The 71,160-nt window shown below is 38.3% G+C and overlaps 1 protein-coding gene, 1 long non-coding RNA gene and 2 pseudogenes across 9 annotated transcripts; 2 read left to right on the top strand and 2 right to left on the bottom strand.

Moving 5' to 3' along the window:
• The first annotated feature begins 8,749 nt into the window (after positions 1-8,749).
• On the top strand, positions 8,750-29,463 carry LOC112165138 (katanin p80 WD40 repeat-containing subunit B1 homolog KTN80.1-like). Of its 8 annotated transcripts, XR_005799549.1 has the most exons (23): positions 14,942-15,611; positions 16,858-17,461; positions 17,558-17,702; positions 18,309-19,899; positions 19,984-20,096; positions 20,614-20,643; positions 21,336-21,515; positions 21,639-21,803; positions 22,432-23,307; positions 23,438-23,597; positions 23,764-23,865; positions 23,960-24,146; positions 24,392-24,507; positions 24,701-24,813; positions 25,137-25,200; positions 25,491-25,631; positions 25,989-26,045; positions 26,130-26,391; positions 26,751-26,876; positions 27,210-27,308; positions 27,424-27,532; positions 28,123-28,191; positions 28,882-29,436. XR_005799549.1 is itself a non-coding variant. In XM_040506092.1 (10 exons), the coding sequence occupies exons 5-9, from the start codon at positions 26,242-26,244 to the stop codon at positions 28,188-28,190; spliced, it is 552 nt and encodes a 183-aa protein (XP_040362026.1). In that variant the 5' UTR covers positions 24,583-24,813; positions 25,137-25,200; positions 25,491-25,631; positions 25,989-26,045; positions 26,130-26,241; the 3' UTR covers position 28,191; positions 28,882-29,436. The 8 variants fall into 8 exon arrangements, 2 of the variants coding, with proteins under 2 accessions (XP_040362026.1, XP_040362027.1); XR_005799551.1 differs by lacking the exon at positions 16,858-17,461 and having other exon boundaries at positions 14,943-15,611; XR_005799552.1 differs by lacking the exons at positions 14,942-15,611; positions 16,858-17,461; positions 17,558-17,702; ... (2 more) ...; positions 20,614-20,643; positions 21,336-21,515 and adding an exon at positions 20,469-20,490 and having other exon boundaries at positions 28,882-29,463.
• Positions 29,464-47,870: 18,407 nt separating this feature from the next.
• Positions 47,871-49,052, bottom strand: LOC121049568. Its single transcript, XR_005800753.1, has 3 exons — positions 48,829-49,052; positions 48,274-48,348; positions 47,871-48,190 (listed from the first exon to the last, which is right to left on the bottom strand). It is a non-coding gene; the product is annotated as an uncharacterized LOC121049568 (long non-coding RNA).
• Positions 49,053-52,659: 3,607 nt separating this feature from the next.
• LOC112165137 lies at positions 52,660-55,329 on the top strand (annotated as a pseudogene).
• Positions 55,330-55,671: 342 nt separating this feature from the next.
• Positions 55,672-59,174, bottom strand: LOC112202960 (annotated as a pseudogene).
• Positions 59,175-71,160: the final 11,986 nt, after the last annotated feature.

The raw sequence follows: 71,160 nt of genomic DNA, 5'->3' as shown, positions 1-71,160 counted from the left end.
GAGCTGATGGTTATTGAACAGCCTAAAGCCCACAAATGGAGTTTTCCTCTTCCAAGGTTAGGGATTAGTGTTGTGGGAGTTGCGGGCTTGGGTATCATCTCTCTCTATTCAGCTTCCATTCAGGCCAAGGCGCACCACCTCGATCTTCATCGATTTGAGGCAAGGGCTGTGGAGGACGCGGCTCAGAAAGGATGGTTTGGCTAGGGAAAGAAGAAGCATAAATGATAAGGCTTAATTTTTTTTTTTTTTTTTTTAGAAGAACTGATAGGCCTTATTTTGAGATTTGATGATCTTGTTGTCTGCTACAGCTAGCTTACATAGGCTTTTAGACTTTAGTTTGACTGTTAATTGTAATTGAATATGTGGGTTGTTGTCTTTGATGGATGGCCTTATTTTGAGACTCAAGTCGTAATCTATTTCTCTTAGTGCTAAATTTGGTTATTGTGCTCCACTTTTAATATTCCCCTGTTATTAAGCCACAAATAAATTCTCTGAAGCTTGGACATCACTAGAAATGCGACCCACGCTTTGTTGTGGAATTTTTTTTGGAGTGTTTTCAGCCCAATCTTCTCATCACAAACTGGACCCAATCAAAACGCAAATCTCTGGATACAAAACAAAAACGAAGCAAACGCCGATTATAACCACTACAAAATTGAAAAACACACATAACAAATTCAAGCTCAATCCATCATTGTTATCCAAATTCATCATTGTTATTAATCAAAAGAAAGATTAATAACAATCAATACCAACTAATCTGATCAAAAATTACAGAATAAATCTATGAAATCAGGTAAGTCAAACTCGAATTCAATTGAGATAAGAGGGCCAAAATTTTTCAGATATGTGATTCAAGAAAAAAAAAGTGAAACATAGTGATTGATGATGCTAACCCAGTTTTTATGGAGCTTGATGTCGGTTTAGATAGAGACTTCTCGGAGCAACAACTTGGCTGTAAGATCCTCAACCTGTTCCTGCAAAACTGATATAAAAAAAAAAAAAACCCCAACTCAATCAGAAACCAAACCAACATGCGAGCGAAATTCCAGAAATTTACAAACTGGCGTAGTTGATTACGTGATTGCATCAACAATCGATCTCTCTATCTCTTCGCACAAAGCAAACAAACACACGCTATTTCTCTCTCTTTCTCTCTCTCTCTCTCAAGATTATTTTGATGGCAACAATGGAATGAGAAGCTTGTAGAACAATGACAGAGAAAAAATGAGGGGCTTCAGGTCTCTCTTTCTGTATTTCTCTCTGTTTGTTTTTGCTTTTGGGTTGTTGTTCTTTTGATGATTGGTGAGTAGAGAAGAAGCTGAAATCGATATATAGTAATAGCTGACAGTAGAAGAGAAGAGAAAAGAAGATAAGATCAATACACAGCAGGGGAAAAAAAAATTCAAAGGAGGGCAAAATCGTCACTTCATTGTCCTATGAACAGTATCCCGAGTGAACAGCCTACAGAAAAGGGAGGACAGAACCGTCACTGTCACTGTCACTGTCACTGTCCTATGAACAGTGAACTCATCTTTGGTCTATAGTAAACTAGCTAATTACACCTCCTAAGCCTAACTCCTAGTCTAATTTTTCTTTTCTGATCTGAATATCTGAATCTCTTAAAGATCAAAGCTAAAACCTTGCCTAGTATCTACTTCTCTTCTTGATTTGAATGAGTTAATACTCAAGATCCATCCCAAAATCTCAGTGGTCTTCATGAGAAACTCAGAAGGGCCTTCAATAACACCAAAAAAAGTTCTTCTTGATTTGAATGAGTTAATACTCAAGATCCATCTCAAAATCTCAGTGGTCTTCATGAGAAACTCAGAAATGCCTTCAATAACACCAAAAAAAGTTCTCAAGCACCTGGTGGTCATCAATTACACTCTAATTTTTTTTATGTAAAGAACAAAAAGCTAAGACCATCCATTAGCCACTACACATGTTTTCACTAAAAATGACAAGAATAAAAAAAAATTCTCACAAACTAGTTCCAGACTGTTCAAATACAAATGCACGGTGATTAAAATAATGAAGAAAGAGAAAAGCTTTTAGAAAATAGCTCTGAAGATGATCTCTTGTTAAGGGTTGGGTTTTGAGTGGAGAAGTGCAGGGTAGCAGTAGGTACTTAAAGGGGGGATGAGGTAACTCAACTTAACCAGGGTCGAGTTAAATGAAAGATAAGAGTTAGGTGGTCTCACTAAGTCACTATCCCATGTGACTGTTTCACTAATGGAGACATGGAGTCATTACCTATCTTAGAGCAAGTTCACCCGTAGTCAAGAAATGTCAAGATCGAAAAGTCAAGAAATCGACCAGTCAAGTAACTATTCACTGCCACTGGACATGGGTTTCCACCTGTTTTTTTTCTTGACCGGTCAAGACTGTTCATTTTCACTGTTCATCTATTTTTTCACTGTTCATTTTTATTGTTCATTGATTTTTTCACTGTTCATTTTTTTACTGTTACCTATATAATCATACATATTAATTATATACCATCAGATTTTCACATCAATTGCAACCAACGGCCAAGATTAATTGACCGTTGGTTTTAAAATTCCAAAAGCCCAACAGATGACTGCCACGTCCCTGCAGCTGTCCCTTCTATTGGAGCTACGCGACAAAAAAACTGCTCCTTCACGCGCATCTGCACCATTCAGCCTCTCCCCTCCTTCGGCTGACGTCACCCACATTGCTTCTTGGGCCAAGCTGGCAGCTTCTTCAACTGGCAAGAATGGGCAAGAATTATGTCAACCCATTGCCCTATTTCTTGGACTCGGTCAAGAAAAGCTAAATCTTGGCTGGTCAAGGACAAACCGGTGGAAGCCACAATTTCAACTTTGATGACTGCCACCTCACCAAATCCATGCTTTGCCCGGTCAAAGAGGAACAGGTGGACTTGCTCTTACAGAGGCATCTTTGCCATTTTCAGGAAGGTTACACCAGCACCAAGACAAACTGCTGACACCAGAAGAAGAGAGAATCAAGAAATCAGATTCCTGGACCAAAATTCAAAGCTACACAATTGTTAGCGCAAAATATTGTAGAATTGGCATTTCCTAGCTCAACAATCAAGAGTCATTATAATTAGGATTTGTTCATCTCTTGGGACTTCATAAGTATGAACTACTTCAAGGCTTCTTACGCGTCTCATCTCAATACTTCATCATCAGGTATAAATTGCATTCATATTGCTTGCTGTTTTAGGACTGAAGTTTCTTATCTATCCTAGCTTAAGATGAGACTTGCGTTTCAATCCTGTGTGTCTAAGCTGAGCTGGCAGTTTGTTCTAAGCTTTGCTTTATTTAATGTATCTGATCTTAAACAAGTGAGTTATCTTTATTACACATATCCAGTTAGCCCTAGCTCGAGTCTTTCCATATAAATAGGTTCTCACACTCAGCTAGCCACACACTCGCATTGAGAGAGCACTATTCTTCAGTTTCCATTTTCCTTAGATCTCTCTAGAAATGCACCGAGCCAAAAATCTTCTTTGAGAGTGTTTTGGTAAGCTGTTCCATGTCTAACTTCCAAAGGATTGTCAAACCCAGAAAACCATACCTTTAAACACCATCTGTGTATGTCTTCATGTGTGTTGCATACATGCCTTTGTGCCTTGAGATGATTGACGACTATGTGGAGAGTTGTGCCATCTAAAGATTGACGAAGGAGGTTCATATCCATCATTTAGAATCAGTGGCAAAGCAGAGACAGAGCTGCCTTCTAGATTGGGTCTAGGAAGATTGAGTGTCTGTAAGTTCTTTATGTATTGATTTCTTTAATGGATTTGTTACTGCATAGTGCCCGCAGTTGTTTCCCTTTTCTAAGGTTTTTACTGCGTCAACAGATTTGGTGTTTGTGTGTGATGTTTTAGTTTCTGTTGATGGTTTGGTAATTCAAGAAAGTCATAGCATCATTAGAGATATTGAAATCGATCTGCAGTTTCAATTAGGATTCAAGTTATACTGCAATCCTAGTTTAGGATGCGAACTAGCCTGCACTCCTAAGTTTGATTCCTAAAGTTATTGACACATTGACTCATTTTCATTAGTTGGGGAATATATACCCATTCTGTACTTACAACAATAATGTTCATACGGAAATTACATTAAAGGACAGGTCTTTATAGAAATATAGAGGGAAATCCTCTTTCTTTTGATAAAGAAAAGAGAGGGAAAGGTTTGAATCTGACTGTTAAGGTTTTCGAAAACGACGTCGCATCAGCCTTAACCCAAAAGGGTTTATAGGGTTTTAGCTGGGTTAAGCCAGGCCACCACCATTGCTCTCAAGTGACAAGTCAATCATTTTTTCATGTCTCAGGTGTGCTCCTTATAACCAAATCTCTTATTTGCTTGAAATTGTTCCCAAATTTCTGGGTTCTTTACTCCAATTCAAGTTTGATTTGTGACTTGTATGATGCTGTTAGAGTTGCTCTGAGTTTTATTCAAGTGTTGTGGAAATGGTCACAGGCCCTTTTAAGTTGGTTGTTTCGAATTTATGGTTCTGAGAAAGCATATCTAGCTTTAGGGTTTTGCTGTGGAAACATTTCGGTACTTTGGAAAATACAAAATACGGGGTGGGCAACCGATCAGGCTCTTGCAATATACAAAATACGGGGTGGGCAACCGATCAGGCTCTTGCAATATACATCGGCAGGTCATTGTTTCCTACCGCTGCGTACAAGTTTCAAGACTTCTTCTTCAAGAAGTGTTCTGATGATGTTGCCAAGTATGTGGTGGCCCTGGGTCCATCTGATGATGCAGTTAATTAAGTTTTTGATTCCTGTGTTTGTTGAGTACTGTTTGGAAGAGTTTCCTGAGGAGATTAAGCGTTTTATGAGCACCATTATGAGGGAAAATTCTGCCATGTTCCGAGGATGGAGTGCTCGGCCACAGCAGCACCATCCTGGCCGCACAAATCGATGCTTCAATACTAACCGCTCATTAAAGTAGACCCAGTAACCTGTTGTTAAAGTTAGAGGAAGAAGCTAGGTCCCGCAGTTAGCTTTTCAAGGACCCTTATTTTGTTGTTTTCCCTCTCTTTCTTTCTGTGCATTTTCTTCTTCAGTTCTTCCCTTCCCATCTCTTTCTTTACTAATCAAATATATAAGTATCCTAATACAAATTGCAGTTTTATGTTTAATGAATTTAAGACTACTTTGCTAATTTAATCATGAAGTAGAGTTCCGTCGAATCCAAGGAAACAGAGAAATAGAAATTTAAATCCTTCATTTTGTCTTCAACTTTTTATGAACTTTGTCTGGGTATTGGGTTTGATGGAAGCTTGATCGATCCTCTGAATTGGTTCTTATGGTGGAGATTTATTTGCATATTGGGTTTACATCTGCATACATATTTTCAATTTCTTGCCTCTGATTACCGAAACTGCCCCTTCACCCCCGAAACCGGCCGGAATTTTCTAGCATCGATATGTTCGGTTTAACCGGCGTCGGTGTCGGTTCGGTTGCTGACAAATTATGAAACTGGTTGTCTGTTGAGATGCTTTCAAATTCATCGAAGAAGAAAAAGTTCATAGATGATTTTTGTCAGATTTAGCACAAATCAATTGAAGAAGAACATAAAAACCTTTCTGTTTTCATATCTATGGACGTGAATTTCATTCGTTTTCTTGCACCTAAACACATACCCAATCAAAGATCTTTTCCACATAAGACTTTTGCAGGTAGAACTGATCACTGCGTTCTCGCAGGAAGAAGAGAAGGAAATTAAAAGGTAATTAAAGATGTGGATGAGACGTGGAGAGAAAGTAGAAGAAAAGATAAGGATAAGTTAGGAGTTAGTGTGTGCAAGCCTAGGATGGAAGTTTTTAGTCCAATCATGAGCTAACAACTCAATTAAATGAAGGGATTTGTACTCAGGTGTGCAAGCAGCCTTCGGTAAAATCCATACAACCAATAGGATAAGAGAAAACCGGTTCAGCTCGGTTTTTTAAAAGGTAAAACCGTGAGCCGACACTGAAGTGACCGGTTCAATGCTGTTAGTGACACTAACCGACCGGTTCGGCCCGGTTCCAGTCTTTTTGTTGCATTTCAGTGCCAGTTTGGCCTGTTTTCAGTTTTTGGGTGTCTAGAAGTCCACCCTACCTTTGAAATGTGTAGTTAATAAAAATAGGGCACAAAGTCTTATTCGTTTGACCTAAGGGATCGAGATCGAAACATAGACCAAACTAGAACAAAATTGGACAAGAAGTTTAAAACAATGTAATTCTTATATCCAACAGCCATTGTCTCAAAAGTTGTTTCCGTTGACGGTCTTGTCCTCTGAAGAGTGTAGTAAATAAAAATGGGTTATAAAGCCTTATTCAGTTGATGTAGGGAATCGATGCCGAAACATAGATGAAATTGGATCAACTTTGGACTTGAAACCTAAAATAATGTAATTTTCATATCCAACGGTTGTTTTTCCATGCATTGTATCCATTGACAGTCTTACAATTTGAAAGGTGTAATTAATAAAAAGATTTTGTGCGATCCAAAAAATTGAAATTAAAAATGGATAGATTTGACATTGCCGATCTATTTATAGCGTATTCATAGGTATTGTGTACAAAAATTAATCTGATCCGCCCTCATTTTGACATCAAATAAAGCGGTCAACCCTTAATATGCTCATATTTCCCTAAAGGAATATAACTCATACCCACAAGATTGTGATAGCTGACAAATCTTAAAAAAAAGTTACGAATGAGTGACTATGAGCATAGTAGTTTTATATGATATTTAGGATTTAGGGTTGACCTAATAGATCGAGACCCAAACGATGACGAAAATAGCTGAAATTTTGACCATAACCATTTATTCTTATCATGATAACATCCTTCGGTCGATTTTGATATAGTCTATTTCCTCTACATTGTTTCTCATGGAAGGTATAATATTTGATACAACTAATAAACAAGTTGGACCACATAAGTAGACATATAAGGATTTTGTGCGATCTAAGCAACCGAAATTGAAAATCAATAAATTTGACTTTACCTATCTATTTAAAGCATATTAATAGGTATTGTTAGAAAGTGTGGAAGTTTGTTAGAAAAATAGAACCTAGAAAATTAACTTTAAGTGCAAAAAGACCCAAGGAAAAAGAGTTCTCTCAAAACTGGCAGCATATTAAACTACGAACAATTCTTAGATTCACCCATAGGGTGAATGAGCATATTCCCCCCCCCCCCCCCCGGTTGTCGATTAACATATTTTTACTTAATAAATTTATAATCTAACGGTCTATATCTTAAATTATCCTTTAAAGATCATTTCTGGAAAAAATCAATCGAATTGGAAATCATTTAATTATCTAATTTAATCAAACAAATAGATGGTTCTAACAACACTTACTACTACTATGATGAACCGTCCATGTATTTCATAGAAATGAATAACTAAAAGGTCTTCAATTTGATTGATTTTTTACAGAGCTAATCTTTATATTATGTTATATAACATGAATGGTTGGATTAGAAAATTATAAAATTATAAAATTATGATATACCCTTGAAAGGCTATCTACAGATTCAATACCATCCTCTAGATCTTCGTCCTCCATCGGTTCTTCCTCTTCTTCCTCTCTCTCTCTCTCTCTCCAAATCACCCTAATGATTTGTCTTATCAACTGGCTCTTCCTAAATTTTAGAAGGAACAGAAATGTTAGGTTAATGATAGATCTAATGACAATTACAACTTCGTAGGCGGCATTCTACAAGTGAAACCTGATTGTTCGAATCACAAGCCATACCTCATATAATTAGGCTGATCTTGTTGCTGAACACCAAACACGTCGCCATACAACTGTTGGCCATAGTATTAAGAAACCAAAGAAAAGTGGTTAGTAGAATTAATTGAGTAAAAGAACCAATAATTGAATAAAAGAAGTTTAAAACATTGGTTACCAACTTACCAGCACCAGAGGTATATTCTTGAGCAAGATTAATACTATTGAAGCACGAATAATACCTCAAACTCTTTCCCTTCATGGTACAGATCACCAAGTGTTGTACGTGAGCTCTGGCATGGTTCGGTACTTAAAAAAGGCATCATGAAGAACCTAAAACACAGATAGCCATAGTCTCATTAATAAAACATTACATAATGCTCTAAAATAAGAGACCATGATGCCAAATATATATGTTAAAGGCAAACCTGATAATCAATATCTGTTTTGCCCATCTTTGGCTGCATATATACATTCTCGTTGCTTTTGCTTCGACTTCTTACTATCTTACTTTTCTGTTAATGTGTATGCCTACAAACAAATATCGAAGTTAGCGTCCTTAAAAAGTTCAACCCTACCAGACAAAGAAAGGAAAAGCACAAAAGAAACCACAATTTACTATATACTAAAGGTTGGTTACTGTTCATAGGCACTGTTCCTAAGCAACTCCTTATGAACAGTATGTTTCTGTTGTTGCCCCTGCCACCTCTCACGACATTTACCGTCTTACCCTCACCTGTACTTTTGTCCTCTTCGCACCGCTTTGACCTCGCACAGAAACTATTTTGGTTGTTTTGGTCAATAGAGTGAGAGAGAGAACCAAGAAAGCAGAAGGGAAGAAGAGATTTCCAATCGCAAACAAATCTCCATGACTCCTTCATTTTTTTCTCTGTTACCCGACACCTGTTTTTCTCTGTTACCCGACACCTGTCTACCGTCTCAAAACTCCCGCGTCTTTCTTCTCGACACCTGGTCTGCTGCTCAGTCTTCGCTACTTCGCTGCACAGAGAGGTGGAGAAAGAGAGAGAGAGAGAGCGAAGAAGGTGGTACTGTTCGTTGGCATCTACGATTCGGATTCTATCTACATGGAGAGAGGCGTCTATCTACAGTAATATTTGCTGAGCCAGATTATCGGGTTTACTGATCGATCAAAGCTGGATAGAGTTTGGGTTCTTCTTGATTCATCGAGAAGGTATTAATTGTTGAACTGATCTAATTGAAAACATTGAAATTATATTCTTTCTTTTGTTTGATTCAAAATTTTGTGGGTGTTTCAGAAAGCAGACAGTTCAGCGAAAGAGCCCGGTTTCAATCCCAGTGGCTGCTCTTGACCTTGATAATGAAGAAACTACAAAAGAAGGTACAAACCACTTTGGGTTTTCTTAATTTCTTCCCTATTTTGAAATTTAAATGCTCAATTTTTTCTTTCATTGTTCTTTTTTACTGAAATGATGGGCAGAGAGTGAGAAAGAGAAGGTAGAGCCTGAAATTGTTGTTGTGAATGAAGAAAAGAAAACATGAGAAGATGAGAAGAAGGGTGAGAGGTCTGGTGCTTCGTGCTCAAGCTTGAATTTTCCTTGCATGGATAAGCTCAGGGATGAGCTTTCGCTTTCTTGAGAGGTATCGACTTATTTTTTTCAAAAAAATTCTTCAAAATTAGTGTAAATCTTGATATGTCATTGATTGATAAAAACCCGCCAACAGTAGAAGAGGAAGGTTCAGGTTTATTCGCTCTCTCGCTCCTCCTCCCTCTCAACTTGACAGTGGTGCAGTCGTGCAGGTTTTTAGCCCATCGAAGAAGTAGTGGATCGGAGATTGAACCCAGAAGAAGAAACCGTTATGGTTTCTGAGATGCTTATCATCTTGGCTACCAGAAAAGTCCACCGTAGAAGCACCCAAAGCTTCAGTTACAGAAAGCCACCCATTACTCTTCCAAAGATCTTTGCTTTCAACTCTTTCCTCAATCGGAGGCCACTTTGCTTGGATCAAGAAGCTTCGACCAGCCAAGAAGGTAACTTTTTTCATCTGGATTGTGGTAAAGTTTTGATCTTTATGTGAAAGCATTCCTCAGTTGTAATTTTTTTGAAAAAGCGCGAATTCGTTGCTAAGCAATTTCAAGAATCCATATTTTTTGTTTGTTTTATTGGGTGTGACTTTGATTTTTTATAGGTTTTCTTATTTGTTTTTATACACTGATGTTATTGTTCAGGAAGACATTTGAGACTTGGATTTATATATGCTCCATTTATTGATTTATATATCATTGAAGGTGAGTGTTCTTGGAACTTCTGGACTGTGCATGTCAGGATCATATGTTGAGTAAACAGGGTAGCCACAGAGTTTCAGATGATTTTACTGTAACTGGAAGATTTCCTGTGTTTCCTAATCATGTTTGTAATTGAAATCAGGTAGACAGAACTCTCCAGAAACCTTGATATTTAGGTTTTGATGGCAGTTAATAGCATCGATCAGGCTCTGAGATAGAGAGGTTAGGCTGAAAACGAGTAGGAGAGGTTTGGTTTCCTAAGCTTATTTGCCAGATTTGAAAATTTATTTGCCGGATTTGAGATTTTCAGTTTTGATTTGATGTCATCGTAGGTTGCTGGGGTGGGAAAGAGAAGAGGAGGGGTTCAAGATTGTGATGGACTTAGAGACGATACACCAGGGCCTTGCCTCTTCCTAATAATCAGGGGATGAAGAAGAGGATGAAGAGCAGCAATATCATTGTTCAGATAGCCAAAAGTTTGAGGAGCAAATTTTGTCTTCTTGGTGTCTCTTTTGGGATACGGACTATGATCCGGCTTTAAATCATAGTCCATTCTCAACCCGATAGGCGAACATTCTCTATAAGGTGATTATTTGATTTCCAGTTTTTGTTTTCTGATTATATTTCATAATCTTTGTTTAAGTTTTGTTGTTTGTTTTCATGTGTAATTGGACAATTCTAGAATTAATGGTCATTGACTAAGATTGCTTTTGCTATTGTCTTGCTATTTGAAAATTTTACATGACAGATTTTGTCTGAGCATTTTATTGTAATTTTGCATCCCTTGGATTTTCAATTAATGCCATAGAGATTGATAAGAAACTTGAGCTTGAGCTCCATTGAGTTGCTTTGTCCATAGAGATTGTCAAAATCTTCTGAACCGTTCTCTACTTTGTTAGTTTGTTTAGATAACCATTTCATCCATATGACTATACGAAAAATATTAAATACTTTTAATAATTGGGGTCTGGATCAATAGAGTCCAAGATTCTTATCATAAATACCTGCTAAGATAGAAGAGAAGCTGTCTAGAAATTTAAAATGTAACCCTGCCTCCTGTCTCTTGCGTCGACACCTGGGTGTTCTCAGTGCTATCGTGTCTTTGCTTCTTTGCTGCAGAGAGGTGGAGAGAGATAGAGAGAGACAGAGAGAGCGAGGAAAGTGGTGATTTCTTGGACAGTTGGGTTGTATTTTGTCGAATCAAAAGAACCTCTCGGTGTAGCGACCTCTACTGCATCTCTTTCTTCGGGAAGCCTCTGTTTGCACCGACCTCCACTGTTACACCCAAATACCCAAATCGTTGATCCCAATCGTGCCACTACTGATTCCTCCGTGTCTTCTACAGCCGTATAAACGACATTGAGAGAGTTAGGTTTGTTGCTTTTCATCTGTGAATTTGAATTTGAATTTGGCTTATTCAGTGGATTGTCCCTCCACAATTTCTCATTCTCTCTGATCTTTTTCCCCGACAGTGAGAAGCAGAAAGAAAGCAGCTGAGAGAAAAAGAGAGAGAGGGTTCGTATCGGTGCAACCCAGCTACAACCGATTGTTACATCAATGTTTTCCTCCATGATCGAGAGATAGAGTCGTCGTTTGGAGGAGTTTTTGATGGTGCAACCCAGGTATTATTGCCAGCTCTTTCTCACTAATTTCTTTTTTGGGGGTTTTATAATTTTTTTTTTTTTTTGGCATCGGACAGAGCTTTGTTGCTTGCGATTTGTGAATTTGGATTTTGATCAAGGTAATTGTGGTCAGATTATCAATGCATTGCTTTTGTTCCTTTTCTCCAGTTGCTTTTGATTAGGGTAATTAGGTGGGCGGGTTCTGGGTTTTTACTTGATGCATGTTATTTTTTTTTTTTTGTGCAGGAATAGATTCGGCAAAGAAGACCTCATTTGGCAAGTGTTCTTGCTTTCTAGACTTTTGTTGAATTTAGCATGAGAGTTGTCAGAGAAATCATGCTCAAGTTTAAATCTTTAGAAATTTTTTGATAATGTTTCTTTTTCTGAGATCTCTAGATTGATAGTTCAAAGCTTCCGTTCTCTTCTGTAAGCCTTTCTGAAATAAATTTTTACCAGATGCTAAGAAATATTTTAGGTTCTCTAAACTTCAAATTTAGTTATGTTGGCCCGGCAAAGGGATTAGATGAGTCTATATTACACTGGCTGAGATAGGTGAAATATAAGCAAGGTATTCTTCACCTTCAACCAAAGAAAGTGAAGGAGGACTTGGTCATGAAAAACATAGATTTGGCTGGTGTTTAGAGCAATGTGATCAATAACCATGACATAAAACTCAAAGAAGAAGAAAGTGCCTTGCTGAAGGCTTGAAGATTCCAGTTTAGACGCTTAGACATGTGAGAGTAAAGCAGCTCCAGTTTTGTCATATCAATTTTTCTGCTTGGTGTTGTAAATATATCATTATCATTAGGTTTTCCATAAGCAAGGTTCTGATTTTTTTTATACTGAACCCTGCAAGTTTGGTTAATCTATTATTGGATTTGAGATTGTAGTAGATCTGATTGAGAGCTTAATACAAATCTAAATTGTTAACTGTGTCAATTTGTTTTTGTTACCTACAACATTTTCTCTTAGTCTACTACAACTAAATTAATCAACCACAAACCCCGCGGCAAAGCGCAGGTAAACTGTTCCTATTTAATGTTAAACTGTGATTGGTTTTGTATGCAGGTTTCATATGCTACTGTTGTAAGAAATTGGTCTGCAAGGTCTGAAGAGAAGGAGAAAGTTTGGGTACAGCAAGAAGGAAACTGGGAAAAGAGATTAAATAGGTAATGAATAGGACATAACTAAAATGTTCCACCTGTTCTTATTTTTCTGTTTTCCTTTTGATAATGTGTGTTGATTATTTCTTCTTCTGGATATGTAGGCATGCAATTGTTTTGAGCAGCAGATGAATGGCAACCAAAAAGATGAAGTGATTTGCGAAGCAAGCGAAAAGATGAAGTGGTCTGCCAGTGATATGGTCGGGTCATTATTTTGTTTCTCTCCTTTTTAATTTTTCATTGTCGTTTATAGTATTTAGATTTGAATATGCATTTGTAGCCAAAATAATGAACATCAGTTGTGTTTGTTTAAAATCTGTACACTGACTGTGATTTGAACCTATTTGTTGCGGTCAAGATTTTGGGTAACATGCTTTAATCCTGTGGCGGAAGAAATCAGAAGGAGTATGTAATCTTCAAGATTACTGTAAGGACAGCTACACTAGAATGAGCCTGAGATTCAATTAGGACATAACTTCAATCTGTGTTTTGACCAATTGAATTTCAGGCTCATTGTTTTGTATTTGTTTTTACAGTATCCTTTGAGATTAGATACCCCTTCTGAATTCTTCGGCTACTGGATTAAAGCATGTTTGCCAAAATCTTCCCTCGCAACTAAGAATTTCAAATTAAGCTCAGTCTGCAATTTTTCATGAAGATAATTGATGTCCCATTTTCCAGTAGTTAGTTTGTATGAAGATTCTGTTATGTACATGTGTATAAATTGGTATATTGATATATGGATTATAGATTGATTATGCTGTCAGTTTCTGGCAAATTGTCAAATTCTCAATAACAAGTATAGATAGTACATATACAAAGTGCAATTCAAGTCATATCAATACAAGCAATGCCACGATGTCTTACCACATTGTTATTTGTTTCTCATGATTTGTGCTTTGTTTGTCGATTTCATTATTATTCCATTTTTAATTTCCAGTTTTAATTGAAAGAAGAAGACAAGTTGGTGAAAAGAACAATCAGAGAATTCGAAAAAATTGGTGCGCAAAGTTTTAGGTACACGAATGTTTTTATGAATTGTAGTTGCTAAACCTATGGGATATTTATATGCTAAAATGTTGGGAATGCTTAATAACTACCATATGTTTTCCAGCAATGGCATCAAGTTTATACTATATACGAAAGTTGAGTTCCACTGTGCCACTGTTCCTAAGGGCTACAGTAGGGAACAGATCCTGAGGGTTGGAAAGACGGTCTTGCCCTTGGTTGAGATGTTTTGCTATGGTTCTGTCGTTGACCTTGAATTGGATAAGGATAAAGGTAGGTTCTTGCTCTTTCTGTTTTTGGAAATAATTTGCACCAGCATCTGTACACCGACATCAGATCTTGCAGACTATCAAGATCAGTTTTAGCCCACGATAAAAAAGTGTTTTTTCTTTTCGGATTTTGTTGTTCGCCCAGTGCAGAGAGAGAGAGAGAGAGAGAGAGAGAGAGAGAGAGAGAGAGAGAGAGGAGAACGGGGAAGAAGGAGAAGAGAGGGACGGAGACATTCCACTGCACGTTTCCTGTTCAAAATCTCAAACTTGCAACTGCTCAGTTTATTCTTTTGAGGTATGATTGGTAAATCTGGATCGGTTTTTTTTTTTTTTGAAATAGATGTTTTGGATGTTGTGCTTGAAATAGATCTTTTCTTTTCAAGTTACAGAAGTCAACTTGAACATGTGCTATATAATTTGATATTTTGAATTGGAAGAGATTTTGAAACTGGTGAGATTGTCTGTGGCTCAAAGATGATACTGCTTCTTAAATTTGCAAAGTTTGAGCGTTTCTCAGTAGTGGATTTGTCAAATTGTGTATATGTGTGTGACTTGATCGATTTGAGTTTCTTAATAGCAGGTTCCTGTATGTATTTTGGTTTGAAATAACATGACTATTCACTTCTGCTTCCTTCTATTGGTTTCAGATAACATGTTTAATCACTTTGGGTTCCTTTTAATTGGTTTGAGATAATGCAGTCAGTCATTTAGCTGGTATTCCTTGAGCTGCAACTTTTGAATTGCCATAAACATTTATTGGAGGAATTGGTTTGGGTTTATTTTGGGGTGTCAATTAATGAAAGCCAATTAACAACCCAGCCTTATGACAAATTTAGATTGACTATTTTTGTATCTTGCATTATTGACTGTACAACTAACTTTAGACAATTTTTTTTTTTGAAATGACTAACTTTAGACAATTAAGTGTTCTGAATTTTGATCAAATACGACTAAATGGATCAAATATATTTAAATTGTTGATATATTTGTTAGTTTATGATCATTACAGAACCCCCAACTTATTGTTTTCTGATCCAATTGCTTATTGACTGTATAGGGTAGTAACATTGATTGAAACAATATTGAGTTATTGACAATGTATAAATATCTTTTCTACCTCAAGCAACACTTCTTCATTTCATTCAAAAAAAAAAAAAACCCGCCGCAATGCGCGGGCAATCTTGCTAGTTATACATATACTAAAGTTGATCGATTTCCTGGTACTGTTACTAAGCCGGTAACAGAGGCGGCTCGAGCTGAGCCGACACTATGAAATGACTGTTTTGCCCTTCGTTTCAGCCCTAGGTATAAAAGGCATCTTTATCCTGCGCCGGAGCTGCTTTCTTTTCTCTTGCGTTCCTCTCTCTCTCTCTCTCTCGCTTTTCTGCTCTCTTGAATCTCAACTCTCTCAAATATTGGTCAAATTTCTTGATCGTGATTCAGCCAGGCCTATCGCTTTCACCTATCAGTTTCGATTGAGGTGGCAACTTTTTGATTAAATCAAAGGGTCGGGTTAAGCACTTAGGTGTCTTTGAGATTTTGAGTTTCAGGTAAATTTTCTATTTGGTTGATTTGTTTTGGGTTTGGGTGCATGTAATTTTCGGTTGTGCATGTGAAGGTGGGTTTGCATTTGGCCTGTGTTTGAGGTGGTTTATGTGGGAATGTTTGGCCTTCAACAGAGTGGAAGGCAACAAATTGTTTCATGCATGTGTTAGTATGTATCTGAGGATTTGATTTTGGTTCATGTTTTTTGCATTGTTGTTATTTCTGTGATATCAAATATGAATTTTTTCTTTTTATGGTTTATGTTTGTTTTCAATTTGTGACTTTATTTATCTACTGTTGGGCTGGTTTTCTGATTTGGTTTGTTGGCTATTTTGCAATTGGTGATTGAAGCTCTGACATTTTTGCACAATTAGGAGGTTTCTTTTTTTTGCTTTGCACGAATAGATAGAGAGAGATCGGAGGCAAGAAGGTTAGTTGCTTTGCACGAAGAGGTTGTTGCTTTGGATTGTTCGACGTATTCGTCGTATTGTTTGTTTAGAATTTGGTGAAAGATGTCATCAGATTGAATCAAGTTTCTGTGATTAATGAATCAATACACACTTCGGTTTGTGTTTTATGTGCTTCCTTTCTGATCAGATTCCTACTTCTGACTGTGTAATCATCTATTGACCATAAAGATCCAATATTCTTTGCGAGTTTTGATGGCTTCATAGGTTTTGTTTCTCCTAATTAGTTTGAGTCATTATCAGTAGATTTATGTATTCAGTTGTGCTAATAGGGGACTTCGATTTATCATAAGCGCTTCAGAAAAATTGTCCTGATATATATATATATATATATATTTTTATATATATTGTGAGTCTATCTTACCTGTGATTATCAATGACCCCAATGTAAGAGATGATCAATAAGTTTCTGAATACCAGAACGCTTCTTTTCTGGGAGTGTTACTCTGTTTTTAGCCAACAATTCTCTTCAGGCTTTGCCAAATTTTGATTTATTTTTATTTGCAATTATCAAAGACAAAAAAGTAAAGTAAATGCAGTTTGTGCATTTATTTCTTATGTGAAAGGTTTCATCTGTCTGATTGCAATCATCAAAGACAAGAAAATATAGAAAACTAAAAGATTTACATTTTGTCAATGTTTGTTTCTAGATGAGTTGTTGACTGGAATTGAGGGTATTCCAATATTGGCTAGCGTGGTTTTGCTTTGTCTTTTGGTGGTTGTTGTTGGAAGTATCTAGAGTTCTAATTTGAGGGGAACTTATTGAGGTATTATTGAATTTCAGTTTGGGAAGGAAGGAGAGAATGTATCTCAATCTATAAGGAGAGAATGGAAATTTTCTGGTGGTGTACAAAGGGCTGTTGGCCACTAATCACTTTGTAAAGGAATGGAAATGAAAGGCCTGGACGAATCAGATGATATACAAGTAGTTTCTAGATTATTTCAATCGGGAACAGTTTATTTCTCTTCACACAAATACTATTCCAATTAATGTAACATACAATATTTTATCAGTTTGATCAAGAATGAAATCATTTTCAGTTATATTTTTCATTATTGTAGATTATTACCAATAAAAAATCCCGTGGCAACGCGCGGGTGCCGTTACTAGTTATATTCTAGCATGTATGCCAAAGTTGCCTAGTTGTTGAATTCACAACCTAGTAGCAGCTTCCAGAAAATTCTTTAAAAAGTGAACCCCATCAGCAAAAATAAAACCATTTTACATTTCAGTACCCTCATAATAACAATTGTTACGTTCATCCAAATAATTGAAGACTTTAACGGAGCAGTTTTTATTTATTTATTTTTTTTATTTTTTTTTATGCCACTTTAACGGATTAGTTGTAGATTTGGGCATAACAAGGAAAGGCCCAAGTACATCTAAGGTATGTGGGGGCATCTATATATAAATAATAAATGTTTAAAATCCCAATAGATGTTGGCAAGAATGACAATGTGGTCAAAAATTTTCTCTCTCTCAGAGGCCCGTGCGGTGGCGGATCCCTCCTTTCAGGCAAAGGTGCAACTCGCTGTGAAAGCCGCAACTTGTGCATCTTTTGCCTACTTCTTTTGTGGGACGGTCCCGTTGATCGTACGCGTCGTCAAAACGGAAAGGGAGATCACCAAGTATGAATTTCTTCTTTATCATTCATTCATTCTAGATCTAAATCTCTTTCCTTTAGAATTTCTGATAATTATCAGTGTTTTTTCAATTTTATCGTTTCTAGCTTACTGCTGAATTGATCTATTATTTTTGTGTAATCACACGCAATCTTTAGTTTTCTCTCTTCAGCGGTGGCCTCTTGTTGTTGTTGTTGTTGTTCTGTATTCATATATTTTGGCTGTTGATGACATTGAAATTGGGTTACTGTTTTACTTAGCTTCCATCAAGATTAATACTGAACAAAAAAGTTTAAGAGAAAATAGCAATGATTAAAGGAAGGGACAACCCTAGGACCAATCGATCTTCAATCCGAGTAGGTTGCTAAGGCTCAAAAAAGAATCCATTTACTATGTTGAAAATTTAATCATGTCAATTGATAAATGAGACACCTTGAGTCTTGGAAACAGTACAAAATAGCTATAATTTTCATATGATGAATGAGAGACACCTTATGCGATGTAACTCTTGCTCTCAATCCTTAGCAACTGTATCAATTCTGTTGATTTTTAAACTGTTGCTCTCTCTCCCTCCCTCCCCCCTTCTTACCATTGTTTCTGGTTTTATTGCAGGTCCGGGCCAGCCTATTATTTGAAATGGAAACTGAGTGAAGAGGAGGAAACTGAGTGAAGAGAAACAGAGGCCTTAAGCATCCAAGTGAATTTTATTTTGCTGCTTATATAACCTTTAATTTAAGGGTGCCCTTAATCTAATGTAATATGTGAGTAAACTGGGGTATTGCCTTCCAGTTCAGAGCGTCATGCTTCTTTTCTTGATTGGGTGACTTACTGTATCCAGGTTCTTTCACATGACCAGTTTGATTTTTTACTCTACCTTATTTGGGTGGTCTGGAAAGAAAGAAATCAGAGAGTGTGGGAGTCTAGGGCCTTTTCTCTACACCACGTCTACTTCCAAGCTTTTTCTAGTTTCTCCTTGTTTGTATCTCTTCAACCATTGAAGGGTTTCAAAGCTCAGCGTGCAGCAGTTGCTTGGGTACCTCCTCCTGCGGGGTGGATCAAAGTGAACCTTGATGGAGCCTTTGATGATAGGGCGAAGAAGGGAGGTGTTGGGATAATTGTTCGTGACCCGGATGGGTCTGTTGTAGGGAGTTCATGCTTTAGTGTTGATGAAGTGTACTCCCCCGACATTGTGGAAGCACTTGCAGGCAGAGCAGCGTGTGCATGGGCATTACTCATTAGAGTTTAATCAATCGCCTGTTATTTTTGAGAGTGACTGTCTCTCTTTGGTCAATTCTATAAACTCAGGTGATGAAGATACATCCCATTTAGGAAGGGTGATTGAGGATATTCAGGCTCAACTTTGTAGCCTACCGGGTTCCTTCTTTCAACATGCTTACTGTGAATCTAATACGGCTGCACATAGAATGGCTAAGCAAGCCATGTTGTCAGGTTTATTTGCTCACTGGCAGGGAGCTATTCCTCCAGATTTGGGAAGTCTTGTTGCTTCCTATTGTAACATTTGAACTCTCTGAGTAATAAAACTTCTTTCGTCCTGCTCTCAAAAAAAATGTAATATGCGAGTAGTTGTAATTGTTCACGTTTGTATGTTAACTGTCTAATGTAATATGCGAGTAGTTGTAATTATTCGCATATGTATGTAACCGTATGTCTTTAATGGTCTTATTTTGAGACTCTAAAGTATCACTATTTATATACAACTGAATCTGAATGTTTAAGCATTAGCCCCATATGGAGGTCCTGCACCTATTTCTTTGCAAAATGTTTTGTGTGAATGGAAGTTCCTGCAAGTCTCACCAGATAAAAAAAAAATCACTATTCATGTCACAAAAGAAAGAAAAAAGAGAGGTAAACTGGAAAAGCAAATAAAATGAGGAGTACAAGAAAAGAACATTCTCATTAAATCAAGTATGGTTGTTGCAAACCAATCTGTAACTGAATCAATAGAGGGGTCTTCTTCATAATAACACCTTTGTTCAATCTGCTAAGTAGCAGTGCTGTTGTTCAACTCTCGATCAAGGTAGAAAAGAGAACAGGAGCACCACACTGCCAATATTATCATTTAAAACATGATAAGTCCAGAGGTATTTCTGCACAATTAATCGATCCATTCCTAGTTGGAAGAGAGCGGGTACAAGTGTTGCTCTGCTACACTGAGAGAAGAGGTCTCTATACACTTTTAAGGGTATCTCCCTCCTGATCCTACCTATTCTTTTACCTATTACTTTGATCTCTTCATTCTATTGCTAACATACTATTGCTTTCACAGGCTGTTGTGCTTGGTCAGGGACTTGAACCTGATGGTTGTATCTGACATTCAAATATATTTGGAAAATCTTATCAATCGTGGGCTTAGACAGAGGTTAATATTAGAGATATAAGGTTTGGAATGGTTTTCCCTCTGTCTTGGGTTTTGGATATTCTGTCGAGAATTTGTTCGAGAGTGTCTTACTTGTGTCTGTGATTTAGTCCAATCTGCTTGCACTGGGATGTCAAAATATTGAAATTAGCATAAGATCTAGAATTACTCTAGTTTTTTATTAGAGTTAAGGAAAATGTTGACAACGTACTGATGTCTCTTGTCATGTCTTTTCTTTAACATTTTGTTTTCCCAATTGAGATGATGATTATGCTACCAATTGCTTCTGACGTTTATGTATTGCATGCTGAGATTATCAAAGGCATCTTATTGTTACTCTTCTGCCAGTCTTCTTCCATGACTTCACAAAAATATTTATCATTTTTCAAACAGGAATCTTCTTCTATCATTGATATGGTACTATTGAAGCAACTCTAAATTTGTCTCAAATGTCACCGTGATTAGTTTCTTTTGATAAAGTTCACAATTACTGTCATTGTTTGATGCACTTTTAAGGAATTTTATTGGTTTTCATTGTAGGAAAATTGCTGCTCATCATTTCAGCTTCAGGTAATAGCAGCCGGAAATGATCCAAATGTTAAGGGCTTTATCATTACCATAAGGCCTGCTTGGGCTGCACACTTGATGTTAATACAAGATGCTCTTATTGGAAGGGATTCTATTTCAAGTGGTTCAACAAGTGATTTGGGTTATCTACAGTTGTGCTTAGAAGTGGTTTTTTCAAAGAACGTTTTCTAGTTTATATTAGATAAAATTCTTAAAACTGCAGCATATGAAGCTGGTTCTTATGCTCTGAATACTGTTTTTTTATTAGTTGCGTACTTGCGTCAAGTGCTTAACCTGTTGCTTCTTCTTCGTATCACCTAAATCCTAACCCCGGTGCTCCAGTTGCAATGTCATAATGTTACCCAAGTAGCCTTACATCTAGTCCCATTGAATAAGTCGGTTTTCTATGCTTGGTTAATTGGCTGTTTGAGGCCTTTTAGGGGAATGCAACTTTTTCTGCTAGTGGATGGTGTCAAATGGATTAATCTACAGTATTGCATTTTCTACATTGTTTTCCTTTTGAATAGAAACAACCCTCTATTGTTTTTCATTGGCATTCCTGTAAGGATTGGTGTAACATGTGCAGAATGATGATGAGGATATAAGCTATATGTACAACGCCTATCTTCACAAGTTGATCACCTGCTTCTTACTCACCAACTTCTTGTTTTTTTCTTTTTGTACCATAAGTGCAGATTATAAATCGAAAACTTCCCCTTGAGATGATGATTATGCTACCAATTGCTTCTGACGTTTTATGTATTGCTGAGATTATCAAAGGCAACTTATTGTTACTCTTCTGCCAATCTTCTTCCATCACTTCACAAAAGTATTTATCAATTTTCAAAAAGGAATCTTCTTCTATCATTGATATGGTAATATGGAAGCAACTCTGAATTTGTCTCAAATGTCACCGTGATTAGTTTCTTTTGATTAAATTCACAATTACTGTCATTGTTTGATGTACTTTTAAGGAACTTTATTGGTTTTCATTGTAGGAACTTAATCGAGAAGAACCAGCTGGCATGGCCTGGGTGGGCCTCATTCTGAACGATATGTTCTCGATTCTAGAGGTGCTCTTGTTGTACGACAAGCTGTGATTTCCAGGGAAAGGCTCATACTTGGACATTGCCTCGTTTTTTCTATTCTGGTTGTGCAGACAAGTAAGCAACATGTTTATGGGTTTGTTATTACAGTATAGCATTGCTTTTTTACAACATTCGAAGAGTTGACTCCACAGATGGGATGTTCCAATTTTATGCTTAATGCTGCCTAATTGATGGCTACAGTGCTAGATCTTGACCTTTTTTAGATTACATATTGCATAGAGGACTTTGGATGCATTTTGATTGAATCGATGTGTGTGTGTGTCTATATATATATTGTGTTAAAGTAGTTTTCTGTTGTATTGGCTATATATAGCTTTTGTTGGAATCATATGTATTATATGCTTGTTTGAACAAAACCAAGGATAATGACGGTACTAAGCAATGACTTTCCCATGCTGTCTTTTGTTGAGACAGTTCATGTTAATATCCTTTTGTTATAGACTTATATCTTGTTTGCAGGTCCAAAGAATGTAAAGGATAAATTTCTCGTTTATAAATATAGTGCTTCTGAACTTAGTGGGACTAATGACACCATAAAATGGCAGGGATGTTCCATCCTTTATGTTGAATGATTTACTTCTGCTTCTCTTCTCGCAAACACGACTTTATGTGTATCCATTTATCAAGTAGTATGTTTTTGTCTATTTGTGTTTGCTATTCATATATTTCACGTTTTTTGCAGATTACATTCAGTCTTCTTTTTTCTTTCGTGATCGCTTTCGTACCAGACAGTAGACACTCAGAGTGCAGCACCTGATAAAGCATCTGTCCTGTCCCGGGTGCCTCCATTCGACATAAATTTCATGAAATTGTTAAAAAAAAAAAAAAAAAGATTGTAGTTTTTCCTTCTTGTTGTTTATGAATTTTGTGTTTGGAAATTGCTGCTCATCATTTGAGCTTCAGGTAATGGCAGCCGGAAATGATCCAAATCTTGAGGGCTTTGTCATTACCATAAGGCCGGCTTGGGATGTACACTTGATGTTAATAGAAGATGCTCTTACTGGAAGGGATTCTATTTCAAGTGGTTCGTCGAGTGATTTGGGTTATCTACAGTTGTGCTTGGAAGTGTTTTTTTTTTTTTTTTTTCAGAAAACGTCTTCCAGTTTATATTAGATAGAGTTCTTAAAAACTGCAGCATATGAGGTTGGTTCTTATGCTCTGAATTCTGTTTTTTTAATAGTTGCGTCAAATGCTTAACACGTTGCTTCGTCTTCGTGTCACCTAAATCCTAACCCCGGTGCTCCAGTTGCAATGTCATAATGTTAGTATGTTACCCAAGTAGCCTTACATCTAGTCCCATTGAATAAGTCGGTTTTCTATGATTGGTTAATTGGCTGTTTGAGGCCTTTGAATGGGGTTAATCTACAGTATTGCATTTCCTACATTGTTTTCCTTTTGAATAGAAACAACCCTGTATTGTTTTTCATTGGCATTCCTGTAAGGATGGTGTAACATGTGCAGAATGATGAAGAGGATATAAGCTATAAGTACGACGCCTATCTTCAGAAGTTGATCACCTATTCACCTGCTTCTTACTCACCCACTTGCCATAGACAAGGTCAGTCGATATTTTTCATTCAGTATAAAGTCAATCTAGTATGTATTAATTTGTTCTACCTGTGTATTTGGATTATTTTGTTCTACCCCCTCCTTTCCAAAATTTAGTTTTCTGTTTCAACTCCTTTCAGGTCAAAGAATCAAAGAATTAAAGGAGAGGGCTATGAGCGTGCTTAGTCCATACTGCCTGGTTGGGTCACATGAGCTTTCGCATGATAGTAACCAAACTGCACAAGCCTCTGAAAGTGGTCCATTTGTCTCTCTTTTGGAGTTTGTGAGTGAATTTATCGGGTAAGTTTGAACTAAAAATTAAATACCTGAGGGCTGAGGAACTGTCTAGTTTTGTATAGTTTAGTTCAAGTTAATAGTTTATATGCTCTTTTATTTTTTTATTTTTTACCATCCATGGCTCTGCTTTTGCTTATCCGTTGGACCTCATATTTACTTTCAAGAGCAGTTGTCTGGCAATGACGTCTTGTGGACATTTGTGAACTTTGCTGGAGAGGACGATACAAATTTTCAAACTCTTGTGGCTCTCTTGAATATACTGAGTACCTTGGTGTGTGAAGACGTACATGTTTGAGCTGGTTAATACTTTTAAGCATGCTTTGTCACGAAATAGTTTGATGTCCATGATCGTACTTTCATTTCAGGCTTCTAGTCAAGAAGGTGCTGCAATGGTTTTGGAGTTACTTCAGGGCAAAGTGTTTCGTTCTGTTGGGTGGAGCGCCTTGTTTAATAGCTTGTCAATTTATACAGAGAAATTTTAAACAGTCCCTTGCTGGTGCCATGTTACTGGAACTCCCAGAGGGTGATGCTTATTTGAATGTCCTTCAAAAGGTTTGTGTGCAAAAGCTTTTCTGATTAGGTGAAAATCAGCAGCAGACAAAGTCCATGACTTGTTTCAAACTTGTCTCTCTGGTCATGTTTAGTTTACTTCTACCTGTAGCCTACCAACATGAACCTGCCATTGTTAGGTTGATACCTTTTAGCACTCTTCGCAGAGGATACAATGATACATCACTATCTTCTCATTGTTTTTAACTTTTTATGTTGAAAGGAATAACTTGTTTTTATGTCTGCAGGTTGTGGATAATGGAAATCCCCTTGAACGAAATATTTGGAAGGATATAGTTTTCCTGATACCGTTTGTGCTTAGCTGTTAGATATTTTGAGCATTAAGCTTTGCCAATTTTGTAAGGTCAGAAGAAGAACGACTTCATGAACTTTCCCCGGCAAAAGTAATGAGCTAATGTCAGTTAGAAGCCATATGTTCTATGTCTATCACCATTTAAATCACACACTCTCTGGAGTAGTAAAATTATATGCTTTTTTATTTTTTATTTTTTTGATCATGAAGCATCTGTTTTCTAATTGATTCGTTGATTATATAGGAGGTATATCATGATGGTGGAAATGTGCCGGGGAATAGAGATCAGTTAATAACCATGTTACTTCCACTAGTGGAACATGTGCTGAATGTCTTCCAAAGCCATTTTCAGTATAGGTATGTAGGTATGGATCTTATATATCTTCTTCGATTCCCCCCTTTCCCTGGCTTATTTTTTCAATAGAAGGGTTGCTGGTGGCAGTATATGTTGAGCCTTGTAAGAGATTGTATCATTGTCAGACCAAAAAAGAAAAAAGAGATCATATTTATGTAGATATTCCCATATGGAATTCAGTTCCGACCTCTAATTATTTGTGATTAGGAAAGGCTGCTGACTGCTGGTACTAATGATTCATGACTATTTGATTTCATCTTGTCCTTGAAGTATTGTTGGTATTGATTGGCAACTTTCTTTGGTTAATCTTACTTTTTCTTTGCAGCTCTTTGGCATCTGATCCCCCTCGTTTTTTGAAGACAATTACAAATGGTGCCAACTGTGGCCCGGTACAAGACATATCTTTGTAATCTAAATGACTTTAGAAAGACTCTGAGTTACTTAGTGAGGTCTACTAAATATTATCTTTGTAATTTATTTACTAATGGATATTTCGCCTAGTTTTAGTCTTTTATACTATCTTCTTGGGAGAATTTGTTCTTGATGATATATTATAAATACCATTTTGAAATCTTCCAACTGCCTGTTAGGAGTTTCCAACTTTTTCTGAAAAATAAGATACCGTTGGCCGTTGAATCTGAAACTTTCAGCAGTATGACGAGTCAATTGGATGGTGCAGTGGGTCTCAGTTCTCAAATCAAACCTGTATCAGAAGATAGTGATAGAGAGGCCTGTAAGCAAAAACATTCTGCAGTCAAGAGTGTAGAAGAGAAATTTGAAGCAGTATTATCACTGAAGAGGCCCTCTGATCAGGAAACCAGTAAGTTATGGTTCCTTTATAAAGTCATCTATTTAGAAACCAAACTTAAATATCTTAATCTGTTCTTGCTTATCAAAGCCTTTAGCTGACAATTCGCCCATTGCCTACTTGAGCTATACTCATTTTAAAAATCTAGATTGAACAATATATTATGCAACTGGCCTCAGGAAGTTTGTTTTGCTATCGGAGCCTTTATTCTCCTAAGGTCCTTAGTATTGCTTTCTCCGTAAATTTCCCCAATTTTATGTGTGAAGTCCAGTTACTATTTCATTCATTCTTTTTTAGTTTTTTATTCTTTATTTTTTGAGTTTTTAACATTTCTATTGTGAGTAGTGACTTGTTTTGTTAATGTTTCAGGATATAGATCCCTCAATAACAGCAAGGAAGTGAGCCCCGTTAAAGTTGTCAATGGAGGTTTGTTAATGCTTACCTTACTTCTGGTTGTATATAACATAGTAGTGGATGCAACTTGATTTCTTAAGATTCCACTTTTGGCAGTTGCCGTTGTACCAGGAAGGACTCGCACCCTGGTTGAGAGATTTGAAAGGAGAGAGAGATTTAGTAGCAATGACGATCAAGCAACTGGCGTATTTGGTCCTGTGATACCTGAATGGCTGAATATCAAGCAACCAGCATATCTCGTACTGTGATACCTGAAGATCAAGCAAGTAGCATATCTAGTCCTGTGATGCCTGATGATCAAGCAACTAGCATATGTAGTCCTGTGATACATGAAATGGATAAAGCATTCACCATGCAGGTATCTTCTATTCCTAAACATCGCTTTTCTAAACTGCAACTGTCCATGGTAGTGGCATCGAGAACATTTGAAGTTTCAGTTTCTAATTAATATAGAAGAAGCACCCAATACAAACTTTAGCTGAAAACGAACACTTAGTCAGATCATGAATTAATGAAGTTTGTTTATTTTTATCTTTTTGAAACATAATAAAGTTTGTATATTAAATACTATCGTATATGGTATCGAATATATGAAGTTAGTATACTAGCTTAGACCTTTAGAGAAATGCAGAAGAATAAGAACCTTAATATTAATTGTCATGTGCTTATCGCTACTGTATCAATCTGGAACTTGATCTGTATTTCTTGTTTGGTTAGCGAGAAGAAGAACCTCAAATTTCTGGGAGGCACATGTCATCTGCAAACAATGATCCTGCTGAAGATCTGATGCAAACTCATGATGCATTCCTAAGTACTCTTCAATCCAGCCTGACAAAACTGCAGGTACATATATCTTTTGGTGCATGTTCATGTACGTCATTTATGAGTAATGACACAACCTGTTACTAAACTTTTCTGAAATACGGGTTTTGTTGAGACTGCAACCTAATAACGATAACTTTACCACATAAGCTTGTAAAGTGTTGGAAGCCGGTATTTTGTTTTCAGATTTGCTCCAATCTAGTATTCTATACTAATGCGTACTATTAATGGCATGTGAATTGCTTCATTTATTGTGATGATTTTACACTAGAATAATGTATAGGTGCAATGTCATAGTATTGCATATCTTTCTGTGATGAGTCATATTTGAATTATTTGAATATTTCTCTGAAGCTGCCCCCTTTGTGCAAATTGCTGGTGGTGAGACGTTTTTGGGAACAAAATGATATTAAAGGTGTTATCAGTGCTATCAGAAAGCTGCCAGATCATTCGGTGGGTATTTATTGGATAATTTTGTTTGTTAATTGTACTGATTCCGGTCGTCTTAAAGGTCTGGTGTTTTTCTCTCCATATTTGGTTTTCTAATAATGATCTGATCATGGTGCAGGTACATGCAGATGTGATTACTGTTCTCCTGGAGAAAATGGATATTCTGACATTAGATCTCTTTTCGTGTTTGCTGCCTGTGCTTCTGGGCTTGCTAGAAAAATTGAGAGGTAACTATTTAATGGATGAGATACTCTGAGGTAGGAATTTTTGGGGGAAGTGGTAAAAATCTGACACATGAGAATTGCAACTATGTATGGTTAATAGTGAGTACTGACAGAGGAACGAAATTACTCTGCTAACTGTTTCCAATAATTAAGGACGACTCCATTTTAATATGGAGTCAGATTGTAGCTTCCTAACATTTTTAGATGATATGATTATAGGGAGATTACCTTTGAAAGAAACTAATACTAACATGAGGCCGTTAGGAGTTTTAGTCTTTTATACTATTTCTTGGGGAATTTGTTCTCGATGATATATTATACATACCATTTTGAAATCTTCCTGACCAATAAGAGTCATGCAGTTTAATACTTGAATTGAATCATGTGCATGTTGATATGGTCTTCATGATAAAAGGTCTATGTCAAATTCCCATGATGGTATTTTTGGTGGTGGATTGTGTTTCTTACAGAAATTTATAATTTTGCAAATGTAAATGTGTCATTGGAGATGCTGTTGAATGAATGTCTTGTAAGTCGTGAATGAATGTCTCACCGTAAAACAAGTTGTGATTCAATATTTAATTTGATTACAGGCTGGAGTGCTGCAACCAATGCTCTGTGCACCTGCAAAAGATCCAGAAAATTCTCCCAGTCTTTGTAAGGTTAGATCCTGACACCAATGATGTGATGGTAGACTTCTATAATAATAGTTCTATAAAATTTTGTGAGTGATTTTGGCTTTCCAACTTGCACTCCGGATGTAACTACTTCCAAACTGGAGTGCAGGTGGTAAAATTTGTTGAAAAGTGGAGTGCCAAAATTACTCCGCAGCTTCTTCTAAAGGTATCCTCAATCCACCAGCCTTAAGGATGTCCATGTGGATGGATGTTCACTTATGAGCCCATGTGAGTATAATGGCAAGCAAAATCCTGCCCTTGTATGAGAATTTATTCAGCAGAACTAAGTTCCAAACACAATTCTCCACATGCACACAACCCATTTTGGAGGTGGAATGACCCTTTTGTCTAATGAAATCATGCATTTGTAAAAGTGACCAAATCATACCCCTTCTTTTCTGCTGAATGAATGATATGTAGTAGAATTTCCCATTAAATTTCTGATATTGTGATCTTATTCTGTGCAGGTGTAAGTTTTGGAGGTGGAATGACCTTAAGGAAATATTTGTTGCTATTCCTTTTCAATTAGATGGTACAGATAGTAGCTATTCGTTTATTGAACATATCGGGTCATCTCTGCATACTGATATCACTTTCATTTGGACATAATTTCTTATCTAGTTGAAAATATAGTGATCGACGCTCAGAAAGTCTATCCTGTTATTTTGTTTGTAGGAAGGGGGGCGTGCTGGCAAGATGTGCTCTAGAATTGAATCTAATTCTTCAAGAGTCATAACAGATACTGTCTGTCAGAACTGCAAAAAGGTGGCTTCACTGATATAATGTGTAACAGGATTGCATACACATTCATCCCAAGTTACAGTTCCTATCACAATTGTCTCAATGCTCTCTACCTCCTCTAGTCATACGCCAAGTCACTTAATATTGATAGACTAGAGCTCAGGAATTTTGTGAGGCAAAGATTAAAGCAATATCAGTCTTGCCTGAGGAGCTTGAAGACGGTAGTCATCCCTTCCTAGAGTCATCTTCGGCATTACTTAATATTGGTATACTAGAGCTCAAGAATTTTGTGAGGACAGTCTTGCCTGAGGACAGGAGAAGTGATCCCTGCAGTATTAGCGTTCAGGCATTGCGCAAATTCTCCTGATTTTGATGGTCTGCTGAGGGAGATTGCTGTTTGTGTCTTAATTACCGTGTATCTAATTCTCATATATGTATGTACATTGCAATGTAGATCCTTCAATGATATAAATATAAAAATTAAAAATATATGTTCCTTCAAAGCTTAGCGATTCAGGGACATGAGTTTCCTTGTGGCATTTAGCTAACTGCATTGCCTTTAGGATGCAGTTAGCTTCACAGAGGAGAAAGCAATACTTAGGATACTCTATAATGAAACAAATTAATTACAATTAAACAACACTGGCATTAATAAAGGAAGTGAGTGTTTGAATCCAGGTGCCCTACACCATCCCTTGCTTCTGTTGCTTCAATCATTTAACTTGCCATAATTTTTCAGTGAAATTAAGCTTTCAGTATAGCTGAAGATGCTGCAGTGCATATCTCTCCTCCAAAAATCAAGACTAAAGATGCTTGGCCAAAAATCAGGACTAAAATGCTTAGCTCCGGTGTGGGGAGTTCTACTCTTTTCATCGAAGGATGTCTTAGGTCCAAAAAGTAACATTCCTTGGGTGATGCAAAACATATGCCATGCTCCCATTCAGCACAAGTCTCTCTAAAACAAGCACGTTGTATGAGCATTTTCTTCTTTATTTTGTGATGTAGCTCCCATTTTTTCTCATCATAACTTTTCAACTCCCAGAACGCCTAGGCTCGACCCCGGAAAAGGAAAACCCCATGTGCGGCCAGCCGCCTCCTCAGCACAGTCCTAAACCCCCCTAAAAACCTTACTCGCACAGGGACCTGCATTGTCTTGGTAGTGCTGGTGGTGATGGTTCTGTGAATCGCCATCTTCGCTGCCTCTCTCCGGCCAACCGAAGAAATTGAAATTCTAGGCATCGGGTATTGGAGTTTCTTTTTTCTTTGAAATGTTGTGCGGCTGTGTGTGGGGTTTTAGGAATGAGTTTTTTTTTTTTTTTTTTTCCGTCAATTTTAGGAACGAGGTTATATGTAGGAAAAATTATCACTTGGTCACTCAAGTATAACTCAATTTACACTTTAATCACTCTACTTTTAAAACTATCAATTTAGTCACTCAAGTTTCGATTTATTTTTCACTTCAGTGATTACCGTTAAATACTCCATTAGGCACCGTCAAAACTAATTAAAATTGATTTTTAAAAAAAAAAAAATACACCGTTAAAATTCGCTACTGTTATTGACGAATGTAGAAGGATCAAGCTTAGTGTCACTTTAATAAAAGTAAAAGAATTTATGAGAAAACAAGGAAAAGTTAAGAACTGTTTTTTTTGCCAAAATATCTTAAACGAAAAAATTAAAAAAAACTTGGTACTCAATTTAACCAAAATACCCTCAAAATATGAGTTATTTACAAAAACTTAACAGTGAAGTTGACGGCAGTGACCAAAATGATAGGCTGTGGTTAAGTTGAGTGACTAAAGTGCGATTTTTAAAAATATAGTGTTCAAAGTGTCAACAAAGTCATAATTGGATGACTAAAAATATATATTCCATATATATTCACTAAGCTTTTCTCAGTTGTTTCATTACTGTTTCACATGTTTGTCCAAGCTTCATAGAATTTCTTTGTGGCTTACTTGGTAGTTGAGAACAAAATAAAACAACCACCAAAGAATGGCAAAACTAAATCTTTGTAGTTGAGAACAAAATATAACAACCACCAAATTTAGTAGAAAAGAGAAAGTATACAAGATAATAGATTACGACGACAACAATATCATCAATAGTGATATTTTGAGTCTTAAAATAAACCCACATGTTACATTACATTAACAGTCCTTAAATTAAAGTCTATGTAAGCTCAGCTGCAGCAAAATACAATTCCCTCTCTGGACCTGCAATGATCCAAATGCCAAACACTGATTCATAACAATAATTGACGATGACAACAATCTCAAAATAAGGCCATAAAAGGCAACAATCCACACATTACATTACATTGTTAATCCTTAAACTAAAGTCATTGTAAGCTCAGCAAAATATAATTCCCTTCACAACCTATCACTTCTTCCCCTTCTTGCCCATCCAGCCAAACCATCCTTCAGATGCCTTCTCAGCCGTGACGGCGGAAAATAAGAGGGCTGAGAAGGAGGGGGATGAGAAAGAGGGGGCTGAGAAGGCATCTGAAGGATGGTTTGGCTGGATGGGCAAGAAGTGATAGGTTGTGAAGGGAATTATATTTTGCTGAGCTTAGCCCTCACGGCTCGCTCCTCAGCTCTCAAGGCCCGCTCCTCCTCCCTCACGGTTTGCTCCTCCGCCATCTTGGCCAGCATCGTCTCGTGGTCGAGTCGAACTACATCAACGAGCACTGCTCTAGCCTAAATCAAAGTAGCATACAACGAGACTCACATGCCGGTTACTCCTAGAAAGCCTATGCCCAACCCCGGAGAACGAGGAAAACGCAAAGCCCATGTGCGGCGAGGCGCCTCCTCGATAACGGCCAGCGCAGTGCTTCCAGCTGCCGCTGTAGAGTAAACTCGTGGCATACTCTTGGTAGTGCAGGTGGTGATGTGAACCATCCTTCAGCCAAGCAAAGAAAATGAAATCTGAGGCATCGTTTCTTTTGAAATGTTGCGGCTGTGTGTGGTGTTTTAGGGAGGTTATATGTACACACACTTGGTCCCTCAAGTATCACTTTAAACACTCTACTACTTTAAAAATTAAAAATGTTAATTTAATCACTTAAGTTTAAGTTTGTTTTTCACTTCTATCGTTAAATATTTCATTACGCACCGCCAATACTAACTAAAATTGAAAAATATTTAAAAAGAGAAAGGAAAAAATACACCTTTAAAATTCGCTGTTTTTATCGACGAATGTAAAAGGATCGAGCTAATAAAAGTAAAAGAATTTATGAGTAAACAAAGAAAAGTTCATGACTCTTTTTTTTTTGGCCAAAATATCTTAAAAGAAAAAAAAAATTGGTACTCAATTTAACCAAAATGCCCTAAAAATATGAGTTATTTACAAAAACTTAACAGTGAACTGGTGAAGTTGACGGCAGTGACCAAAATGATAGGCTGTGGTTAAGTTGAGTGACTAAAGTGCAATTTTTAAAAATATAGTGATCAAAGTGTCAACAAAGTCATAATTGGATGACTAAAATGATATTTTTTTTGTTATATATATATATATATATATTCTATATATGTTCACTAAGCTTTTCTTAGTTGTTTCATTACTGTTTCACATGTTGTCCAAGCTTCATAGAATTTCTTTGTGGCTTATTAATAGTGGAATGGCAAAACTGGATCTTGGTAGTTGAGAACAAAATATAACAACCACCAAGGAATGACAAAACTGAATCTTGGTAGTTGAGAACAAAATATAACAACCGCCAAATTTAGTAGAAAAGAGAAAGTATACAAGACAATAGATTACGACGACAACGATATCATCAATAATGATATTTTGAGTCTCAAAATAAACCCACATATTACATTACATTAACAGTCCTTAAATTAAAGTCTATGTAAGCTCGGCTGCAGCAAAATACAATTCCCTCTCTGGACCTGCAATAAAGCGGAAAAGATTAGTTACTTAATTGTTTGAATTCAATTTAGTTACTTGTATTGAATTGAATTTACATGTTATACCTTCAGACAATCTATCACTTCTCCTTCTTCTCCTCTAGCTGCTGCTTCTTCTTTTTCCCCATCCAACCAAGCCATCCTTGTGAAGCCCTCTCCTAAGCTGTCACAGCCCTCTTCTCAGCCCTCACGGTCCTCTCCTCCTCCCTCACGGCCCGCTTCTCCGCTAGCTCGGCCCGCTTCTTCTCGTGCTGGAATCGAAGTTCATCAACGCGAACTGCGCTAGCCTGAACGAAAGCAGTATACAAAGAGACACATAGGCCAGCTACTCCCAGAACGCCTAGCCTCGACCCCGGAAAAGGAAAAGCCCATATGCCGCTAGCCGCCTCCTCAGCACAGTCCTAAACCCCCCTAAAAACCTTACTCGCATAGGAACCTGCATTGTCTTGGTAGTGCTGGTGGTGATGGTTCTGTGAATCGCCATCTTCATCGCCACTCTCCGGCCAACCGAAGAAATTGAAATTCTAGGCATCGGGTATTGGAGTTTCTTTTTTCTTTGAAATGTTGTGCGGCTGTGTGTGGGGTTTTAGGAACGAGTTTTTTTTTTTTTTTTTTTCCGTCAATTTTAGGAACGAGGTTATATGTAGAAAAAATTGTCACTTGGTCACTCAAGTATAACTCAATTTACACTTTAATCACTCTACTTTTAAAACTATCAATTTAGTCACTCAAGTTTCGATTTATTTTTCACTTTAGTGATTGTCGTTAAATACTCCATTACGCACCGTCAAAACTAATTAAAATTGAAATTTTTTTTTTTAAAAAATACACCGTTAAAATTCGCTATTGTTATTGACGAATGTAGAAGGATCAAGCTTAGTGTCTCTTTAATAAAAGTAAAAGAATTTATGAGAAAACAAGGAAAAGTTCAGAACTTTTTTTTTGCCAAAATATCTTAAACGAAAAAATTAAAAAAAATTGGTACTCAATTTAACCAAAATGCCCTCAAAATATGAGTTATTTACAAAAACTTAACAGTGAAGTTGACGGCAGTGACCAAAATGATAGGCTGTGGTCCAGAGTGACTAAAGTGCGATTTTTAAAAATATAGTGATCAAAGTGTCAACTAAGTCATAATTGGATAACTAAAATGATAATTTTTCATTATATATATTCCGTATATGTTTGTAATAGACAGGGGATTTAGAAGTAAGATTTTGAACTAAGAAACCTTATACTACAAACTCTACAGCCTCCAAACCCCAGGTATTCCAAAACTTCGTGTTTGCTTCCGATGGCTTCTGTATGACTAGCTGCGTCTCTTGCTTTGCCTGAGGGCAGAGGCAATGTGGATCTCGGACCATCCAAGGTTTCGGGGCTTCGACGCTCTTAAGCTCTGTTGGTGGGAAAGTTGTTGACTGCGCGAGATTATTCTCTTGGCTTTTTCAAAGGCATGTTGAAAAGAAGATACCAGATCTAGGATCATGGAGACAGGTATTTATTTTCCTTTATAGACCTTTCTGATCGTTTTAGGGTTTTGGAAGGAGGGTCTTGGAGCTTTGATCGTGCTCCGGTGATCTTGGCTGCTTATGACAGGGTGATGCTAGTTGAGTCAGTGCCCCTAAATACATTGGGTTTCTGGATTCGAGTGCATGATATTACGCATGCGTTTCAAATAAAGTGACTCATTAGATTGGCGGGCAGCTCTCTAGGCAAATTTGTGGAAAAGAATATAGCTGAATATGATACAAGCATGGTGCGGATCCGAGTGGACATTGATCTTTGAGAACCTATCATTTTTCAGCGTAGCTTTAATGTTGACGATGATGTTGTTCTGGATTTAGAATTCTACTTTGAATATATGGCCAACCAGTGCACGACCTACGGCATGCTGAATCATGTTGGCCTTACTTGCACTAGGTTGGCGTTGTTAGAAGAACTGCAGTGGCGCCCAACGTCGACAGGTACCTTTGGGTCTCGTTTGTTTGGTAACAGCGCAATGGGCTTAAAGGTTTTGGCTGAAAATACCGTGCCGACTGGTTCTACACTAACAGGGCGTCAAGCGAGGTATACATCCATGCAAAGGGTATGGTTGACCATACTTCCACGCAAAGGTATACGTCGAATAGATGGTAACTTTATATCAAGGTAACTGGTGGTAGTGTGACCGACCTTGCCTACTTCACGCAAAATGATACGTCAAATAGAGAGCAATCTTCTATCTAAGTAGCCAAACAACCAATTCCAACATGTAGTTAAAGATATATATGGTTCCTAAGAAGTCTCTTGGATCCCAAATGCGAACCCAAACGGTAGCTAGCTCACACCCCAATGGCAGAGGCCCAACCAGAAAGGCCCAAGAAAAAGCCCAACTAGAGCAAGCCAAACTGCCAGAGGCCCAGGCCTATAGGACCAGCCTTTGGGCACCCAAATCAAATCTAACCCCGACCCTGCCCACAGGTTCGCTCGCCAGAAGGGCCCAACCAGAAAGGCCCAAGAAAAAGCCCAACTAGAGCAAGCCAAACTACCAGAGGCCCAGGCCCATAGGACCAGCCTTTGGGCACCCAAATCAAATCTGACCTCGACCCTGCCCACAGGTTCGCTTGCCAGAGACGAACCATCGCAGCCCTATCTGTTTGACGCTAACCGCAAGCTATCGTCTTCTGACAACCGTGCCTCCATCACCTACTGAAAAGGATCCCCCTCTAAAGAAACCAAGCCTCGAAAACAACGAGCTCTGGCAAGCCTCGATTCCCACCATCGAGCCAATATATTTTGCAACAGCTCTACCAAAACTGAAACGCTTTCCCCCGATTTCAGTTGAGCCCGGATTGGACGGAGATGACAAACTCTTGGCGCCATCCCAGTCCAGGTAGGCAACGCAACCGCTTCCTCTCTTAGAAAAGAACACCACGATCAGATAGAATCTAAGAAAAAGAAATCGTCGTTGGCAAGATTGCGAGCCACGGCCCTTCAAGCGACATGGTAAGAGTCGTGCGCTGAGGTATTGACGCTAAGAACGGTGTCGGAATGGTGCTCCATTGTTGATGGAGTAAGGTGCTGAGAGGCCAAGAACGACACTCTCCCAACCCTAGCAGAGCGCTAGGTATTTTCACTAAAAAAATATTCTGGCCATCACGACTAGTACCTAAATTTTTCGAGTTCGTTTGAAATGGTACCTAAGGCCAGATTTCATCATATGGTCCTTCGACCCTATGCCCGCCCCAAGTCTGTCCGGCCTGTAGGGATAAAGCTCAGCCCGACCCTTCCTCAAATAGGGTATAAGGTATGGGCCATGCAAATGAAGCCCGGCCCATTTGAGCCCGTTAGGGCCAAGTCTGGCCCGGCCCTTTAAGCCTGCCCAATTAAGCCATAATAATTTTCTATTTTTTCTATTTTTTAAATATATTTATGGAAAAGTTGATCTTTCTGATGAAGAATGGACCTACCCGGTTAAAAGTGTAATAGCTTCTACATGAGAAATATTGAGTTTCAAAATCCTTCCTCTGTTCTTCTGAAAATATATATTTTCTATTTATGCTACAAGTATGATATCACATTTTATACTTGATATTTCCTTATTTTCAGGTAGGAGTGGAAGGGGAATACCTTGAATTGGATAACATAAGTCTCGCAAATAGTTCACTGTGGACTACTACAGGGGCTACTCCACCAGTTAATTAGACTTTGATATGGTACGAGGTAAACAATTGGCATATGCATGGTTCGATGTTCTTTCTTTCACATGCTTGGGTTGATGTTCTTTCCTCATTCTCAGGTTTCATTCCTTTCTCCTGAAGAAAGGGTCCTTTGGCATTAGATCTTGCTAGCATGGGAAAGGGGCAGGCCTGGGTTAATGGGAAGTGTAAATTAATAATATATGGACCTTATCTCAAGTTTATTACAGACATAGCAACTATTAACGTATTTACAAGAAGTAACTGGTGTATGTATAGGACTCTCATCTTGATGTTTTTATCTATATTGATTCTGACAAGATAAAGCTATAGAAGATTACTCATGTTTATCACATATATAAACAGATGAGTTATGTACATAGAGAAGAGTTTGAGTTGTAAAACGGTTGTTCTTATGGCAGAAGGCTGTGGACTGAATCCTCTATAAAAGCTTAGGTCCCTGCACTCTGACGAACACATGCACTAGTTATTGGAATCTCGCCCCATAGAGAATACTAAATATTGAGTGAGCAGTGCAGAAGGTCTTTGCTGAAGCTTCTGCTTCCAACTTTCACAGTGGCCTCAGGTTGGTAACATGATCCTATGTAATGATCTTATGCAATTCCAATTTCTCAATTAAATGTGTCTATGACTCTATGTTCAATATGATATTGCATTTACATCTGGTTTAATCTTACATTTGGTATCAGAGCTATACTACAAAAACCATAGATCATTTTCGTTGTTTTAGACAAAGCCAGGACGACATATTCATTTATTATTTTTAAGGCCTCTACAGTCCAACCCGTTTTAATTAAACAAAGCAAGAAGAATTGATAGTTCAAAGCATCTGAAAACGAAGGTTTCCAGAAGTTAAAATGGGTTTTCCGCTGCGTTTTCAAACTCGCTCTTGTCTACATAATCCTCGAAATTGGTTAGAGTTCTGACTTCAGATAATTCAAATGTAACTGCTATATATATGTGTGTGTGTGTGTGTGTGTGTGTTTGTATGCATGTATTTTGTTCCATCTAATTGATTTATGCAGCGCGGGAGCATCCGGGTAAGTTTTCAAAACATCTTGAAATCTTACATTTTCATCAGTTTGATCAAATGCATAAGAACCTTAGAGCACGCCTGGGGTGCACATAAGCTATTAGGTTGGTGCCCAGAAGGAATTTACTTTTATGTGATCTTGTGATGGATTGTCTGCAACTCTGCATTCATGACTATCGATGTGATAATTATATAATGAGTATGCAATGATCTCAACAGTACCATGTCCATATGAACATCTGATTGTCTTGATCAAAAGATTATACCTGTGTTGATTTTAACAATTAAGACTCCCACTAAAGACTTGTTAAAATTTCCTGCAGGTACAATTGGTGTTTTCTTTTATCCTACAGTCAAAAACATTAGGAACCAATTATTGGTTCTGGATTATGAGGGTTTCTATGGTGAATTTTGCATACAGCAAACCATCGCTGAGATTTTCACTGATCATTGAGTTATAGAACTGAGAATTTGTGTATTTTGCTTTAAAACATGACTGTGTCTCCTACAGGAGGATAAACTTTATTACATGTTTTAGAATAAAATGAAGTACATTACAGTAACATTGAGTATATATTCAATTTTGCTTGTTCTTTTCTTGCCACACAGGTATTGACTGAACATACAAATAACATTGCTTGATTTTACTGGTTTTGTAATTTAGAACTTGATAATTATCATGTCTTTTCAGAACAGGGAAACGTGATATGAATAAAGGATTTTGGTGCTTGATTCTGTGTTTTACAATTATGATTTTGAATTGCCTTTCCACTACTTTTGTGGTTTTGTGTTTTATGTATATTCTCTGTTTTCTTCATCTTTATTTCATAAGACTCCATAAAACTTAATAAGAAAGAAAGACTTAGACTTTTCTTTTTCTTCTTTTGAAGCCTAGCTACCATCGAGCCTCTGGATGGAACCAACTTTAAGACGTGGCGATCAGACATAGAGATCTACCTAGGGCACTGGCATTGACTTTTGCCTTACTGAAGCTGCACCAGTGCTTACTGATGAAAGCACTGATTTGGATAGAGTTAAGTTTAATGAATAGGCAAGAGCAAATAGAATGTCACTGCTGATCATGAAGAGATTGATGACTGATATTGTCAAGGGTAGGATAGCTGACCAGCCAACTGCAAGGGAGTTTCTGGACACCATTGCCGAGAAATTTACTCACAATGCCAAAGCTGAAACTGCTGTTTTGCTTGACTCCCTGACCACTATGAAATACAATGGGGCTGTAGGAATGAGAGAACATATTATGAAGTTAATTGACACCACCTCAAAGCTCAAAGACTTGAACATGCCTTAGATGACCAGTTTATTGTGCACCAGGCCCTGAACTCACTGCTCTCGTAGTTTAACCAGCTGAAAACCACTTATAATGCTCAAAAGGATAAGTGGAACCCAAACGAGCTTATTGCAGTCTGTGTTCAAGAAGAAGACAGAATGAAGAGGGATAAGGATGTAATTGTGAACCTAGTGAACAAGCCTCGGTGGTAGAAGTATAAGGGAAAGGGAAAAGCTGTCAGTGTTAGTGACCCTAGTAAGCCATCAACTTTTGGAGTGAAAAAGCCAATTGCTCACGCAAAAACCAAGAAGACCAGTAGCACCAAATGTTTCTTTTGTAAGAAAGAGGGTCATCTGAAGAGGGAGTGCCATTCTTTCAAGAAATGGATGGCAAAGAAAGGTAAAATCTTACTTCCGATAGAAATAAAGTTAGTAGATGTTACTCCTGATTCTTATTGGCTGGATTCAGGCTCATCGATTCATGTTGTTAACTCAATGCCAAAAAGGAAGAGAATGCCAAAAAGGAGTGAGAACGATGTCTGTGCAGGGAATGACATGAAGGTGGCTGTCAGAGCTATAGGCACCCTGAGATTAGTCTTGGATATTGGTAATTTACAGCTTTACTGCTGATTTGTGTGAACTGGATTTCAGTGATCTAGATACCTGCATTGAATGTGTGAAAAGAAAAATGACCAACAGTAGGAAGAAGGGAGCTACTAGAAGTACAGAATTGCTTGAATTAATTCACACTGACATTTGTGGACCTTTTTCACATCATACAATATGTGGAAATAGGTATTTCATCACATTCATCGACGACCTTTCTAGATTCTGCTATGTCTACTTATTATTAGAAAAGTCTCAAACCTTGGAGAAGTTCAAAATTTTCATAACAGAAGTAGAAAAACAATTAGAAAAGCAGATTAAAGTGGTTAGATCAGATAGAGGGGAGAATACTATGGGAGGTACACAAAGACTGGTCAAAACAGGGGTGCTTTTGCCTTATATTTGCAAGATCATGGAATTGTAGCTCAATATACCACACCAGGGACTTTGGAACAAAATGGAGTTGCAGATAGGAAGGATAGAACACTCTTGAATATGATCAGAAGCATGATGTGTACTTCTGGACTTCCAAGAATGTTGTGGGGTGAAGCATTAAAAACAGCTAATTATCTTACCAACAGAACCCTTACTAAATCTGTGTCAAAAACTCCGTTTGAGCATTGGAACAAACGAAAGCCTAGCCTAAATCACACCCATGTGTGGGATTGCAAAGTGGAAGCCAGGCTTTACAATCCACAAGAGTCAAAACTAGACTCGAAGACTGTGAGTGCCTACTTTATAGGCTATTCTGAAAAGTCCAAGGGTTTTAAATTCTACTGCCCAGCTCACACCACTAGGATCATTGAGACTTCTAAAGCTGTTTTTGTTGAAGAAATGTGTTACTCTCATGACTTTGAAGATTTGGAGCTGGAATTTGAAGAATTACCTGAAGAAAATGTCATAGAAAATAATGTTTCTATGCCACTTGAGCCTTTACAATTCTCAAATCAATTGGGAACTGAGATCATACCAGAACCAGCGATAGTTGAGCATCAAAATGAACCTGAACCAGCCATAGTAGAGTACCAAAATGAGCCAGATCCAGCCGTACCTGAACCAGAAAACATTGCACAGAATCAAATAAACTTAGAAGCACCTGCACAAGAGGTGAGAAGGTCAGAGAGAGAGAGAGAGAGAGAGAGAGAGAGAGAGAGAGAGAGAGTCTGCAATTCCAACAGATTATATGGTGTACTTGCAAGAAGTAGAAGAAGATACTGGTGATGACAATGATCCCTTGACTTATAAGCAGGCAATGGAGAATGAGCATGCTGACAAATGGTTTGAGGCAATGATGGCTGAACTGGACTCTATGAGAACTAATAAAGTCTGGAATCTTGTCGAACCAAAAATGAACCACAAAGCTATAGGGTGCAAGTGGGTTTTCAAAACCAAACGTTGTGCAAATAGGAGTGTGGAAAGATATAAAGCTAGACTAGTGGCAAAGGGGTATACACAACAGGAAGGAGTTGATTTCACTGAAACTTTCTCTCCTGTGTAGACTAAGGATGCATTCAGAATCATAATGGCTCTAGTAGCTCATTATGACATAGATTTACATCAAATGGATGTAAAAACTGCCTTTTTGAATGGAGAATTGGATGAGGAAATTTACATGAAGCAGCCTGAAGGCTTTATTGAACCAGGAACAGAAAACTTAGTTTGCAGATTAATCAAGTCCATTTATGGTTTGAAGCAAGCATCGAGGCAATGGTATTTGAAATTTGATGCAGTTGTGAGTCGGTATGGTTTTACTGAAAACATTGTGGATGAGTGTGTGTGCATGAAGAGAAAGGGAGGAAGATTCATTTTTCTGATACCTTGTGTAGATGACATATTGTTGGTGAGTAGTGATATAAATCTGCTGAATGAAACCAAAGTTTTCTTGTCAAAACACTTTGATATGAAGGACCTTAATTGGTGAAGCTTTGTTTGTTCTGGGGATAGAGATTAAGAGAGATCGGAACAGAAAACTACTCGGACTTTCACAACATAGCTACATCAGCAAGGTTTTAAAGAGATTTGAGATGCGACAATGCTCAGCTGGTGATGCTCCTATATCTAAGGGAGACAAACAGAACAAAGATCAATGTCGTAGCAGTAAATTGGAAAGAGAAGAGATGAAGAACAAACCATATGCAAGGCTTGTAGGAAGCCTAATGTACGCACAAGTGTGCACAAGACCAGATTTGGCCTATGCAGTGGGGTTACTAGAAAGGTTTCAATCATACCCAGGGCACAAGCACTAGGTTGCTGGCAAGAAAGTAGTTAGGTACATGCAGCGAACCAAAAGTCATATGTTAGTTTACAGAAGGTCAATCAGTTGGAAGTTGTAGGCTACACTAACTCAGATTTTGTTGGGAGCTATCCACATTCTGGAAAGTCCACTTTTGGATACGTTTACATGCTAGCTGGAGGAGCTATTGCTTGGAGGAGTCACTCACTGCCACATCCAAAATGCAAGCAGAGTGCCTTGCAATTTATGAGGGAGTGTGTGAGGGTTTATGGCTGAAGAACTTTTTGTTGCAAACAGACATGGTTGATTCTATTGTTGAGAGACCCTTAAGGATTTTTTGAGACAACACTGCTGCAGTTTTCTTCACCAAAAACAATAAAAGATCCTCCAACTCGAAGCACGTAGATTTGAAGTTTTATAGTGTTAGCGAGAGGGTTAAGCATGGTGAGATTGAAATAGCTAACATAGATACTCAGTCGCAATTAGCTGGTCTTTTTACCAAGGCCCTTTCAGTTGTGGTTTTTCATAAACACACTGAAGCTATAGGAGTTGTTCATAGTTTTGATTGCTGATTTCAGTGCGAGTTCTTTTGAAATTTTGATTGTATTGCTTATTCAGTTTCAGAACCATTGCTTTTGTAATAAAATTCATTTCAACGAATTCATCATGATGTTAAGTTCCTTGCTGCAATTCTGATTTCTTTCACGTTAAAGCTTTAATTGTTTGAACTTGCAACTGTTATTTTATAAACTTGCATGGTTGCTGATGTTCATACATCTTTTGTTCATGTTCATGTACAGGAAACACATTCAACAGATTTTGCAATGAAATCTGTGTTTTCCAAGGGTTCAGTGATTCACAGAACCATTAAAGGAGGACTACTTATACAGGGCAGTAAATCAGATTCATGCAGAGCTCAAGTAAGATTCATTATATCTAGTTGGTGATTCATGTGACAATTTGTAATGATATTGTAGTTCTGGAAGTCAATTGTTCTGTTGATTAATTGTACTTCCTTAGCTCAGTATTATTGTATCTTGCTGACAGAATCTTGAAATAATCTCAGAGACTATACTTTATCTTGTGCACACTTCAGATAGTTACGAAGCTTGATCTTGTTAATATTCTTGCTATCTAAACTTGAGAAGGTCCAAGTGGGAGAACGTAAATTAATAATGGACCTTGTCTCAAGTTTATTACAGACATAGCAACTATTAACGTATTTACAAGAAGTAACTGGTATACGTATAGGACTCTCATCTTGATGTTTTATCTATATTGATTCTGACAAGATAAAGCTATAGAAGATTACTCATGTTTATCAAATAAACAGATAAGATATGTATATAGAGAAGAGTTTGAGTTGTGACACGGTTGTTCTTATGGGCAGAAGGCTGTGGACTCAATCCTCTATAAAAGCATAGGTCCCTGCACTCTCACGAACACACTAGTTATTGGAATCTCGCCCCATAAAGAAATACTAAATACTGAGTGAGCAGTGCAGAAGGTTTTGTTTTTACATTTCAATATTTCATTGCTGAAGCTTCTGCTTCCAACTTTCACAATGGCCTCAGGTTGGTAACATGATCCTATGTAATGATCTTATGCAATTCCAATTGTATGTAGTTATGTACAGTTGTATGTTCTCAATTAAATGTGTATGTGTTATTTGTGTTCAATATGATGTTGCATTTACATCTGATTTAATCTTACAGGAAGAGCATAGGGAGATACCTCATATTTACTTTCTTCTGTAAATATTTTTTTTCCAAAAAGGAGCCAGTGCTGTTGTCTGGCAATGATGTCTTGTGGACATTTGTGAACTTTGCTGGAGAGGAACATACAAATTTTCAAACTCTTGTGGCTCTCTTGAATATGCTGAGTACCTTGGTATGAAGACGTACATGTTTGAGCTGGTTAATACTTTTAAGCATGCTTTGTCACAAAATAGTTTGATGTCCATGATCGTACTTTCATTTCAGGCTTCTAGTCAAGAAGGTGCTGCAACGGTTTTAGAGTTACTTCAGGGCAAAGTGTTTTGTTCTGTTGGGTCGAGCACCTTGTTTGATAGCTTATCAATTTATGAAAAGAAGTTTTAAACAGGCCCTTGCTGGTGTCATGTTACTGGAACTCCCAGAGGTGATGCAAAAGCACTCGTCTCATATTTGAATGTCCTTCAAAAGGTTTGAATGCTTTTTTATTCTTTATTTTTTGATCATGAAGCATTTGTTTTCTAATCTGATTCATTAATTCTATAGGACGTATATCACGATGGTGGAAATGTGCCACGTTGTCGGGAATAGAGATCAGTTAATAACCATGTTACTTCCACTAGTGGAACATGTGCTGAATGTCTTCCTAAGCCATTTTCAGTATAGGTACGTAGGGATGGATCTTATCTTCTTCCCCCCTTCCCCTGCCTTATTTTTTCAAGAGAAGGGTTGCTGGTGGCAGTATATGTAGAGCCTTGTAAGAGATTGTATCACTGTCGGACCAAAAATGAAAAAAGGGATCATATTTATGTACATATTCCCATATGGACTTCAGTTCCGACCTCTAATTATCTGTGATTAGGAAAGGCTGCTGCCTGCTGGTACTAATGATTCATGACTATTTGATTTCATTTTGTCCTTGAAGTATTGTTGGCATTGATTGACAACTTTCTTTGGTTATGTTTGAACCCAAAATAACATTTTTTCCCGACATAGGGGACTCGAAGAAATTCAGGCCAATATCCGTGGCCCAAGCTATTTATTTGCAACAAGTTCGGAATATATTATTTAGAGGCTAAATAAAGCCTACTTGGAGATCAAGCAATCGTGAGGCAAATCGTGATATTCATGGATTTACTAGTAATTATCAAGAGATTTGATGATTAATGGTGATTTGCTTGGTAATCAAGACTGTGCAAAACGGGAGGATAAATTATACAGGTTGTATATATGGCCAAGATTACGCGAGCGTGAGCAAGATGGGTTGATATATAATTGCCCATGCAATTAAGGTGGACGTGGAATAAGGGGAGCCATGCAATTAATCATGCTTGATAGCAATCCTCAAGGAATCTAGTTATATATATATATATATATATATATATAACTATATATATTGCATGGATGGCTGGACGTACAACATTAGGAAGGTTATAATCATTATTGATTATAAATAAACAAGGTGTGTGATATTATCCTTTATGATTGCATGCCGCGAGGATTCCTCGCAAAGATATAGTTGCATGAATTAAAGATATGTGCATATTCTACCGCATCCAAGAGAAAGATTACATCCAGGACTCTAAGAGGCAATTAATCTTGCCTATATTCCAGTTACGTACAGAGGCAAATCTAGTATCAAAACTATTAAGAGTTTTGATTTGATTCAAGGCTAATAACTGTGGCCTAAAATATAGTATTTCATGCCTATTTGGAAAGTAACTCTGCAGCAGCCTATATATAGAGGCTAAAGACGATACAGAAAAGGACCTCTCTCTAATCAATCAATCCTAGCGATTACAAAGTCTCCCTGGAGCAAACCTTCAACCTCGTTGAAACCCGGTGACCGCCCGCCAGTCCTAGTCTCCTCGCGAGCCGACTGCCAGTACTACTGCCACCGACACAACCAGCGAAGCAAGGGTAACGCCCTCGCACCCAGCGAAGCTAAAGATACGCTTTAGCAAACCCCGTGCTTTCTCACAACTTCCCAGTGATTGCTCTGCTCAACCTACAACGTTGAGTATCGATACGGTGAACGCAAAGAGATCACAACCAAAGTCCTTATCCGTAAGGCAAAAGTCCTTTCTCGAAAGGCAAGAGAAGAACCCTGTGACGAGGTTGGTGCTCTCTTCGTCCACAGTGCTTGAAGAAGAAGTCAGGTCAAGGGACTACCCCAACGACTGCACCCCGCGGTGCTGGCACGCCTGCGCAATCACATGCTCAAAAGAGACTGTTTGCACACCAGCTGGTTTTGGAGCCAAACAGGTTAATCTTACTTTTTCTTTGCAGCTCTTTGACATCTGATCCCACTCGTTCTTTGAAGACAATTACAAATGGTGCCAATTGTGGCCCGGTACAAGACGTGTCTTTGTAGTCTTATTTAGACTTTAGAAAGACTCTGAGTTACTTAGTGAGGTCTACTGAGTATTATCTTTGTAAATTATCTTTGTAATTTATTTACTAATGGATATTTAGCCTAGTTTTATTTACTTCTGTTACAAAACTTACAGAATTATAATGACCTCTGTTCAAGATTCAAGTACTGTAAGCTCCTTTAACCAGTGTAGCTCATCTTGCAGTTCAACTCATCTGATTCTAGTTAAACTAGAGCCTACGCTTTTGTTTTCTAACTTTTCCATATATATATATATATATATATATATGTCTGTTTTCTCACCTTACTAGCTGACATCATCATTTGGCTATTCAGGTTTAAAGCCGGCAGGAACATGGGAATTTGATGGAACAGGATCGATAACTTGGGTTCCTTTTTCCATGTATCTTCTTTCTGGTAGTATCCTATTTCCATTCGTACCTTATTTTTCTTTTCTGAAAATCAGTAACTTCTGTTATTACTGTCAGTTTTCTGTTAACTGTTACAACTTACAATACCATGTACTTTCTTCTGCATTTTCTACAGCTTCTAATTGACAATATCAGTCGGATAGCTCCCAATATCACCCATTTGCTACTCAAATTTGAACTTGTCAGTCTTATTTCCAATTTATTATATCCTTCTAACATTTTATGGATGCATGTTTCAACTACTTTTTAAGCATAACTGAACCCTCAGAATGACTATCCTTTTTCTAATGTTTTTTGAGTGCATCTCCAAACTGTTCTTTATTAAACACTATTTGACTGCTTGCTTATCTGTTTCATCGGCTTCACTTGTATTATACACTTCAGAAAACACCATAGTAAAGCTCTTGTTGCTTTGCAAGATCTTTCATACAATTAATTTGAATTTTACAATGAAAATGCTCCCTTCTTATGACTTATATTTTTTTTTCATCTATTTGTGAATCTTCAGGTAATAATAGATGCTACTCAAGGAAGTGAACTTGGGAAGATAATATTACTCTATATTTTGGATGCAATCATCCGTGTGGATCATGAGAGATATTTCCTGGGCCAACTTCAAAGCAGGGGGTTTCCTATGATCATGTCCTATGAACATCAGCAGGTATCAGGTGCTTGTTTAATCAACTAAAGTCAACTTCTGATAGTTTGTTGGCTAGACATCAATAAAAATAAAATAAATAAATATTAAATAGGTAACAGTTAAAGCAGACCATGCTTAGGGTTGGGAGCTGGTGGTCAGCGGTTCAATTCTACTATGTTGGAGCATTTTCCTGATAACTTTTGTGCTTAGCTGTTATAAATTTTTTAGCACTATGCTTTGCCAATTTTGTAAAGTCAGAAGAAGAGCGACTCATGAACTTTCACCATCCAGGCTTTTTAATCTTTTCTTTATTCCTCTACCATTTAATGGATAGCAAAATTGAGAGATAACTACTTAATGGATGAGGTACTCAAAGTGTACTAGGAATTTTTGGGGGAAGTGGTAAAAATCTGACACATAAGAATTGCTACTATCTATGGTTAATAGTGAGTACGACGGAGGAAAAAAATTACTCTGCTAACTGTTTCCAATAATTAAGGACGACTCCATTTTAATATGGGAGTCAGATTGTAGCTTCCTAACATTTTTAGATGATATGATTATAGGGAGATTACCATTGGAAGAAATTAATATTAACATGAGGCGGTTAATACTATTTCTTGGGAGAATTTGTTCTTGATGATATATTATAAATACCATTATGAAATCTTCTTGACCAATAAGAGCATCTCCAATGGCTTTGTCTTTTGCCTTTGGTCAAATTTGAATTTGACATATGACATGTCAAATTTGATATAGCAGCATTTTGACTAATTTTAGCTCCAATGGAGATGTCAAATTTGAATATTACTTTAACATATAAAATTCTATTATGCTGCTTTTACTTTCCTATTTTTATTTTTTATTTTTTTATTTTTTATTTTTTTATCTTGTAAATCAAAGATCATACAATAAATGATTTCATTAAGAGATGCAATTGAGATTATGAGAATTTGAGATATGGGAATACATAGCAGGTTCCTCTAGAAAGCTAGTTCTTTTCAATTGTCGATTAATCATAATTGTTGTACTTAAGCAGGTTTTGATGGGTAAATAAAACTACGTCTCAAATAAAACCAGCATTTGAATATTAGCCCATTAGAGAACCACTAAAACTCAAAAGCCTAAATGATTAGGAAATAAGACAGCAATGTACGTCAACCTAATCACTTCTCAACACAGGTAGCCTCTTCTACACATTCGGAGGTGGAAAGATGCTGACAAAAATGTGCAATCTGCATTCAGCATCATCGGATGAAAGGCCTCTTGCTGATGTTCTCAGTTGTTCAAAAACTTCTTCCAGTGGTAAGTGTTCCTGTAATACATGAAATGATTCAAAATGCTGTAGGGAATGAATTTCTAAATGTGGTTGCTACAATGTAGCTCATGAAAACGTACCAAATCGATGCCATCACTATTCAGGATCCAACAACGGTTTGTCCAGATCTTCAGCCATGATTCAAGCTTCCAATCCTGTATTCAAGAAATCAATCAAATGCTTCCCATTAACATCAGGCAAGCATCAGTTCCACAGTCGAAGTAGGTACAGAATCAACATTACGACTAAAACAAATCACTAATCATAACATCCTTAACATTTCAAAATTCACAACCCACATGCAGCTTAAGTAATCATAAATCCACTCAATCATCCCATCCCGGGTTTTCCTCAAGTAATCATATTAACTCATCTGCAGAAAAGATAAAAGCTACAAATAAAAGTTTTCTTAAATTTTTACCCCCTTTTGTCTTCCCTAAATTTTCTTAAATGTTTCCAGTCAGTTAAGAAGTTGGTTTTCAATATTTTCATACTAAGTTGGAATTCTAAGCACCATATGAAAGAGGCCAAATATGTGCAAACTACTAACACTGACCAAAACCATACAGACTGATAGTCAGTAATCATATTGGCAATAAGCAAAATGAAAGAGAAGAAAAAAACCAATATATTACCTCAATAAACGCAGGACCAAAACTAGTTGCTTCTGTACGAGGCACATGTAGAACATCTACTAGTTTTACAGTAGAACATCTATCTAAAACTTCTTCTTCCTAAGAAAGTAAGATATACATACCCATTTAAAAAGGGTTACATAAAAATAGCAAACTTCCGCAGCAATACTTAAATTTCATAACAAATGAAGGAACCAAACTTCCACAGCAATACTTAAATTGTATATCAGTTCACTGCATTCTCACATAAATCCAACAATTCCGAGGCATGAATTCCACCAAGATCAAAAATTAATGAGCACCCAGTTGATCAATTTCACTTTGGAATAGAAATTCCTAACCGAGACAGATTCTTACGCAATTGAGATTAAATCATGGTCTATAACCAAAACACCTAAACAGAGCGTCTGAAAGTAGAGTAATTTATACACGAAATAGTAGAAGAGAAAGTAAGATTGGACCCAGAAAAGAAAGAAATTGATTGAGAGAGGAATTTAGAATCGATTATGATTGAAGGGAACAGAGGCATCACCTTAGCTCATTGGAACCAGGGTTTCAAAAGCCTGAGTTCTGGGTGAGATGAAGGAAGAAAGACGGGGAAAGGAGAAAGAGAGACGCACTGAGAAAGTGAGAAACAATAAAAAAATAAAAGACAGATTGAGAAGAAGCTGTCAAATTTGACAGAGGAGAGGGATATGTCTAATCCACGTGGAAAAGACATACGGGTTGGAGAAGAGTTTGGGCTGTCAAAAATAAACGTTGGGCTTCCACTTGGCAATTGACCTCTCCGTTGGAGATGGTCTAAGAGTCGTGCAGTTTAATACTTGAATTCGAGTATTAAACTGCTTGACTCTTCTTTGACCTTTGTGGCTTTAATGAAATCCTCTTCTTTGACCAAAAAAAAAAAAAGTTTAATACTAGAATTGAATCATGTGCATGTTGATATGGTCTTCATGATAAAAGGTCTTGTCAAATTCCTATAATAGTATTTTTGGTGCTGGATTGTGTTTCTTACAGAAATTTATAATTTTGCAAATGTATGGTGCCTTTTCTGTACAGAGCTCCACGATGGGCTAGCGTCAATCTCGGGATCTTTATATGCATGCAGTGTTCCAGGGCCCATAGAAGTCTTCGGGTACACATATCAAAGGTGGCATATGTTCGTCCTATTTATATATGGAACTTCATTGCATATCCATAGTACTTCTATGTGCTTTCCCTCTAGCTGTGCTATATGCTCTATAATTATTTTGATTTTGATTTTGATGTTGATGCAGGTAAACCAAAAACATTCTTGATTTTGATGGCTTCTAGAGCAGATTGCATTTATCCAATATAAGTATTTATGTTATTCCATGGGCTCTTTAGTCTGATGGAAGTCGAGTTTAAAATTGTTATGCAATTACTGAAGAGTTATTTTGGTTCCTTATTGCTGCTAGCTGTGAGAAATGAGAAATCAAACAGTTACTGGAAGCAGAGTCGCCTCCTAATTATGACAGTTGGAATTGAGAATTTCATCCGTGCAAAGTATGAATTACATTGGTTTTTGGTTTACAGTATTGGTTTTTTTTTGTGTTATGCAATACTAGTTATTCATTATGGTTCATATTCTGGGCCTAGGTGTTTGGGTGCTCATGTCATCCATTAGGTATGAATCAAAGAAATGGGTTCCCAGGGATGGCAAACTAAAATCACCGCCGAGGGTGACTGAGCAGAAAACCTCTGTTTGTGGAGCAAGGCGTGAAATTAGAAGCAAGCATGCATTGTGATGTCAAAGATATTGAACGGTCTCATGAGGAGCAGAAAGGTGCATACAGCTGGTAGAATAAACAGCACACCTAAGCAGGTACATATTATTGTTCATTTGCCCATTTCTCAGTGCTTCTTGTTTTAGTGTGTCCTGATTTATGGTCTTGATGGACAGGTTAGTGATGATTTGAAACGGAAAAGCTTTGAGAAGAAATCACAATTGAAGCAAGTCAAAAACCACGAGAGCTGAACCAGCAAGTCAGGGAGCTAGTGCTACTTCAATTTGCGCACAGTGGATTATATATGCTACTGATTTGTTCAATATATATATATATATATATATATATATATATGCTCTCCATGGAGGACTCAAGATTGATTGATTTTGTCTGCAAGTTTACAACCTGCCCCCAAGGTATTCAGTTGGCCACTCAAAAGGGGTGAAGCATTGGCCAACAAGTTCTTAGCAACCTGACGCCGCCTAATCTACAATATTAGAGTGGTGGTGCTTACGAAAGAGTTTGCTTATAGCTACTGTTGTCCGTCTGAAATCTTATCTCTTATGTTGTTTTCTTGTGCCAGATTGGGAACGGCTATAATGCACGTCCAATAGGCATGCAGTTTGTTAAGTCTGAATCATCAATTGAGTCAGATCCCCTAGATTAATCTGTTCATAACTTGTAATCCCCTAGATTAATCACCCATAAATTAATCCCCTAAATTAATTCCTTAGATTAATATCCTAGATTAATCTGTTCATAATTGTAATTATTTTTCACCTTAGCTTCAAGCATTATTGTGCCCTATATATTTGTTCATCGTAAACCTTATCAGATCAAGGAGAATAATTTTCTACACAGTTTCTTACTTGACATCGAAGTACAAATTATTAAAAGTAGCTGGTGTGCGTGCTTGAAACTTTTCATAAGACCTGGTTGATTAATGGTTTATATTGTGTATGAGACCTTTCATGAAAGCGATGAAACTATGATAAATTTACGCCCACGGGGCTGGTGTTGGTCGTGGCGGCCTGCGATGGGAACAGATCTGGGAGCAATATCTGGCCCCCCACTTCGGGCAAGTGGTATAGTCGTATAGATAGAGACAATCAATCTTGCATCCCCTTAAAAAAATTGATTTGAAATAGTGTCCACACTCCACTCTCTGTGTGCAGTAACAACTAATTAGTGTAGCCACCCTAGTGTTGGAAGGCAAAGAAAATTGGAGAGAAAACTTTAAAAAAAGTAGAAGGCCTTTGATCCCATTTGTCTAACCTTATATCACCCTCCCTGGCCTCCATCTCGTTCACAGGTCAAACGGACACTTCTTATCCCCACAATAAATTTCTCTAAATTAGTGACGCACCATTGCAAAGCCATGAATTCATCCTTTTTTTTTTAATTATTATTTATTTATTTATTTTGCTATTGTTTTTTTTTGTTTTGGCTCGAGCCTCCAATTTGTTCCTGGTAGATGTTTTGCTTTGATCAACCCGTGTGGGGAAAAACATTAAAAGCCAAAAAGTTTTGGCTAGCAAATATAGCTTTATTGAACTTCTCCAAATCTCTAAAACTCAAAGCGCAATTTCTCCCATATGCACCAATGCATCCCCTTTTTTATCTCCACCCGTTCCCCTCCAAAACCTGGTAGTTTTGGCAATATAAAGACACTCATCGTATACTTACCAAAAAAAAAAGACAGTCATCGTATGAGGGGTATTGCCCGGGCCCGGGCCGCTGCTTTCACTAAAAAATCATCTTCCCTGCTTTTGAGCCTTTGAGGGAAATTTTGCTATGCCAATTCTCCAAGTGGTGATCTAATCTTCTTCTTTATTCCTCCTGGCAGTCTATCACTGTCACGGTCGCCTCTCATTAGGTTCAATTTAAATGTAACAGTGATAAGTGTACTAAGTTTCACCATTCTTATTATTATAAGTGTACTAAGTTTCACTCCAAGGTTAAATACCAAAAGAAAAAGAGAAAAGTTTAACTCCAAGCGGAGCTAAGCTTCTAAAAATATAATACACCCCCGGCCCACTTCCTTCTCTACAAAGGCATCGTTAGCTATAACGAACCCTAAACTCCAGAAAATTCCCAATTTGCGACAATCATGGCATGGTCCAACAACGCGGTCTTTGCTCTCCAAGGCTCCTTTTTCGTATTCGGGATTTTAGCCAACGCTGTATTCTGCACACAAATCAGTCGAAACGTGCTAAAAGGCTGGCTAGATATGAACGAGCGAGATCTGAGAGGAGGAGGTCGGTTAGAGAAAGATAGATGAGATCAGATCTCAGATATCTTGTATTTCCTTGTTATTTTTCTTTTTTTCCAGATTACTGTAATGATATAATTCTTTTGAGTCTTTCATCGTTAGCAATCTTCTTTGATTCTTCTTTTAGGCAGCGTTTGTTTCATCGGATACGGAGGGTAGATAGGAAAATTTAAATCTAATCTGGTAACTAATCATGTTTGGCCGTCTAGATAATTTGCAACCAGATTTTTCAAATCTTATCAGGTATGGATTAGCAATCTGGTTAGAAAGGTGAGATATAATTTATCCAACTAGAAAAGCCTCCAAATATCCAGTTTCAACCACGATAGAACTGAACCTCTGCCTCCAGCTTCTCCCCTCTCACAATCTTCCTCCATCTTCTCCCCTCTCACAATCTTCCTCCATCTTCATCTTCTTCTATTTTCTTCTTTTCTGGTATTCCACCGCCGTTATGAAACGTATTCCGATCATTGAATTCGTGAGCTGATGAGTTTGGATTCACCGCTCTACGTGGATTCTTCCTCTAGATCTAATTTCGTCGAAGCTTCATGTAGATTCATCTGATCTGATGGGTGTGGGTAGATCTTCAAGATCTCAGACTTGCAGTGGAATGGAGATGGCCGGTGATGAACGAAAGCTATGGTTCCGCACTGGCGAGCTGTGGATGCTAAGTGCGAGGGAGGCCATGAGAGAGAGAGAGAGAGAGAGAGAGAGAGAGAGCAGTGGTGGTGGGATGTATGGTCTAGGTTGTTGACCGGCGATGAGAGAGCAGTGGTGACTAAGACGGCCGGCGGTGATGTCTGAGCCGATCTCTGATTTTCTTTCTTTTATTATTTATTTTTAAATTTTGTCACATATCCTTATCCAATTTTGTATCAAACAACTGATAAGATTAGGATTAGCTATCTTAACCTCTTACAAATCCAATCCTATTCAAACAGGTTAACTAACCTAATCCTATCTTGTTTACCAACGTGTTGGTCCGATTAATTTTGTGTTAAATGTCCCAAGTCTTTACATATTCATTTGTTAATCAACTGTTTCTATTTTCATTTTTTTTTTGTTTTATTCTCTTCAACCTGTTTCTATTTCAACATTGAGGATATGACTCTTATGTGACGTTAACTTCTTTGTCTTACATTTGGTTTTTGATTGATTTGCAGCGTTGGATATCCGTAAGCTTCACAAATGAACCCGAGTACTTCTGGCTTGATGTAATTATAACTACATAAGTGTTGTGGGGATATCTCATGGCTTAGTTTAGACTGTTCTGTTTTGTACCTTAATTTTATGGGAATGTTGTGTAAGACAGTAAACTTGTCTGGATAAGTATCAAAATCTATCTGATGTTTGGTTTAATTTAGTTTTTTTTTTTCTTTTCCTTTTCTTTTTGGTTTGGTGTATTTTTACATATGCAGAAGATATTTACAATCGATATTAATATGAAGGGTATATATCTCTCTTTCTGGGCCGGAGGTGAGAGCATAGCCTGCACTCTGTCTCTACCTCCCTTTATTTTCTAGATAGGTTGGGAAAAAAGGCGAGAGGGAGGGAGGGAGGTTTTTGTTGATCAGCTTGTTTTGAGAGTTCCCGATGTGGGAGCATGGGGTATGAAACTATGAATATTGTGAGCTCCATTGGCATTATCATGGCCAACAAGCAACATATGCCTCTTTGCTTTTGGTTTTGCTACAACTTTGACTGAGAGCCACTTCTCTGTTACTGCATTGGTTGGTTTCATATCGAATGCATCTGGGTACTCAGCATCGAAACACGTTCCTCTTTGGGAACTTATTTGGTTCTCACTTGTAGCCAATGCCTCAATTACAGGGATGAACTTGAGTCTCATGCTTAACTCTGTCTGCTTTTATCAGATATCGAAGTTGAGCATGATTCCGGTGGTCTCTGTGATGGAGTGGATTATCCACGGTAAAAATTTCTCAAGGGAAGTCAAGAACTCAAGATTGCTGTGGCAGTGGTGATAATAGGTGTGGGCATATGTACCGTCACCGATGTTAAAGTTAATGCCAAAGGTTTTCTCTGTGCTTCTGTGGCCATCTTGTGTACATCATTACAACAAATTTCAATAGGTTCATTACAGAAGAAATACTCAGTAGGCTCTTTTGATTGCTCAGAAAGACGGCTCCAATTCAAGCTATCTCCCTTCTCATTCTTGGTCCATTTGTTGTTTACTTTCTTACTGGAAAACTTTTAACGGATTACAAGATGACGTCTAGTGCATTTGCATTCATAATGCTCTCTTGCTCCCTAGCAGTATTCTGCAACATCAGTTGGTACCTCTGCATCGGAAGATTCTCAGCCGTGTCATTCCAGGTTTTATTTATTTTTGGCCACATGAAGACTGTCTGTGTCTTGACATTGGGGTGGCTTCTCTTTGATTCAGCTCTCACATTTAAGAACTTGATGGGAATGGCTCTTGCAGTTGTCGGCATTATAGTTTACAGTTGGGTTGGAGGCTGAGAAGCAAACTAGGACATCCCTGCTAAGCACTCTCACAAAAGATCTGAATCCATTGAATGAGGGAATTGCGGAAATCCCATTGAATGGTGATGCATGATTCTATTAAAATGTCGGGCGTGGGGATGAGCCTCCCAGCTTGGTTAGGTTTCAAAAAAGTTACCATCATCTTAGAATCAATATTGATATGAAAAAGATTTAACTCTATATTTTCTTTTGAAGAAAAATGACTAATTACAGCCAGGAGATGTAGAAACTAGAAACCACATCAACTGGAAAGGTTATGGAGAAAAGAAAAAAAAACACAAAACACAAATTGCTACCATGCGGGAAATAAACTTAACAGCAGTACTGGACGGATGAAATATCACACACCTGCCGCAATTTTACAGTAGAAATCTAAGTTCGTTGAAACTATTTGAGTAGTGTCAATAGAATATGGGCTTTAGCTGCTGGTTATTAGAGATCATACCCCAAAAAGGTTAATATCACATTTTCGTTACTATCTAATACAACTAGGACGCAGACACCACTGGCCCTCTATAAATCTCAAAACGCACCCTGCCCAAAACGTCTACATCTATCCCTGAATGTCGTCTGGTACCTGTTCACTTTCCCGCTATTCTTGTAACCGTCACCTGTAATCTGCTTGGCTTCTTGCAAAACTTGATAGAACTCAGATCTCTCATGAATGGCATCTTACGTTTCCTCTTCTTCGACTGAAAACAAACTTAAAAGATCTTATTATAATTTTATGGAAAGCAAAGGTAACTGAAAACAAACCTCACCCGAGAGGCACACACCACCTCCGCAACCATGTCACTGAAATCCTCTCGCTGACTTCGCAGCTTCTTCTCCCCCCTTGCTTGTTCATACCTGTGGAAAACATTACAAGTCACAAACTAGTTCTCAAAGTGGAAAAATTTGAAACTCAAAGTTACTTTTCAGGCAAGACGTTCTCCATAGCTTCTAACTCTTCAGGTTGTAGTAACATCCACTTTATATGCTTTCTGACCTCTCAGAAGATCCATCCTTTTAGATTGCTACCGACAACACGTGTTAGTCGTTAAAGAAAGTGTCTGCCATCGTACTTACTTGGTATAAAGGTCTTTCAGGCTCCTTTCTCTGCTGCTTGTGAAGGTCAATGACATCTGGTTTCTCATTGCCAGTGGGAGTACTGAGAAGGAAGTGCGGAAGTTTGTTAGAAAAATTGAACCAACTCAGAAAATTACCTCAAGTGCAATTGACCCAAGGAAAAAGGAGTTCTCTCAAAATTACCAGCATGTTAAACTACAAAGGGAACTACAAAATAAGGAACTTTACAAGGATATTAAAACAAAATGAAAATGGGAAATAAACAAGGATACCTTGAAAGGCTATCTACAGATTCAACACCATCTTCTAGATCTTTGCCCTCTTCTTCGTCTCTCTCCAAATCACCCCAATGCTTTGTCTTATCAACTGGCTCTTCCTAAATTTCAGAAGGAACAGAAATGTAACGTTATATAATATGCAAATGATACAGTCTAATGCCAATTACAACTTTGTAGGCGCCATTCTACTAGTGATCACCTGATTGTCCAAATCACAAGCCATACCTCATAATTAGGCTGATCTTGTTGCTGAACATCAAACACGTCGCCATACAATGGTTGGCCATAGTATTAAGAAACCAAAGAAAAGCTGTTAGTAAAAAATCAATAATTGAATAAAGAAGTTTAGATCCCGTACATATGATAGCAATGCCGAGCACTTCAAAAAACTTCTTAAACAGAGGCTTTCCACAGCCACCTACATGATTACCAAAGCTAGCTCCGGTGGGGATGGGAGCATTCAGTCCAGGGATTTTCAAATGTGGATATAATGAGGGGGACCATATCTCTGGAATAGAAATACAACAGTTAAGACAATACCAAGCATTAACATACAGTTCAAAAACCAGAGCTAAAGAGAACAAAGGATATTTGCTGTTTCACCTGCATATTTGATGAGACATGGCGGAGGAGCACCATCTGGCATACCAAGAGCTTCTTTCAGTTCATATGACAGCAATTCTGGCTTCATCTCTCTTAATTTTACCTGAAAAAAAAAAGAAAAAAGAAAAAAGGAAACAACATCAACAACATGAAGTTGCACTTTCACAAGGAAAAATAGTACAATTATAGAAAAAGGAATTATTTGCTTGAAGTGTTTTCTTCATTTACTTGGCTATGCATGAGTACTCCATCATAAGAATGCAAAAAGACGAGTAATAAATTTTACCAACACCAGAGACATATTCTTGAGCAAGAATATTATTGAAGCACGGATAATACCTCAAACTCTTTCCCTTCATGGTACAGATCACCAAGTGTTGTGAGCTCTGGCATAGTTTGGTACTTGAAAAAGGCATCATGAAGAACCTAAAACACAGATAGCCATAATCTTATTAATAAAACATTACATAAGAGCATTAAAATAAGAGTCCAAAGACTTGATGCCAAATATATTAAAGGCAAACCAGATAATCAATATCTGTTTTGCGCATCTTTGGCTGCATACATTCTCGTTGCACTTGCTTTGTCTTCTTACTATCTTCTTTTTCAATGTATGCCTGCAGTAGACAAACAAATATCGAAGTGGGCATCTTTAAAAAGTTCAACCCTGCCAGATAAAGAACGGAAGAGCACAAAAGAAACCACAATTATATTCTAGCATGTATGCCAAAGTTGCCTAGTTGTTGCATTCAAAACCCATCTAGGTAACTAGCGCAAGTATGGTACATCAGATCAATGTTATGCATGATTGCTTCAAATAATACAGAACAGAAATGCCGTTCATGACTATGGGAACTTTTTAGAATGGATACTAGCAGCTGTACGAACCACGTGTGGATGACCTAATTATAACGAGTTACGTACACAGACAAATTACTTAAATATAACAAGCAAATAGGTGACCTAAATACGAATAATCAAAATAAAAAGCCCCATGACCAGTTTACCTGTCTAATTTTCTCAATTCCAGTTGCAGCAATGAAATCAGGAAGCTGAAACGATTGTTTTCCGGTACCACATTTACCCTGCAAAATGAATCCAGTCTGTATGAGACACCAGTAATAGATCTACTCTCAAATCAGCAGTCTAAATATATTAAAATTATAGATGAGCGCCGACACTGAGCATTATGGGACGGCCTCTGAAAGTTCAAAGCAGATGCACCAGCACCTTTAAAATAAATAAAAAATGTATATTATGCTAAGAATATCCCAAAATAGGGCCCTAATTATGCCTTGATCACGAATCAACACTAGCAGATACATAAAAAGATGAATCAATCAAGGGTGCCTTTTGCCAAACACCTACAAGTCCAGGCTCCACAGTAGCCACATTGCTCTCCTGCAATAACCACGTATAAAAATATAAAAGAAACCTCATCGACGTGATCTTCCCATGCCCTATTTCCTAATCCTATCAGGTTAACCATACCCAATTAATCATGCATCCACGTTTTAATAAATAGTTTTAACATGGCAGCGAATCACTGACCTGTAGAAATTTCCTGTTCTGGCACCAATGCCTTGGCACCAGTACAGTATTCCGATACAATTTCAGAAAGAAAAGCAGTTGCATCCCACACCTGGAAAGTACATATTAACAGTCAAAACAATCTTAATATCAAAGGTATACAAATGTACAGAAAACAACGGACAGAAACAAAAGGCTAACCAGAAATGGAAACAGAGTCAGCGGAACAGCATTCATACCTCAACAACATCTCAGGCCTTGCACGCACAGAGCTTTTTCAATTCTGCAATCTTCATTCGCCGTTGAAGCTGAAAGAATGACCACATTGGCATTAGCCTGAATAGTTTGTCGTCTTTCCCTTAAAAAAAAAACCTTGAGAGATTAAAAAATTTTGAAAATAAATTAAATCACAAGGGTAAATATGACAATTACAAAGTAGATTTTTATTAAGAAAATAAATAAAAAATCTCACAATCCCCATCTTTCTCTCCCACTATTTTCTCTCTATAATAACTGTTTTATTTTATTTTATTTATTTTCTTAAATAAAAAACTATTCACATGCAGAGCATGTATGAAAAAAGCTAGTATATATATAGGGTTAATGCTCATACACCCCGAATCTGTCAAAATACTTCCCATACACCCCAGCCATTTGTTTTTATTCCTCTTTACACAAACCTTTATTCCTTTTCTTCCTATCTAAGGATATCAGTACCCCTCATCACTTTCTCTGTTAGTTTTCTGCATAATTAGTCTGCATGTTTACTATTTTTACTTTTGATGAAACGTGGTGGGCCCATCTTGAATTTATCTGTTTAAATATAAGTACAAGTGCTGAAATTCATCCTCTATTTCAAAGGTAAACAGTACGTTTTACTATTCAGAATTTCGATCGTAGACAGACTTGAGTTAATTGCTTTCTGTAACATTACAAGCAAAGAATTGAAAAAAGAAAGAGAAAAGCTGAGAAAATTGAAAGACCTTAGAAATAACCTGAATAGAGAAACTCCCGATTACTGGAATATCATCTTTAGAATTCAAACAAGAATTTATAAAGTTGAACAAGAGATTGAAAATCTCTTAGAAACTCTTAAAGATGAACAAAAACCTCTTCATTATCTAATTATTGGTTAGATCCGCAAATAACTGGTATCAGAGCTTACAAAGAGCTCAAAAGGGGAATCCCCAATGGGGACAATGTCTGAATTAATATTAGAGAAGTTGAATTCTCTATTGAAATCCTCTTATGAGAAACATCAGACCCTGTTACAAGAAATATCTAGATCTCAAGATCATCTAAATAATTTACCAGATATAATCGCTCGATTAGAAAAATTGGAGCAAAAAATGGATTATATCAAGGAACTTCCAAAAAGGAAGATGAAAAGCTAACAAGTGTTAGTAGAAAAATCAATGAACAGCAAAAAACGCTGGATTCTATGAAAAATATACTGAAGGACAAGAAAGTGCCTACAGTAAAACCAAAGAAAGCTAATGGATTCAAACCATTAGAAAGACCAGACAAGAATCCTATTCCAAACATGATTTTTCTGGAACCATCCACTAGTCAAACTAGTATTCAGTATGAAAACTCGAAAGAAACTAGAGATGTCAATATGTTGAGCATCTTCGGGAAAAAGAAAGGAGTACAGCTCTCATCATGAATCCTCAAAAATTTTGGGAAAAAGACCGAGTGGTCTGTGAATTAAGATTACATGACATGAATGTTATCTGCCATGTCAAAGCTATTCCTCAGTACAAAGAGGAAGATCAAAAAGAATTCAGAAAAGATATTAAAGATCTCCTAAACAAGAGATTAATTCAACCTTCCACTAGCCCTCATCATGCTCCAGCTTTCTACGTGAGAAATCATGCAGAAAACCTCAGAGGAAAAGCTAGAATGGTAATTGACTATAGAGATGTCAACAAGAAGACTGTCAAAGACGGTTATCAAATCGCTCAAGTAAGAGTATTGATCAACCAGCTCAGAGGAGCTAAAGTCTTTTCAAAATTCGATGCAAAGTCGGGTTTTTGGCGAGTCAAGATGCATCCTGAGAGTGTTCCTCTCACTGCATTTGGAACACCACAAGGTCATTACGAATGGTTAGTAATTTCTTTTGGTCTAAAACAAGCCCCTTCAATTTTCCAGAGAAAGATGGACAACATCTTCAAACATGTGGCTGAATTCTGCGTCGTCTACATTGATGGCATCCTTGTCTTCTCCAAAAACAGAGAAGAACATATGAAACACCTCCATGAGGTTGTAAAGCTGATAGTTCAGCATGGAATTATCCTAGGAGAAAAGAAAATCTTCTTTATCCTCGATGAAGTCGACTTCCTAGGAATAAACATCAAGAATGGAGTAATAAAACTCCAACCTCACATCCTTGAAAAGATCTGGAAATTCCCAGATAGAATTCCTGATGCTAAGAGTCTAAAGAGATTTTTAGGCGTCATAAATTATGGGAGAGATTTCATTCCCAAAATCTCGGGATTAACAGCAATGTTATCTCCTAAGACAAGTTCCAAAAGAAAATGGAACTTCACAGAAGATGATGAAAAAACTGTGAAGCAGATAAAAAATCTCTTAAGAAACCTCCCTCCTCTTCAACAACCAGAAGAAAATGATGAGATTATCCTCCAAACAGATGTGAGTGATAATTATTGGTCCGGTGTTGTTTTGGCAAAAACAACTAGAACTAACATTGAAAAAATATGCAAATTTTGTAGTGCCAAGTTCAGCCCTGCAGAACTAAATTATCCCACAAGGGAAAATAAAATTTTGGCTGTCAAGAAAATAATTTTAAATTCTCCAGCTTTTCTTGGAAAACCCTTTACTATCCGCACCGATTGTGCTACAGTAAAGAATTTTAAAAATTTTAAACTTGATAAAGCTGCTGATAGAGGAAGATTAGCAAACTGGCAATTGTTTCTTAACCAATATGATTATAATGTTGAATTAATTGCAGGAAACAAGAACTATCTTCCAGACGCCCTGACCAGAGAATTGACAATGTTCAGCCAAAGAGATGACGACGAAGGTCGCAATCCCAGAAATAGAAGAACTGGGAAAGAACATGAGCCAGCAGAGGATCCAAAAGCAACAAAAGACAAAATCCTCAAAAGGTTCATCAAGACCGTTGAAGGCTGTTGCTTTGCCAAAAAGCAAACATGCTCCAACTGGAGTAATAAATGTTTTTAATTATGAACTGCAAACGTTTGATACTCCTGTATTCAGAACTGGCAGAAGACTAGCTTATCACCAGAAGACAATCCTTGACAACCTCTTATTTGCCTTTCAAGAAAGAAACAGTGGTATCATGTTTCCAGCTTTGTTTGCTTTAGCTGAAGAACTTTATGAAAATGCTAGACCACAGAATGCAGAAATTCATACACAGCAGAATGTTGGAAGTGAAAAAATTCACTATCTTGAAGATCCAGAAAGTGCTAGAGTTCCTATCATAGCATTAACAGAAGCAGACTGGTTCGAATTCCATAATCTGATAGGAAGTCATAATTCTGACGCATGTATTCCTCCAACTCTCTTCATTATTGCTGGACCTTATGTTGGAAGATATTTAGTCAATGTTCAGAGTGAACATCCTCAAGAACACAAGCTTTGGCTTGTTGAAAATGGTTTTGTCCATAATCTATGGACTAAAACAAATGATGAACCCAAAGGCCTGCCCACCATCATTGTCAACACAGTCAAAAATGTCAGAAAAAATGACTGTATGCTTAGACTGAAGTTTAGATCCACTCCACCAGAATGGATACAGAAGGCCAATGGTGAAGTTGAGTATATTGCTCCATATCATTATGTGAGAATTATTCAAAGAAGATATCTTCAGCCTGCCTGTGTTGGATACAATGGCCAGCCACATTCAAGCATCCCATGGATGAAAGCCATGTCTCTGGAATACATCAAAAAGATCATCTCTGAAGATACAAAGAATACTTTCCTGGCAGCAGGAGAAAAAACCATTATCACTGCTTACGATCACCCTGACGTGTAGTCAGCAGATAGACTCGACACTGGCATGCTTACAGTGGGTTGAAAGGCTTGAAACAGACAACCACTACAAGATGTATGTTGATACAGATGTCGAAGATAATGCAACAACTGCTTGAATGACCCAGGCAGACAACAACTCTTTTGTCCTTGGCCACAATTCAGAAACTGACGAGAATATGTGAAGTAACAGGTGAAGAAAAGCACCAAAAATAGCAATTGTAGACTTTTAGACTTTTTCAAAAGGCAAGTGAAAAACATTTCACAAAGTAGGTTTCTGCTTTTCCCCATCCGACCTCCATCATCAGGAGCACTCAGGAAAGCAGAGAGTCACGGAGTTGTTCTGTACATTTTTATGTTTTAAATTCCAGTTTGAAGTCCGCTCCCTATATAAGGAGCTTTAAGTTCAGTTTGTGTAGATACCTCTACTAGTGAGACTAGTTTGCTATCTCACCAAGCATAAGTAACACCCTCTTTGGGACACCTACAAGCCATGATGAGGCCCAACCGCTACTTGCATCTTGTAGCCCTATGTTCAAGCTACGCTACGGTATCAGGAAGTGGCAAATAAATCGCCGGGAAGCCACCTTCCCGGCCTTGCCAACATGCCCTCACAACTAGGCTTTCTACACTAGAATAGTTATCTTTGCTTGTCCCACATCGAAAACCATGTAAAGGAGATGGCTTCCTTCACCTATAAAAGGAATGCCTCCTCCCACTTAAACACCACTCTATTACACACTCATGTAATCCACTTGGGCCACAAGGCCCAACACACATAGTTACGCTTTCAAGTGGACGTAGTCTCCCGCTAAGGCGGGACATGAACCACTATACTTCTCTGGTGTCACTCTCTCTCTCTCTAAAGCTAACTAGAGATCCCACAGATCACTAACGTTAACATTGGCGCTAGAAGAAGGCTAGAACTCAACCTTCCTTGCCTTGTATTCTCAATCAAGCCTTACATCCTCCGCTACCCATCTTAGCGGTAAAACAAAAAAAAAAAAACACAAGTTTGCATCAAAGTTCAAACTTGGGCTCGGTGCTTGCAAAGATCCAGGTCAACTCAGGGTCGACGCCCACAGGGAAAGCCAACGGTCAACAACCATAAAACTGGTCAACGCCGAACAAGGTTGGTCAAACAAAAAAAAAACTTTTTGCCAATTTGCTCTAGACACCCAGCGGTCCAATTTGGCGTTTTTCAGTCATCACTAACCATCTCCGCAGACTACCATCACCGCTGGCTCTTTTCCGATCAACTTCATCAGCGGCAACTTCTGCCGCTCAGCTCCATTAACGATCACAAAGGATGCCACTTACACAGCTCCATGTACACCCGGCCTGTCAAGGGCATCAACTGCAACGCCATCCGCTAGTCTTCACCGCCAAACTTCTTCAGAGGCACCGCCGCTCTCGGTCAGCGGTAACACCGGCCATGTTCCGCTGGTCTCCACTGCTGGATTTCACCGCTGAACATCCCCCACGAGCTGCTCCGCCGGACTTCAACACTGGGCTTCACCGCTGGGCACCTTCCTTGGCAAGCCTCCGCTACTGCCAGCCAAGACACCGCTGGCCAGGGATCAGCTGCCCAAGCTCCGCCGCCCAACCTTCGCTCCCGCTGGACTGGAAAAAGCTCCGATGAGCTTCACCGCCAAACTCCTCCGCTGGGCTTCACAGCTGGGTGGTCTCCGCCGAGCACCGAGCTTCGCTCCGCCGGACTATCTCCGCTAGCCTGCCTCCGCTGGCCATGCTCCACTAAGTTCACCGCCGGATAACTTCACCGCCGAGCTGCACTGCTGCAAGTTCACCGCTGAACTTCACTGCCGAGCTGCACCGCTGGAAGTTCACCGTCGAGCTGCACTGCTGACAAAAGTTACCGCTGGGATTCACCGCCGGACTGCACACCGCTAGCAGTCTCCGCTGCACTGCTAGGAGCCTCCGCTAGCCAGGCACCGCTGAGCTCCACTCCCCTTACCAGGCCCCGCTAGCTCCACCGCCGCTGGACAACTCTCTCCACACCCAGAACTTCTCTGGGCACCATGGCAACTCCATCATCACCGCTGGACAATGATCATCAGCTCATCACCACACCTGAGTCTTCACTCGATCTGAGTTAAGACCGATCACTTGATGCTCGATGGATCTCAATGGCAGCGATTACCGCCGAAAAGTATCAACACCATCAACAATCCAAAACTGATTTGGACACCGAGTCACTTGGATACCCAAATCATCAAGCTACTTTTCTGGGCACCCATCAATCGTTCGATCTGAGTATATAGCTGCTCGCCCAGACACGAAGAACCGACTCGGTGCTCCAACATTCTATAAGCCAGTGAAGCCACACACTACCTCGGGCAATGAGATAAGTTTCCCTCTAACTTTACCCCCCGCTTTGTAAAAGTCAAAGCATGTTCCATATATGCTCACATTATTTCCTTACAAGCGGCCTATCTAAAGTGCACTTGTCATGATCTAGGAACACATGGTCTGCTATGCTCCAAATGCAAGGCCACGTATAGGCAATATCATAAACTAGTTTGCTTTTTGCCTCTTAGTTTATTTGCATGTGGATATATGGACACCACGTGCCTACTCAGTGCGTGTCGTCAGTCATCAGGCACAACACATTTTCTTTTACTATTATCGAGATCCACCATCAATTGCTGTAGCCTCACGTGGTTTACCTAGGCTATACGCACAAAGTTGTCAGCATGCCATTACCTCTACAACTTAATTAATTGATCTCATAACTAGTAACCACACATAGCTGATGCATATATTTATATCCAGTGGCTATCCAATTAATGCTAAATGACAGACCTGTGCATGAACATATAATGGATTACTTGTTGCCATGCAATACTCATAATCATCTTTATCTCATGCATCTATGCCATGACAAATTCCTCTCAAATAGCATGAAGCACTTTAATACTTTGTCTGTGCACATGCAACACACATGTGTCGATGCCCTACACATAGGAAGAGCCATGCATGATCACATACTTCTATCGGCTGCTTGCATATATAATCACAAAATATAGTACAAGCCTACATGTCTCCATGACCCTTAAGCATGCCTACAAAATGTTATTAGCATCCACACTACAAGTACATGCTGCACATGCCACGCTTCTATTTAATTGCAAAATTAAATAAACATGGGACACTCGAACAAAATATTATTACTTGCTCTATGTGTTTATCATTTTTCATTCAGACCAACCGCCAAGCGGTAAGGCAACGCCTCATAATGACAATGACCGCTACGCGGCATTGCAGTCAAGTTTCTCCTCCGAGAAATAGTAAAGGGACTAGTTAACACAGCCCACGGCAGCCATTGATCCGACAGTTAACCCCGACGCTTGGGTACCAAAGATTAAGTTCGCTACCTAACACCCACTGCTTCAACACAGCTCTCCTCATCAAATAATTTTCCAACCATCCGGATGTCTATAGCCAGGAGTGGGGGACTCCTCGCAGGGCCTAGCAAGGGCCCACCCGAAAGGACAAAAGATTTCGCTCCGACCAATTCTAGATGGACGACGCACTCGCACTAATTATGCTTGATTTACGGCACAAAGCTACGCTTTTGTATTAACCCGCAAGAACACCATCCTTGACTGGGGACTTCGGGGACTTATACATGCAGCCCAGCATAATTAGCAACGGTCAAGCTCATGCCTTAGGACATCACCATCGAGCTACCCGTTAATACCTCATGGCAACACTGAGCTCCGCGCTCGTGCCTCAGCTGCACCGCCAGGCTTTCGAGCTCGTGCTTTCGCGCTCATGCCTCAGCGGCACCGCCAGGCTTTCGCGCTAGTGCCTCAGCGGCACCTCCAGGCTTTTGCGCTCGTGCCTCAGCGGCACCGCCAGGCTTTCGCGCTCGTGCTTCCCGCTCATGCCTTCCCTACACCGCCGAGCTACCGCTCACGCCTTCGCGGCACCCACGAGCTTCCACTCATGCCTTCCCGGCAACCCTTGAGCTTCCGCTCACGAGCTTACCGCTCATGCCTTCTCGGCACCCACGAGCTTCCGCTCATGCCTTCCCGGCAACCCTTGAGCTTCCTGCTCATGCCTTCCTGGCACCCACGAGCTTCCTCTCATGCCTTCCCGGCAACCCTCGAGCTTCCGCTCATGCCTTCCCGGCACCCACGAGCTTCCTCTCATGCCTTCCCGGCAACCCTTGAGCTTCCCGCTCATGCCTTCCCGGTACCCACGAGCTTCCGCCTTCCCGGCAACCCTTGAGCTTCCGCTCATGCCTTCCCGGCAACCCACGAGCTTCCCGCTCATGCCTTCCCGGCAACCCTTGAGCTTCCCGCTCACGAGCTTTCCGCTCATGCCTTCCCGGCAATCCTCAAGCTTTACGCTCATGTCTACTTGACACACCACACGTTAATGGAACATTGAATTCTTCTACCATTTGTCTCTTATGACAAATTGAATTCTTTTCGCGTTCCATTAATATGAGCGACAACCAAACAAACACAAGCGTTCACGTATTCATCATTCACGAATTACAAATGCTTACCTTCGCAGCGCCAAACTCGACCTCGTTCGTCTCCTTGCGCGCGTCACACATTTATCATATGCAATCCATATACTCACACGACCATGTATCACACACCTCATACATTCGTATATGCCAACGCATATCAATGCAACTCACATTTGTTGCCCAATGCAACGAGCATTCTACATATGCCTGTTTTTTTGTCTTTGTTGAGCAGGTTAACGAGTCCCTTCTTGCTTACCGAGTTTGGGGACTTGTAGGGGCTCCGTGCCACCCGGTTACTTATGCTTGATGACTTCATGTTTATAACTCCCCAACCAAGAAGCTCCTGTTACTTGGGGATTTCGGGGACTTGTAGATACCTCTACTAGTGAGACTAGTTTGCTATCTCACCAAGCATAAGTTACACCCTCTTTGGGACACCCACAAGCCATGATGAGGCCCAACCGCTACTTGCATCTTGTAGCCCTATGTTCAAGCTACGCTACGATATCCGGAAGTGGCAAATACGTCGCCGGGAAGCCACCTTCCCGGCCTTACCAACTAGGCTTTCTACACTAGAATAGTTATCTTTGCTTGTCCCACATCGAAAACCATGTAAAGGAGATGGCTTCCTTCACCTATAAAAGGAATGCCTCCTCCCACTTAAACACCACTCTATTACACACTCATGTAGTCCACTTGGGCCGCAAGGCCCAACACACATAGTTAAGCTTTCAAGTGGACGTAGTCTCCCGCTAAGGCGGGAGATGAACCACTATACTTCTCTCGTGTCACTCTCTCTCTCTCTCTCTCTCTCTCTAAAGCTAACTAGAGATCCTACGGATCACTAACGTTAACAGTTTGTAAGGCATGAGAAAATTGAGCAGAAGAGTCTTCTCTCAAGAAGTAAGAAAGCCATAATAGCAGTGTGCTCTTTTCTTCCTAGTGTGAAGTAGTGTGCTTTCATTTCAAGTAAGTCTCCACTCATTCTTATGGATAGCTAAACAGCCCTTTGCTATTTACCTGAGAATGAGGCTCTGAATTTCTAGCATGTATTTATATTTGAATAAATAAAGTCAGCCTTTATATTTATAGAGGGCTTCCATTAAGGGATCCCTTTTTTTGGTCTTTTATAGGGATAGGCATTATACCAACTTTTCGATCATATTTTCACATCTTAACCCTATATATATATATATATATATATATATATATATATATAAATAAAGGTTGTGGAACCCTAAAATCCCAGTAGATAGATGTTGGCAAGAATGACGATGTGGTCAAAAGTTTTCTCTCTCAGAGAGGGCTATGCGATGGCGCATCCCTCCTTTCGTGCAAAGGTGCAACTCGCTGTGAAAGCCGCAACTTGTGCATCTTTTGCCATCTTTTTTTTGGGGACGACCCCCTTGCTCGTACGCGTCGTCAAAACGGAAAGGGAGGTTGCCAAGTAAGAATTCTTCTTTATCATTCATTCATTCTAGATCTAAATCTCTTTCCTTTAGAATTTCTGATAATTATTATTAGTGTTTTTTTCAATTTTATCGTTTCTTACTGCTGAATTGATCTATTATTTTTGTGTAATCACACGCAATCTTTAGTTTTCTCTCTTCGGCGGTGGCCTCTTGTTGTTGTTGTTCTGTATTCGTATATTTTAGCTGTTGATGACATTGAAATTAGGCTACTGTTTACTTAGCTTCCATCAAAATTAATACTGAACAAAAAATTAACGAGAAAATAGGAATGATTAAAGGAAGGACAACCCTAGGACCAATCGATCTTCAATCCGAGTGGGTTGCTAGATTCTATGTTGAAAATTTAATCATGTCAATTGATAAATGAGGCACCTTGAGTCTTGGACCAAAATATCTATGATTTTCATATGATGAATGAGACACCTTATGCGTTCTCAATCCTTAACAACTGTATATATTCTGTTGATTTTTTAAACTCTTGCTCTCCCCCTCCCCCTCTCTCACTTACACCATTGTGTCTGGTTTTATTGCAGGCTTGAGGAAGCCTTCCTCTCTGAAGCGGCTCTCAAGTGGAAACAGAGTGAAGAGAAACAGAGGCCTTAAGCATCCAAGTGAATTTATTTTGCTGCTTTATTTTAAGGGTGCCCTAAATCTAATGTAATAACTAGAAAATGTCCACACGCCCGATGGGTGTGAGAGTAGTGGGGAGTTATAATTCTGAGAGTTGAGAGTTTTAAATAGTTATTTTCTTTTATTTATTTATTTATTTTTTTTGCTTTTTACATTTTTATCCCTGATGTTAAAATGTAATCCATGATATTTTAATATTTGAGGGTTATAAAGGTAAAAAAAATCAGTTTTGGCTAACAACACCTCTTCTCTTAATAATAGTATAGATATGTGAGTAGTTGTAATTATTCACGTATGTCTAATGTAATATGCGAGAGTAGTTATCATTATTCGCATATGTACCGTATGTCATTAATGGTCTTATTTTGAGACTCTAAAGTATCACTATTTATATACTACCGAATGTTTAAGCATTAGTCCCATATGGAGGTCCTGCACCTATTTCTTTGCAAAATGTTTTTGTGTGAATGGAAGTTCCTGCAAGTCTCACCAGATCAAAAAAACATCTCTATTCATGTCACAAAAGAAAGAAAAAAGAGAGGTAAACTGGAAAAGCAACTAAAATGAGGAGTACAAGAAAAGAACATTCTCATTAGATCAAGTATGGTTGTTGAAAACCAATCTGTAACTGAATCAATGGAGGGGTCTTCATAATAATAAACCTTTGTTCAATCTGCTAAGTAGCAGTGCTGTTGTTCAACTATCAAATCAACGTAGAAAAGAGAACAGGAGCACCACACTCTGCCAATATTATCATTTATCATGTTATAGTCCAGACTCCAGAGGTATTTCTTCCTAGTGGGAAGAGAGCCGGTACAAGTGTTTTGTTGCTCTGGTACACACAGAAGAGGTGTCTACACACTTTTAAGGGTATCTCTGTCCTGATCCTACCTCATCCTTTTACCTATTACTTTTGATCTCTTCATTCTCTTGCTAACATACCATTGGTTTCACAGGCTGTTGTGCTTGATCGGGGACTTGAACCTGACGGTTGTATCTGACATTCAAATATATTTGGAAAAGACAATCAATCATGTCTTAGACAGAGGTTCATATCAGAGATATAAGGTTTGGAATGGTTTTCCCATTGTCTTGGGTTTTGGATATTCTGTCGAGAATTTGTTCTCGAGTGTCTTACTTGTATCTGTGATTTAGTCCAATCTGCTTGCACTGGGATGTCAAAATATTGAAATTAGCCTAAGATCTTGAATACTTTACTCTAGTTTTATTGGAGTTTAAGAAAAATGTTGACAACTGATGTCTCTTGTCGTGTCTTTTCTTTAACATTGGGTTTTCCCAATTGAGATGATGATTATGCTACCAATTGCTTCTGACGTTTATGTATTGCTGAGATTATCAAAGGCAACTTATTGTTACTCTTCTGCCAGTCTTCTTCCATGACTTCACAAAAGTATTTATCATTTTTCAAAAGGAATCTTCTTCTATCATTGATATGGTACTATGGAAGCAACTCTAAATTTGTCTCAAATGTCACCGTGATTAGTTTCTTTTGATAAAGTTCACAATTACTGTCATTGTTTGATGTACTTTGAAGGAACTTTATTGGTTTTCATTGTAGGAAAATTGCTGCTCATCATTTGAGCTTCAGGTAATGGCAACCGGAAATGATCCAAATGTTGAGGGCTTTGTCATTACCATAAGGCCTGCTTGGGCTGCACACTTGATGTTAATACAAGATGCTCTTACT

The sequence above is a fragment of the Rosa chinensis genome, chromosome 5 (assembly GCF_002994745.2).
Source record: "Rosa chinensis cultivar Old Blush chromosome 5, RchiOBHm-V2, whole genome shotgun sequence".
Lineage (NCBI taxonomy): Eukaryota > Viridiplantae > Streptophyta > Magnoliopsida > Rosales > Rosaceae > Rosa > Rosa chinensis.
Note: the sequence above shows the minus strand (reverse complement) of the source record. Positions and strands in the feature narration are given on the sequence as shown.

Excerpts from the sequence above, each read along its gene's own strand:
- LOC112165138 (XM_040506092.1), top strand. The coding sequence starts at position 26,242 with ATGGCTGAATATCAAGCAACCAGCATATCTCGTACTGTGATACCTGAA. Across the intron at positions 27,309-27,423 it reads GAAAGCTGCCAGATCATTCG|GTACATGCAGATGTGATTAC; the intron begins GTGGGTATTTAT and ends ATCATGGTGCAG. Across the intron at positions 27,533-28,122 it reads CTTGCTAGAAAAATTGAGAG|GCTGGAGTGCTGCAACCAAT; the intron begins GTAACTATTTAA and ends ATTTGATTACAG.